Source organism: Zea mays, chromosome 4 (assembly GCF_902167145.1).
Source record: "Zea mays cultivar B73 chromosome 4, Zm-B73-REFERENCE-NAM-5.0, whole genome shotgun sequence".
Classification (NCBI taxonomy): domain Eukaryota; kingdom Viridiplantae; phylum Streptophyta; class Magnoliopsida; order Poales; family Poaceae; genus Zea; species Zea mays.
The window spans coordinates 245,434,788-245,499,216 of NC_050099.1; the positions used below are offsets into that span (position 1 = coordinate 245,434,788).

The 64,429-nt window shown below is 45.4% G+C and overlaps 8 protein-coding genes across 13 annotated transcripts; 5 read left to right on the forward strand and 3 right to left on the reverse strand.

The window, feature by feature from the left end:
• Positions 1-12,511: 12,511 nt before the first annotated feature.
• Positions 12,512-15,405, forward strand: LOC100282068 (uncharacterized). The gene is made up of 2 exons (NM_001154981.2): positions 12,512-12,724; positions 14,054-15,405. The coding sequence occupies exon 2, from the start codon at positions 14,054-14,056 to the stop codon at positions 15,197-15,199; it is 1,146 nt and encodes a 381-aa protein (NP_001148453.1). The 5' UTR covers positions 12,512-12,724; the 3' UTR covers positions 15,200-15,405.
• A 1,269-nt stretch (positions 15,406-16,674) lies between these two features.
• On the forward strand, positions 16,675-17,916 carry LOC103654902 (CBL-interacting serine/threonine-protein kinase 13). Its single transcript, XM_020552930.3, has 2 exons — positions 16,675-17,520; positions 17,600-17,916. Exons 1-2 carry the CDS (start codon positions 17,445-17,447, stop codon positions 17,809-17,811), a joined length of 288 nt encoding a protein of 95 aa, XP_020408519.1. The 5' UTR covers positions 16,675-17,444; the 3' UTR covers positions 17,812-17,916.
• An 880-nt stretch (positions 17,917-18,796) lies between these two features.
• On the forward strand, positions 18,797-23,172 carry LOC103654903 (translation initiation factor IF-2). The gene is made up of 3 exons (XM_023302319.1): positions 18,797-19,961; positions 20,490-21,239; positions 22,117-23,172. Exon 1 carries the CDS (start codon positions 18,797-18,799, stop codon positions 19,757-19,759), a length of 963 nt encoding a protein of 320 aa, XP_023158087.1. The 3' UTR covers positions 19,760-19,961; positions 20,490-21,239; positions 22,117-23,172.
• Positions 23,173-33,917: 10,745 nt separating this feature from the next.
• LOC542322 (polyubiquitin) lies at positions 33,918-38,230 on the forward strand. The gene is made up of 2 exons (NM_001329666.1): positions 33,918-34,001; positions 36,400-38,230. The coding sequence occupies exon 2, from the start codon at positions 36,400-36,402 to the stop codon at positions 37,999-38,001; it is 1,602 nt and encodes a 533-aa protein (NP_001316595.1). The 5' UTR covers positions 33,918-34,001; the 3' UTR covers positions 38,002-38,230.
• A 2,217-nt stretch (positions 38,231-40,447) lies between these two features.
• On the forward strand, positions 40,448-43,948 carry LOC100192080 (uncharacterized). The gene is made up of 4 exons (NM_001137503.1): positions 40,448-40,745; positions 40,871-41,062; positions 41,215-41,377; positions 43,323-43,948. Exons 1-4 carry the CDS (start codon positions 40,521-40,523, stop codon positions 43,769-43,771), a joined length of 1,029 nt encoding a protein of 342 aa, NP_001130975.1. The 5' UTR covers positions 40,448-40,520; the 3' UTR covers positions 43,772-43,948.
• Positions 43,949-44,485: 537 nt separating this feature from the next.
• LOC100192091 (uncharacterized) lies at positions 44,486-51,084 on the reverse strand. Of its 6 annotated transcripts, XM_035966616.1 has the most exons (12): positions 50,742-51,045; positions 49,483-50,063; positions 49,091-49,228; positions 48,951-48,984; positions 47,890-48,025; positions 47,750-47,806; positions 46,640-46,737; positions 46,472-46,543; positions 46,156-46,343; positions 45,524-45,714; positions 45,032-45,220; positions 44,490-44,865 (listed from the first exon to the last, which is right to left on the reverse strand). In XM_035966616.1, exons 2-12 carry the CDS (start codon positions 49,550-49,552, stop codon positions 44,830-44,832), a joined length of 1,209 nt encoding a protein of 402 aa, XP_035822509.1. In that variant the 5' UTR covers positions 49,553-50,063; positions 50,742-51,045; the 3' UTR covers positions 44,490-44,829. The 6 variants fall into 6 exon arrangements, with proteins under 6 accessions (XP_008676471.1, XP_035822509.1, NP_001352444.1 ...); NM_001365515.1 differs by lacking the exon at positions 49,483-50,063 and having other exon boundaries at positions 44,547-44,865; positions 50,742-50,986; XM_008678248.3 differs by lacking the exon at positions 44,490-44,865 and having other exon boundaries at positions 44,972-45,220.
• A 7,646-nt stretch (positions 51,085-58,730) lies between these two features.
• Positions 58,731-59,409, reverse strand: LOC100280811 (wound induced protein). Its single transcript, NM_001153731.2, has one exon. The coding sequence runs from the start codon at positions 59,317-59,319 to the stop codon at positions 59,023-59,025; it is 297 nt and encodes a 98-aa protein (NP_001147203.1). The 5' UTR covers positions 59,320-59,409; the 3' UTR covers positions 58,731-59,022.
• Positions 59,410-63,322: 3,913 nt separating this feature from the next.
• Positions 63,323-63,933, reverse strand: LOC100501983 (uncharacterized). Its single transcript, NM_001196580.1, has one exon. It carries the CDS (start codon positions 63,885-63,887, stop codon positions 63,546-63,548), a length of 342 nt encoding a protein of 113 aa, NP_001183509.1. The 5' UTR covers positions 63,888-63,933; the 3' UTR covers positions 63,323-63,545.
• Positions 63,934-64,429: the final 496 nt, after the last annotated feature.

Consider the following 64,429-nt stretch of genomic DNA (forward strand, 5'->3'; position numbering starts at 1 on the left):
TCTGACCGTTGGAGCTTCTGACTTGTGGGCCCGTCTGGGTGTCCGGTGCACATCGGACATGCACTGTTCCTTGTCCGGTGTGCCAGAATGGGCGCGCCTGACTTCTGCGCGCGCTGCGCGCGCATTTAATGCGCCGCAGGTAGCCGTTGGCGCCGACTAGCCGTTGCTCCGGAGTTGCACCGGACAGTCCGGTGCACACCGGACATGTCCGGTGAATTTTAGCGGACTAGCCGTTGGCATTTCCCGAAGCTGGCGAGTTCCTGAGGCCGCTCCTCCTTGGCGCACCGGACACTGTCCGGTGTACACCGGACAGTCCGGTGAATTATAGCGCGAGTGCCTCTGGAATTTCCCGAAGGTGGCGAGTTCAGGTTGGAGTCCTCTGGTGCACCGGACACTGTCCGGTGGTGCACCAGACACTGTCCGGTGTACACCGGACAGTCCGGTGCTCCCAGACCAGAGGGCCTTTCGTTGCCTCTTTGCTCCTTTGTTGAATCCAATACTTGGTCTTTTTATTGGCTGAGTGCGAACCTTTTACACCTGTATAATCTATACACTTGGGCAAACTAGTTAGTCCGATTGTTTGTGTTGGACAATTCAACCACCAAAATTAATTAGGGACTAGGTGTAAGCCTAATTCCCTTTCAAAACGGCCAGGTGATGGGTATTGTTTGCAGGGCCTGAGCGGGCAGGTGTGTCTGCCTTGCGTAGAATTGACACCCTTGGCAGGTGCGTACAATCCTAGTGGCGTCGGCCACCGCGGTCGGCCAGTAGAAACCTTGTCGGAAGGCGTTTCCAACGAGGGCTCGAGGTGCTGCGTGATGATCGCAAGCCCCCGAGTGTATTTCTTGCAATAGCTCCTGACCTTCGGTGATGGATATGCATCGCTAAAGGATGCCTGAGGGGCTGCGGTGGTAGAGCTCCTTCTCGTCACCCAGTAAGACGAACGACTTGGCACGCCGCGCCAGTCGCCGAGCCTCGGCTCTGTCGAGGGGTAGCTCTCCTTGGTGGAGATATTGCAGGCACGGGGTCTGCTAGTTTCGATTAGGCGTGACCCCATTCCGCTCTTCCTCGGCGCGCAGTGCCTCACCCTCAGGGGCCGAGGGTGCCTCGGGCTGGGCCGAGGCCTCCTCGGGCTCGGGCGTGTCGTCGGTTTTGACGGAGGGTTGATGTAGGTCTCGGGAGAAGATGTCCGTGGGAACCGTTGTCCGTCCCGAGGCTATCTTAGCCAGCTCGTCCGCAGTCTTGCTGTATCGTCGAGCGACGTGGTTGAGCTTGAGCCCGTAGAACTTGTCTTCCAGGCGCCGAACCTCATCGTAGTAGGCTTCCATCTTCGGGTCGCGGCAATGGGAGTTCTTCATGACTTGGTCGTTGACGAGCTGCGAGTCGCCACGAGCGTTGAGGCGCCGAACCCCTAGCTCGATGGTGATGCGCAACCCATTAACCAGAGCCTCGTACTCGGCCACGTTGTTTGATGCCGGGAAATGGAGGCGCAGCACGTAGCGGAGGTGCTTCCCGAGGGGTGAGATGAAGAGCAGGCCCGCACCTGCTCCTGTTTTCATCAACGACCCGTCGAAAAACATGGTCCAGAGTTCCGGTTGGATCGGAGCTGCTGGAAGCTGGATGTCGACCCATTCAGCCATAAAGTCCGACAAGACTTGGGACTTGATGGCCTTCCGAGGAGCGAACGAGATTGTCTCGCCCATGATCTCCACCGCCCACTTTGCAATCCTACCCGAGGCCTCTCGACACTGGATGATCTCCCCCAGGGGGAACGATGACACCATATTCACAGGATGAGACTTGAAGTAGTGTCGCAACTTTCGCCGCGTCAGAATTACCGCGTACAGTAGCTTCTGAATTTGCGGGTAGCGGATTTTGGTCTCGGACAGTACTTCACTGATGAAGTAGACCGGCCTCTGGACGAGCAATGCATGCCCTTCTTCTCGTCTCTCGACTACGATCGCGGCGCTGACCACCTGAGTGGTTGCGGCTACGTAGATCAAGAGGGCTTCTCCCGCAGCGGGGGGGCACCAGGATGGGCGCGCTTGTAAGGAGCGCCTTTAAGTTCCCGAGGGCTTCCTCGGCCTTGGGGGTCTAAGTGAAGCGCTCGGTCTTCCTTAAGAGGCGGTACAGGGGTAGGCCTCTTTCGCCGAGGCGCGAGATGAAGCGGCTCAGAGCCGCAAGGCATCCCATGACCCTCTGTACTCCTTTCAAGTCCTTGATAGGCCCCATGTTGGTGATGGCCGCGATTTTCTCCGGGTTGGCCTCGATGCCCCGCTCGGAGACGATGAACCCCAGGAGCATGCCTTGGGGGACTCCGAAGACACACTTCTCAGGATTGAGTTTTACGCCTTTCGCCTTGAGACACTTGAATGTCGTTTCAAGGTCAGTGAGGAGATCGGAGGCTTTCCTCGTCTTGACTATGATGTCATCGACGTAAGCCTCGATCGTTCGGCCAATGTGCTCTCCGAACACGTGGTTCATGCACCTTTGGTATGTCGCGCCTGCATTCCTTAAACCGAATGGCATAGTAATATAGCAGTACATGCCAAAAGGTGTGATGAAAGAGGTCGCGAGCTGGTCGGACTCTTTCATCCTGATTTGGTGATACCCTGAGTAGGCATCAAGGAATGACAGGGTTTCGCACCCAGCAGTGGAATCCACGATTTGATCGATGCGAGGCAGAGGGTAGGGAACCTTCGGACATACTTTGTTTAGACCGGTGTAGTCTACACACATCCTCCATTTCCCACCTTTCTTTTTCACAAGCACAGGGTTGGCTAGCCATTCGGGATGGAATACCTCTTTGATGAACCCTGCAGCCATCAGCTTGTGGATCTCCTCGCCTATGGTTGTGCGCTTTTCTTCGTCGAATCGGCGCAGAGGCTGCTTCACGGGTCGGGCTCCAGCTCAGATATCCAGCGAGTGCTCGGCGACATCCCTCGGTATGCCAGGCATGTCCGAGGACTCCACGCAAAAACCTCGGCGTTTGCGCGGAGAAAGTCGACGAGCACTGCTTCCTATTTGGGGTCGAGCTCAGAGCCGATCCGGACCTACTTGGAGCGTCGTTGTTGGGGTCGAGAGGGACGGACTTAACCGCCTCTGCGGGCTCGAAGTTGCCGGCGTGGCGCTTCGCATCTGGCACCTCCTTGGAGAGGCTCTCCAGGTCGGCGATGAGGGCCTCGGATTCGGCGAGGGCCTCAGCGTACTCCATGCACTCCACGTCGCATTCGTACGCGTGTCGGTACGTGGATCCGACGGTGATGACCCCGTTGGGGCCCGACATCTTGAGCTTGAGGTAGGTGTAGTTGGGGACGGCCATGAACTTGGCGTAGCATGGTCTCCCCAGCACTGCGTTGTAGGTTCCTCGGAACCCGACCACCTCGAACGTGAGGGTTTCCTTTCGGAAGTTGGAGGGAGTCTCGAGGCAGACGGGCAGATCGAGTTGCCCAAAAGGTTGGACGCGTTTTCCGGGGATGATCCCATGAAAGGGCGCCACACCGGCCCGGATCGTGGACAGATCGATCCGCAAGAGCCCGAGGGTCTCGGCATAGATGATGCTGAGGCTGCTGCCTCCGTCCATGAGGACCTTGGTAAGCCTGACGTTGCCGATGACGGGATCGACAACGAGCGGGTACTTCCCTGGGCTCGGCACGTGGTCGGGGTGGTCGCCTTGGTCGAAGGTGATGGGCTTGTCGGACCAATCTAGGTAGACTGGCGCCGCCACCTTCACTGAGCAGACCTCTCGGCGCTCCTGCTTGCGGTGCTGAGCTGAGGCGTTCGCCACTTGCCCACCGTAGATCATGAAGCAGTCGTGGACCTCGGGGAACTCCTCTGCTTTGTGGCCCTCCTTCTTGTCGTTGTCATGGCCTTTGCCACCTTCCGCCGGGGGCCCGGCCTTATGGAAGTAGCGCTGAAGCATGACGCACTCCTCAAGGGTGTGCTTGACGGGACCCTGATGATAGGGGCACGACTCCTTGAGCATCTTGTCGAACAGGTTGGCCCCTCCGGGAGGCTTCCAAGGGTTCCTGTGCTCGGCGGCGGCGACAAGGTCTGCGTCGGCGGCGTCGCGTTTCGCTTGCGACTTCTTCTTCGTGTCGCGCTGAGCGGACGCCTCGGGGACGTCTTCCTGCTGGCGCCCCTGAGGCTGCTTGTCCTTCCAGAAGATGGCCTCGACCGCCTCCTGACCAGAGGCGAACTTGGTGGCGATGTCCATCAGCTCGCTCGCCCTGGTGGGAGTCTTGCGACCCAGCTTGCTCACCAGGTCGCGGCAAGTGGTGCCGGCGAGGAACGCGCCGATGACATCTGAGTCGGTGATTTTGGGCAGCTCGGTGCGCTGCTTCAAAAATTGCCGGATGTAGTCCCGCAGGGATTCTCCCGGCTGCTGGCGGCAGCTTCGGAGATCCCAGGAGTTCCCAGGGCGCACGTATGTGCCCTGGAAGTTGCCGGCCAAGGCTTTGACCAGGTCGTCCTAGTTGGAGATCTGCACAGGAGGCAGATGCTCCAGCCAGGCTCGGGCGGCGTCGGAGAGGAACAGGGGGAGGTTGCGGATGATGAGGTTGTCATCGTCCGTTCCACCCAGCTGGCAGGTCAGCCGGTAGTCCGCGAGCCACAGTTCTGGCTTTGTTTCCCCCGAGTACTTGGTGATGATAGTCGGGGCTCGGAACCGGGTCGGGAACGGTGCCCGTCGTATGGCCCGGCTGAAAGCTTGCGGACCGGATGGTTCGGGCGAGGGACTCTGATCCTCCCCGCTGTCGTAGCGTCCCCCACGCCTGGGGTGGTAGTCTCGGCGCACCTTCTCGTCGAGGTGGGCTCGACGATCGCGGTGGTGGTGCTCGTTGCCGAGGCGACCCGGGGCTGCAGGCGTTGCGTCCCGCGTGCGCCCGGTGTGGACCGAGGCTTCTCGCATGAATCGGGAAGTCACGGCGCGATGCTCCGGGGGTACCCCTGCCTTCGAGAGGCAGAGCTTTCAGTCCGTCGGACTGCGGCATCCTCCAAGAGATTCTTGAGTTCTCCCTGGATACGCCGCCCCTCGGTGGTGGATGGCTCCGGCATCGCTCGGAGTAGTATTGCTGCTGCAGCCAGGTTCTGGCCGACCCCACTGAAAGCCGGGGGCAGCCTTGCCCTGGCATCGTCAGCGATGCGGTGCTGGACGTCCTGGGCCAGATGACGCGCTTCTCCGGCTGGTGCTCGGCCTGCCCACTCCTGCCCGATGTTCTACCGGAGCTGCACAAGTTGTCCTCCTTCCTCGTCGAGCCTGGCCTGCATCTCGCGGATTTGCTCGAGCTGTGTGTCCTGACCCCCCCCCCCACAGGGACTGGGACCACAGCTAGCTCCCGAAGGATGTCAACGCGAGGCGCGGGCCTAGGGGGATCGCCGTCCTCCGACATACCAAGGTGGTTGCCTTCGTCGAGACCCCCTAGATCGACGTGGAAACATTCGCGACTTGGGCCACAGTCCTCGTCGTCAAGGCTGTGGCCACCATCGGAGTAATCGGATAGGCAGTAGTCACATGCGGCCATGAAGTCTCGCATGGCACTGGGGTTACCGGGCCCGGAGAAATCCCAACCAGAGTCGGGTTCGTCATCTTCCTCGGAACCCGGGGGCCCATAGGTCGAGACGGGCGTCAGTCGGTCCCAGGTTGACCACATATGGTACCCCGGAAGGTTAGGATATGCCTTTATGAAAGCGTCCACCGAAGCGGGGTTGCTTGGTGGGTCGAAGCTGAATCTAAAGGGCACAGGGTGGAAAAACGGACGGTACCTCTTGATCGACGGATGGTGACGAAGTCGCGTCGGGGACGGACTGCACCGTTATCTCAGGTATGAGGCTAACGCCCAGCAAGTCCTTTGCGAGCGTGCTGGCGTCATCCATCCACTTGGGGTTGGCGTGTTGCGGGGAAACGACGCTCGTCTTCGTCTCAGACGCGAGGTCAACGCCCGACGTGTCCCCCGCTGGGGTGCCGGCGCCGTCGACTCGCTCGACAGCCAACGAGGTGCCGCCTCCTGCTTGGCCATGGTTGCCCCGCCTCCTCCTCAAGCGGCGGGGAAGGTGACGGGACAGGCCTGGATGCTGCTCTTCCGCCATGGGGGGAAGACGTCGTCGATTCCACCGCCGGCGGGCGGGCTGACGGCCGCCATTGCCGTTGTCACGCGGCGGAGGAAGGAGTACCATGTCGTAGCTGCCGTCGAGGGACATGAACTCGAGACTCCCGAAATGGAGCAGCGTCCCAGGGTCGAGAGGTTGTTGGAGACTACCCATCTGGAGCTTGACGGGAGTTGTTCGGCAACACGCAGCAGGCCCCTACCTGGCGCGCCAACTGTCGGCGTTTCGACCCCGGGGGGGTCCCTGGACCGACGAGTAAATTGTCGCTGCGTGTCCCAGCCCAGATGGGTCGGCGCGAGACAGAACACAAGGGGAGAAAAAAGGGAACCGCGACTCGTGTTGTCCTGCGCCCAGGGCGGATGCGCTTGCAGTAGGGGGTTACAAGCGTCCGCGAGGGAGAGAGAGAGAGAGAGAGAGAGAGAGAGAGAGAGAGAGCCTGTCCGTCAGCCCGTCCTCCCGCGCGGCCACCCTCCTTTGTACGAGGGCCCTGGACCTTCCTTTTATAGATGTAAGGAGAAGGCCCAGGTGTACAATGGGGGTGTAGCAATGTGCTAACGTGTCTAGCAGAGAGGAGCCAGGGCCCTATGTACATGCCGACGTGGCTGTCGGAGAGGTGTTGGTGCCCTGTTGATGTGATGTCGTGGCCGTCGGAGGAGCGCTCGAGCCCTATAGAAGCACAGCTGTCGGGGCTGTCGGGTCCTTGCTGACGTCTCCTTGCTTCCGTAGGGGGCTGAGAACCGCCGTCGTCATGGGAGCACGCGGGGTGTCATCATTACTTGTTTACCGGGGCGAGCCAGATGGGACGCCGGTTTTGTTCCCCATAGCCTGAGCTAGCTAGGGGTAGGGTAATGATGTACCCCCCTGTAACGTGGTCGGTCCGAGCCCAAGGTCGGGCGAGGCGGTGATTCCTCCGAGGTCGAGGCTGAGTCCGAGCCCTGGGTCGGGCGAGGCGGAGACCGTCTTCCGAGGTCGAGGCTGAGTCCGGGCCCTGGGATCGGGCGAGGCGGAGACCGTCTTCCGAGGTCGAGGTTGAGTCCGAGCCCTGGGGTCGGGCGAGGCGGAGACCGTCTTCCGAGGTCGAGGCGGGGGCCGAGCCCCGGGGTCGGGCGAGGCGGAGACCGTCTTCCGAGGTCGAGGTTGAGTCCGAGCCCTGGGGTCGGGCGAGGCGGAGACCGTCTTCCGAGGTCGAGGCGGGGGGCGAGCCCCAGGGTCGGGCGAGGCGGAGACCGTCTTCCGAGGTCAAGGCGGGGGCCGAGCCCCGGGGTCGGGCGAGGCGGAGTTTCCTATGGTGCTTGAGGCTGGACTCGGCTGCTGTCAGCCTCACCCTGGCGGGTGGCACAGCAGTCGGAGCAGGGCAGGCGGCGCTGTTTTCCTGTCAGGTCAGTCAGTGGAGGGGCGAAGTGACTGCGGTCACTTCGGCCCTGCCGACTGAGGAACGCGCGTCAGGATAAGGTGTCAGGCGATCCTTGCATTGAATGCTCCTGCGATACGGTCGGTTGGCGAGGCGATCTGGCCAAGGTTGCTTCACTGCGAAGCCTGCCCGAGCTGGGCCTTGGGCGAGTTGAAGGTGCGTCCGTTGCTTGAGGAGGCCCTTGGGCGAGGCGTGAATCCGCCTGGGTCTACTGTTCCTGCCCGAGGCTCGGCTCGGGCGAGGCAAGATCGTGTCCCTTGAGTGGACGAAGCTTTGACCTGTATTGCGCCCATCAAGCCTTTGCGGCTTGTGCTGATGGTGGTTACCAGCCGAGTTTAAGAGTCTTGGGGGTACCCCTAATTATGGTCCCCGACAGGTCCTATCATACGCTGAGGCCTGAGCCATGCGTCAGTGGCCCCTTCCAACATTAGGGGATAGTGTTTAGGAGTCCAAAAACCGGAGAGTACTAAATAAGCTAAAATCTCATCTTTATTTAAATTTGAGTAATAAGGAAATTTTAATCCATCTAATTCTCTCCGTTTTTTGGCTCCCAAACTAGCACTATAGGATATTGTTTCCTAAAATCTGCCAAACAAGTGAAACAACTCCCTTAAAAAACTAAAAAAACAAGCCTTTTTCAATAATCCATCATGAAGATCATATAACGATCTAACACGTCATTATATTTCATGTTTTTCAAAAAGGAAAATGTCGAGGTGCAATGATTGGGCGGGTTCTAGATCACTCAGGGCTAGTTTGGTGAGTCACAAAACCGGAGATGATTGGATGAGCTAAAATCACTTTCTTATTCAATTTTAAATAAGAATAAAATTTTATCATCTCCAATCCCTTTCCAGTATTTTAGCTCCCAGACTAGTCATCGTAGAAGAAAAATGAACCGGTCAGCTTCAGATAAAGAATGCCATGGGTTTCAGAATATGTTCACATCGATGGAAGGATTGAAGGAAGATGTCCCTGAAACGAATCTGTATCCATATTGTACTGCATCCAGCTAAGCGAGACGGTGACACATTGTCCACTGGCCTTATCCAAAACGCATCATGCCTAACGAGGCACAATCATCTTGTTTGTACTTGTTTACTCACAAGAACAGCAAGTGAGGGGCCCTTGTGATTTCTTTGGCGATGGCATCAAGAAAATGCGGTTAGAAATTGCACCAAGCTGTGATCGATTGACTCAATATAAACCATAATAAATCGTACAGACTTTTTTTTTTGAAGAATCAGGAGGGGGGCCTACTGAGAATTTTATTGAAGATGAGAAAAGAAAATGTTACAACTTAACCTTTTTACAAAAGTTAATCCGAGAGATCTAAATAATAAGTTTAAATGCAATGGATTAGAAAGAACTACTCCTATGTCTGCCACAGACTCAGCCAATTCGGGATGGAGATGTCAAAGTTCCCACGCGCTCTGTGCATGATCAACCGCAACTCCTTACATAATTCTTGTGTACAGTGATGAATCGAAGGATCTTTGTTTGAAAACAGCCACTCATTTCGGCTTTTTAAGATGCTCTATGTCATGAGAATAATAATCTCCATAGAGAAGGGGACGTTAAGCTGGTGTTTAAGGTTCGCTGATGTCTCCTCAGGATTAGTAATTCTGGAGGGTTATGCCAATTGAGTTCCAGCAAGCTTTCGCAAAATTGCATCTGAGGAACAGATGATATAGGGTCTCCTCTCTTTGCCATAAACAGTTCTCGCAAGAATAAGATTCCAGTTCCATGTTTTTCCTTCTCAGCATATCTCTGGTATTTAGTCTATTTTTAAGCCACAACCAATAGAAAACTCTATGCTTAGGCTGACATTTGCTTTTCCATAAGTGCCTGTAGATAGGGTGAACCTGCGTCTGGCCCATAAAATGTCTGTAAGCTTTTTGAGAAGAGTAGTTGTCAAAGCCCCAAATGTATCGCCAACGGTCGTGAGCATTACTGAGGACAATTTGCTCCCAAACCACCTGCAACTCCAGGTATTGATCATATGCTTGTTCAGAGATAGGCAAATGAAAAAAACCAGCGAACTGATCCTACTCTTTAGCTTCTTCAATAGTCAATTTTGTGTTTTTGACAAAAGAGAATAATTCTGGGAATTTTTGCCTTGGGATGTTCTGACTCCACTGATCCTCCCAGAACGAAATTGATCTGCTGTTGCCAATGACTGGGAGTGCCAGTCCCTTAAAGTTGGGAAGGAGCTTGATCATGCTCTTCCACCAGAAAAAACCAATGTTTCTATGGCCTGTGAGTCCACGAGACAAATAGTATTTATCCCAAACGAGATGCACCCAGGGTAAGTCGTTGTTATTGAAGAATTTATGCAAAAAATTGATCATGAGAGCCTCATTCTGGGTTTCAAGGCGAAACACCCCCAGCCCGCCATTCACTTTTCTCTGAGTAACCGAATTTCAAGCAATCAGAGGCGGCTTCTTGGAACTAATGTCATTCCCTCTCCACAGACAATGTTTCCTGAACATGTCTATTTGCTTAATGATGGTTTTAGGTATCTTGAGCATGCACATAAAGAAGGTTGGCAAGGCTGAGAAGACTGAATTTACCAACTCCAAGCGTCCAGCTTGAGATAAAAAATTTGAAGAGCAAGATAATCTCTTCTCAGTCCTTTGAATAAGAGGCAGAAAGTGTTCCTTTCTGGGTTTCGCAAGGCCTAGAGGCAAACCAAGATAGGTGAATGGTATTTCTCCAATCTGGCAATTGAGAGTTCGAGAGAGGATCTCCATCTTTTCAGAAGGCACGTTTATAGAGTACATATTTTATTTGTTATAATTAACCTTAAGGCCAGTAGAAGAAGCAAAAGAGTTGAGAATTGCCTTGAGGAAGAAAAGTTGCTTAGGACAGGCCTCCATAATCAAAAGAGTGTCATCTGCATACTGAACAATCGAGAAATCATGGTCACCAATATCCGGTAAAGGGAGCTTAAGAAGATTCCACAGTCTTGCCTTATTAATAATGCTCTGAAGAAGGTCATCGTACAGACTAGTTAGTGATTGACTAATAAATGAAAAATCATTTGAAAAAATGGGGTTACCAAAGTAGCAAAAACTTGTCATGATTGTGACTACAAACTAAACACACATTTAAATCAATTAAACTGCCTAAACTTTAGACATGGTGAATTGTGCATTGTGATGCATCGAACTAAATAGACTGTAAGGCACCGGTGTCATTTTAGCTTAGGCTATCTCCAGCAACGTCCCCTAAATTTCATCCCCTAAAAGAATATTCTCTGTCCTTTACAGCACTCTCTAAAAGATTTTGTACTCTATATCTTCTTCATCTCCAGCAATATCCCCTAAATTTCATCCTCTATATCAACAGTGCTACTAGATTTGACATTCTATATTATTTTTTTACCGCTCGTCAGCACGTGCACAGAAATCAGCACACTATATAGAGCACCGCCGTACATCCTCTATACATAGCGCATGCATGTCATCCTCTAAATTTTAGAGTACCTTTTAGAGTCCCTTGTTGGAGGGATAGAGGATCTGACAAACCTCTATATGTAGAGTACAGGAGCTTTTACAGGACCCTGCTGGAGCCAGCCTTAGGGGGAAAACTTCCAGGCGGTAGGTCACATACATCAGTGAGGTAGGAGAAATGTGCCAACCACGTGGTGTCGACCAATCTACATTCTAATCTATATCATTATATAATTTATCAGTTTAAACTTTACAAAATCTATCTAAACAAATCACATCTACACCCATAACATTCGTTAAATCTAACACAGTATCAAAACTAGCGGTTCAAATCGATGGATAACATGTTCTCCCATATCCATTCAAATCTGATAGATAATATTATTTAGATCATGTATTCTCTCTCCCCTCTCCCTCGACGCCTCCTCCTGCCCCGTGTCCCTGACCTGTCTCCCTCACTTATGATGTTGTCTCTATCATCAATCGCTCCTTTTATATTGTGATCACTGTCCACCCCTATTCCTACTCGGGATTAGGGATGGCAATGGAAAATTTCTCATCGAGGAATAGCTCTTCATACCCATCCCACGACGCAGAAATTTCCTCGCGGGAATACCCACGAACGTTTACAGAAGACATTTCTTCCCCATCCATATTCCCCACGGGCATAAATTTCCGACGGAGATCAACGTCCCTATTTACATTATAATTAGGAAATGCATCCTTTGTTATTAATAAAAACACTTTCACTTATATATATTGTTAGATGTAAGAAATCATTATGGGTATATTAAAATAAACATATTTGTACAATGATTGATCTCTTACCCAAATAATTATTTGTTTTTATTATTAGCTAGTATACGAAAACATCACCACGTACAGGTTTGACGGATTCCCACAGAAACAGGGATGAAAAATACTTCTACATCCCTGTCCCGTTTACCCATCTGAGAAAGCGGGAAATCGGGCATAGGATCCATTGCCAAAGATCGTAGGGCTATAACCTAAGCGTTGCAACGAAGCGAAGCAGACGGTGGAGACGTTGACGCAAAGCAATGAACTTGAACGGCATCTCTCTCGCTGGCCCTGGCCTTCTCGAAGGCTCTGCGTGGGTCCTTGCGCAGTTGCGCCGCAGCGGGCTGGCAGCATCCGGAAATTGCGTCTTGCGTGGCGGAGCAGACACTAAGGTACTATTTTACGTTCTATTTAGTTGGACTGTGGCGGTAAACTATGAAAAAAACTATTGCAGACTATGAGCTATTAAAAAGCTAAAAATTATTTAGTGTAAACCACTAAAAACCATTAAAAATTCTTTGATATATATTTTCACAGTTTTATAAAAAATCCACTAAAAACAGGTCAAATAAGCTTTCAATTTTACACTACGAAAAAGTCAGCTTTTAAAAAAAACTGCTTAAATCCAGTCCTTTAGTTTAATTTTTATCTTTTAGGAAACAAAAGCCAAAACTAAAACCAAACCAAACCTACCTTTAAAACCGATCTAATAGGAACGCGGTGTTTGGAACAACTAGATATTAATTTTAGAGGTTAGACCGCCACGAAAGCGTCACTGCACACGGCATTCCCCTCCCCTAGCGTTATCGTCGCACCATAAATAACCATCCTCTCCTCGCCTTTCCCCACATCTCATCTTCGTCTGTGTTCTTGGGCGTACGCGGACACAGCCCCGATCCGAATCGTCGTCCTTGCGAGCCTCGCCGATCCCCCACTCCCCTCCCCTCGCTTCAAGGTAACTGCGATCATCCATCCTCCCGCTTCCACTCTCCCTTCACCTCCTCTGCTTGCTAGGTATACGAACATACGATTTATTACGGGTTATATGGGGGCTTCGATTCCCAGATCTGGCGATCTATTATCGTAGCTCCGAGTCCTCGATCTAGTAATTGTGGGATATGCTTGTAAGAGGCTCTGAGATGGGTTGGGTTGGGTTGGGTCGCTGTGACGATTCCAACAGCCTCGTTTCTTAGGGTTGGATCTTCTCGTGGTTTCCTTTTTAATTAAATAAGTACCTGATGCAGAATGGTGCGTCCTATTAGATGGAACCTTGATCTTGATGCATCTAACCTTGATCTTGTTCGCTGTGATGATTCCAACAGGCTCGTTTCTTAGGCCTGTTCGTCTGGTTCGTCAGATCAGTTTCGTTGCTTTTGGCCTCGTTGTAAGGTCCATCCAGATCGGAGTAGAATCGAATGATTTATTATACGGTAGCTGCTGGTCTCATTAGATTTGGATCTGCATGGGTTGAACATATGTATTCATAATTAATATGGTGTATACGTACTAGTTTGCTGGTCTTATTTTTTTAGCCTGATTGCTTCTGCCTTTCTGGCAACGCCTGATCCACGCGTTAGCTAGAGTGGATTTTAGTTCCTTGTTTACGCGGCCACACCTGCCGCCTAGAAAAGCTGCAGCGAGAACTCTAATTAAATTTGGATCTACATGTGCTAGCATATATGTTTGTAATTAATATGATGGATGAATATGTGCTTCAGAGTTGAGTTCCTGTTGATGCTGTAGTTCTGCCTGAATTGTTGAGGCTGTAGCTTCTGCCTGATTAAAATGCACCGTGCCTATCTGTTAAACTCTAGGGTGTGTGATTTAGCCGGTGACGGTGGTTTAATATGTGTAATTTCACTGCTTATAGTAATGCAATTCACCTTTGCTTGAACATGCATTGTCTTGTTGCTTTGTTCTATACACATGCTTAGCTATTATCTGATGAGCATGCACTGTTTTGTTCTGTTTGATATGCATGCTCAGAAATATGTAGATGTGTGGCTCCTGCTCGGTTGTTCTTTATCATCCACCTGTTGAACATGCATGTTCTTGTCGCTTATCTTTATTATATATTACCTTCGTTCTCGAATATTTGTCGCCCGCTAGTTCATTTTTGAACTAAACCGTGACAAATAAAATAGAACGTAGGGAGTGGCATCATGCTGCTACTGTACCTTACGGTGGCAACTACATCTTGAGCACGCATATATCTTATAGTGTTCCTTTTCTTTTCCTCCTTGGTCTACTGTTATATGCTTACCTTTTTTTGGTTTCCTTGCAGATGCAGATCTTTGTGAAGACCCTCACCGGCAAGACTATCACCCTCGAGGTGGAGTCTTCTGACACCATTGACAATGTCAAGGCTAAGATCCAGGACAAGGAGGGCATCCCTCCTGACCAGCAGCGGCTTATCTTCGCCGGCAAGCAGCTTGAGGACGGACGCACACTTGCTGACTACAACATCCAGAAGGAGTCAACCCTCCACTTGGTGCTGCGCCTTAGGGGAGGCATGCAGATCTTTGTCAAGACCTTGACTGGCAAGACAATCACCCTTGAGGTGGAGTCCTCAGACACCATTGACAATGTCAAGGCAAAGATCCAGGACAAGGAGGGCATCCCACCTGACCAGCAACGTCTCATCTTTGCCGGCAAGCAGTTGGAGGATGGGAGGACCCTTGCTGACTACAACATCCAGAAGGAGAGCACCCTCCACTTGGTGCTGCGTCTTAGGGGTGGTATGCAGATCTTTGTGAAAACCCTTACTGGCAAGACCATCACTCTTGAGGTGGAGTCTTCAGATACCATTGACAATGTCAAGGCCAAGATCCAGGACAAGGAGGGCATCCCGCCGGACCAGCAGCGTCTTATCTTTGCCGGCAAGCAGCTGGAGGATGGACGCACCCTTGCGGATTACAACATTCAGAAGGAGAGCACCCTCCACCTGGTGCTGCGCCTCAGGGGAGGAATGCAGATCTTCGTGAAGACATTGACTGGCAAGACCATCACCTTGGAGGTTGAGAGCTCCGACACCATTGATAATGTGAAGGCCAAGATCCAGGACAAGGAGGGTATCCCCCCGGACCAGCAGCGGCTGATCTTCGCCGGCAAGCAGCTGGAGGATGGTCGCACCTTGGCTGACTACAACATCCAGAAGGAGAGCACCCTCCATCTGGTGCTCCGCCTGAGGGGCGGTATGCAGATCTTTGTGAAGACCTTGACTGGCAAGACCATAACCCTGGAGGTTGAGAGCTCTGACACCATCGACAACGTGAAGGCTAAGATCCAGGACAAGGAGGGGATTCCCCCAGACCAGCAGCGTCTGATCTTCGCCGGCAAGCAGCTGGAGGATGGTCGCACCCTTGCAGACTACAATATCCAGAAGGAGAGCACCCTCCACCTGGTGCTCCGTCTTCGCGGTGGTTATTAAGCCATCAGTCGTTGAAGCTGCTGCTGTATCTGGGTTATCTAGTGTCTCTGCCATTGCCCATGGATGGTGCTGTCTTTCAAAGTATTTGTATGGTTTGTGTCGTGAGTCGTGACTGAGCTGGTTTCATGGACCAGTTGTGTTCTCGTTACCCAAAACTATCGTGCGACCGCATATGGCTTAATCATGAATAAATGTTGTTTGAATTTAAACTATTCGCTGAATATTGTTGTTTTTTGTCATGTCAGTTAATGTTACTAAATTGGTTGCCTTCTAATTTTTGTTTACTGGTGTTTGTCGCACCTTATCTTTTTACTGTATGTTTACTTCAGGTTCTGGCAGTCTCATTTTTTGTGACTAGTTAAAACTTACAGCTAAAAAAATGCAGTTTTTCATTTTCATTTGAAGTTTGATTAGAGCTATTGATACCGGACCATCAGGTTAGGTTAGTTGTGCATAGAATCATAAATATTAATCATGTTTTCTATGAATTAAGTCAAACTTGAAAGTCTGGCTGAATATAGTTTCTATGAATCATATTGATATACATGTTTGATTATTTGTTTTGCTATTAGCTATTTACTTTGGTGAATCTATATAGGCTTATGCAGAACCTTTTTTTTTGTTCTATATATCCATATCCTAGTACTCAGTAGCTCTATGTTTTCTGGAGACTAGTGGCTTGCTTTTTCGTATGTCTAATTTTTTGCTTGACCATTGCAAAACAAAAATTACCTAGTGTAATCTCTTTTTATAATAATCTTGTAATGCGTCTACCTATAGGTCAAAGTAGGTTTTGTTTGGAACCCTTAGAGCTAACTGTTAGCTAGTTGATAAATTATTAGCTGAGTTAAGCTAGCTAATGAACTAGTTTTGATATTAGCTGAGGATGTTTGAAACCTAATAATTATTTTTTATTAGCTAACTATACTAAATTTTAGTAGAGAGATTCCAAACAGGAGTTAACATGGGATCAGATTGGCTATGCGTTTGCAATCCCATAGCAATTTATAACATAGGGAGGTCACAAAACATGTGTTTGGATCATGTGCAAGAAAAACAAGAATATAGGAATGCAAGGTACAAAACGAAAGAAAACATGAGATTGGATCTCATGTTTATTTTTCTTTAAAAATATTATGAAGGATGTCATTTCATACAAATTTTGAAGGGACTGGTAGGATCTAATTCTTTGTTTCAATAGGAAAACCTTTTATAGGAACTGAATCCTTTGTTTTCTTCCATTTCAAAGGAGACCTGAGTTTGATTACTAGTTGATCGATCAAGCTTTGTTTGATCTGTTAAATATCAGTAAATCACAATGTGTCCGGAGAAAATAATTTCTTTACATCCTTTAATTCTTATTGTACTGATCCTATGGAGAGCAAGTTCTGAAAATGTCAATTAATATTGCTTTGACTTTTGAGTTTTGTTAGGCTAGTGCTCATATTACCTTGCACTCTTGCAGGTTCGGGTTGTTTCCAGTTTCTTGTTGGATGTTTACTCTATATTGACTATAGCTAGAGTGTTCATATACACCAATGTCGGAATAATTTTAAACTAGAAAACAGGTGCGGCGATATGGAGACGATTAGTGGGAGTGAATTAGACTATGTTCAACGGTTCGCCCTTGGCTCCCCCTCCCCTACCACTGTAGCTGTTTTAGGGGTTACAGTGCGCCCCTATTCTCTTCACCGGCTTCCTCCTCCTCCTCCTCTCCCCTCCCGATTCCTTCTCTCTCCCGCTAAATGGATGGACACGCTACTGCGCCGGATTTCTCCCCAGCCGGTTCCTTCGGCCACGCGACCGCGCGCTCGGAAAACTCCACGGACAGCGAAGGAGGCGAACCAAGGGCGACGTATTCGCCGCCGGAGAAGGTAAGTGTCGATCCGCCGTGTCCCGCGATTCGTTTGTCTTGCTCCGAGCGGCGAACAGCAGTGGGGGTCGTCCTCGCGGATCCGTCTTCAAGCTTTCGCGGATCCGCCTTCAAGCTTCGCGGATCCCACACGAAACCTCCGAGTTCTCTCGCCAATTCGATCCGCCTCACCGCCGCCGCCCGTCCGCCGGTCGGCCTTGACTGCTCCGTCGCACGTGGCGGTTCGCAGCACGGAATCTACCTTGTGTTGACAGATCCGGGGAAACCCTTGTTCCCGGTCGTTCCGGCTCGAATCTTCTGCGGACTGGCAATGTAAGCGTTCTCCATTGGAGGGCGACGATCTACGGGGCGGTTGTTGGCAGGGTTGCGGGAATGGAGCACGTGTTCGGAGGGAAGTTTAAGCTTGGGAAGAAGATCGGGAGCGGATCTTTCGGCGAGCTCTATCTCGGTTAGCGTCTCGCCGGGTTCTTCATTGATTCTGTCACGCGTCTCTGCAGATTCCTACGCGTCGTTGTTTTTGGCTGCAGGCGTCAACATACACAGCGGCGAGGAGGTGGCTATCAAGTTGTTATTAGATAATCTGATACTGTTCGTGCACCATTTTTCTCTGTCGTGGAGTTATATGCCTGGCATTCGGCATGAGTTTGTTCCATATGCAAACATATCATGGTCAACCATTGCTAGCAACGGTTTCGTGAAGAATTTGTGTGTAGATTATGGGATGACAGAAAATGGATGATGTTCTGCATGTAATTGCTTTAAAAAAGACTGGCATGGTCCCGAGCTATATTTTTACATGAGTAATAACAAGATTTTCAAACCTTTTCTTGGTTGTCCATGCGAATTGACCTGCGCATCCAGTTCTAATTCCAATCATGGTTCTGTTACCTTTCATTAGTGTGACTGTATAACAGTTCCTTTTTTTAAAGAAAGTAACAAGGCATATTTTCAGATCATATGAAGAAAGCACTTGCAGAATGTTGATATCTTGTGGTCTATGATAACAGAATTTAAAGTTTTACATTATATCCTGTATATATGTCATGATCATGGATTGACTGAAGCAAAAAAAGAAGTGCTGAGAATGTGAGGTTATATTTTTCTATTTGTAATGGCTTTCTAGCATGAACATATACTGGTTTTTGAACATTTGCTTAATTGTTTGAGAACAGTTACTTGTGTACTAAGTTACAGCCGCGCACTGTTTATAGAGCAAATAAAAATAAATCAAATATTGGATGGTAGTTGAGTTAGTTGATGATGAAAGTATAAAAAAAATGGTGTGGTGGAGTATAGATGTTTGATATAGGGGAAACCGCTGTAGAGCGTGTAGATATAGGGGGAAAGAGAACGCTGACGTGTCACGTGAGTGGGATATAGGGGGAGAAATTTAGGGGGAACCGTTGAACACAGTCTTATATGTAAGGGACTATATGGAGACAATTAGTGGCCCTTTCAAAACAAAATATGTCCAGGAACATCCTAACAAAACGAAATTCTAGAAGAGCAAGCCTACTTAAACAATCTCTACTCCTATTAAGAACGTAAGGAGGGCGTCCACAGCCTCTCGTGCCCCCGCCCGTGATGCCCGCCGCCTCCTCCCCCGTGCGACCCCTCTCGATCCGCTGCACCCGCGAATCCATCCCATACCTCCCATCCCGGCCCCCCGCGGGTCCCGCGCCGCCATCGCCTGCCTCCGAGGATCCCGCGCGCGCCCAGCCGCCATGCCGCTCCCGATCCCTTGCACCCGCCATCCCCTACCTCCCGCCCCTGCACCCCGCGGGTCCCGCGCGCGCCCGGTCGTGAATCAGCCGCCGCGCCTCCTGCGGAACCCGCCTCCACCCGCGAATCCAGCGCCGCGCCTGAGGAACAACCGCGGAGAAACCCCCGTGCGTCGTGCCCTCGCGAACCCCACCCCAGCCGCAAACGCCACAGACACCTGTACGCACGCGCGCGATTCGCCCCAATCTACAACAAGAAGGGCGGCGGGCTGGAGAAGGCGCCGGCGGCGACCACAAGCCTCTGTTCGCCACGGTGGCGGTGAGCTCCCCGCCGGAGCAGAAGCCGTTCGTGGCGGCGGGCGGGCTACCCCCGGCGTTCCCGGAGCTGGCGGCGTACTACGACCGGCCGTCGGACTCGATGCCGCGGCTGCACGCGGACTACTCCAGCTGCTCGGAGCAGGTGCTGTCCCCGAAGCAGCTGGCGTGCGGCCGGGAGGTGCAGAGCCAGCCCAAGATCAGCAAATGGGAGCGGACCTTCGCCTCCGATCCCGTGAACCCCGCGGGCTCCATGCTCGACCCCGTCAGCGGCCACGCCGGCGGCGACCCGCTGCTGCAGGACATCCTCATGTACTGGGGCAAGCCGTTATAGACGACGCCGCCCATCATGTCCTTAGGGGAGGTGAGGATGGCGAAGCATGGATGCAAACACCCATCCTCGGCTGCGGTTGGCTGGTTGGTTGGTCTGTCTTGGGCAGCGCAATGCAATGCAACCGAAGAAGCTCGCTGTCCCTGAAGAAGCTTGCCATCGGGGCTTCGGTTTCCTTGGCCCAGGGGCGGAAGCCAGGTTGGGCTCGCTGGGACCGCAGCGCTGGCGGGCGGACTCTTGTAACGGGGAGGCGCAGGGCGAGGCGGACGGGGTCGTCTGGGTCGCGGGGGCAGCTGGGCCTAGACGGCTTTGCAAGTTGATACATTGTAGTTTGCAGTTGCTTAAACAGAGTAGAGCAGTACTAAATCTTTAATTTTCTCCCCTTTATGTACAACCTTGCATACAATATTTCTGGGAGCAAGATGAGTCTGATATCATCAGTCGCCAAACAAGGATCAGTCTCCACTTTCAAGGCAGAAAGAAACAGATGTTGCGATATGCTTTCACATACCATTGGCGCCTGTAAGTAGCTTGAACATTACTTGTCAAAACTCCACTTCAGAATCATTGCTTATTATTCCCATTCACATGGTGCAATCTTACAGAGGCTGTAAGTGTGTAACTCTTTCAGCTACTTCACTAAATTCATTAGCATTAGAACTCATTCATTAGCATAGAAACTCTAGGTATAGTTTTAACAGTATTTTGGTTGCAGAATTGCACCATGGCATGAGGTTGGCTTGCAGAATTTAACTGAATTTTTTCTTGGCTGGCATTTGCTTTAGATGTTTCCGCGATACGTTTTTTGCTTTGTTCCAACTCCCATTCCAATGCCATATCTATGTAGCTCGTAATAAAGAAAGATGTTATCTTTGGGGCTTTCTATAGTTTTTGTCAGCTGTACACTTCTAAAAGTCCCAGTGAAGCTTCATTGTCATTTTATCTTTATCTCTATACAGCATGCACTGAATGTACAAGGCAAATTGATAATTTTCTGCAAGTAGAGGAATACCATCTTCGAATGTGTAATTCTTGGTTGCTCTCGGCCAGATGGTCGATTCCGGAGATCAAGGACTGCTTGGAGGAGGCTGGATTCAAGTGGGTCCACGTTTGGATGAGGGAGATGCCAAATACCCAGTCAGGTGGAAACGCCAAGGAATATAACGCCAACCGGGACGTGAAGTATGAAGAATCACACCATTTCAACCAAGGAGATGCTTGGAACGCCTATGTCGTTGGAGTAGCAAATATCTAGCCGGTATGTGCTGAATTCTGCTACGAAAATGTGGTGGTGGCTCTTAGTTTCCCAGACCAATTAATGTTTTGTGGACGCTTCCGCTTTGCTCACGACTTCTGCATCGCATTGCTGCGGACTAAGTATGCAGGGTGGCTATTACCGGACCCAGATAACTTTTACTCCAGAACACGGCCTCACTGATGTTTCTGTTTTCAAAATGAAATGCTGGCAACGTGCCATGCCTTTGAATGTATTTCCTACGTATACAGTGTATAGGATATGATGGGTGCTTCGACGGATACCGATACTACCTTTCATGATTTTTGATTTCTTACCATGTACGCCCCTGCACCCGTTCTCTGCCCCCTGATTTATGTGTTCGAATCTGATTTTTGATTTCTTATCATGTAAATACACTTATTGACCACTGGAGCTACATGTTTGAAGAATTTTATTGCTCAATCAATTACTTTTCTTGACTATGAATCATTTTAGTTTATGAGATGTCTTAATGTTGCAGTTGATCCATTTTTTTTGCTTGCAGGTATGTGTAGTGATGAAAGGTTAGAATTTTACTGCTCAATCAATTACTTTTTTCATGCAAATACCTTTAGCTGAGTACTACTTTGGCTCCTGAGCGTGATGACATATATTGGTCTAATCTTTGGTTACCCTACAAGCAACTCTGGATTCGGCACATAGTCACACTTATGTGTTCTATTGTTTTCATGGTTGTATTCCTTATACCAGTGACATTTATACAAGGTTTAACTCAGCTGTAAAATCAATCGGGGATGTTTTGCTTGCAATATTGTTGCCTTTGTTTTCCCAAGCTTGCACGTGCAGGCTTGGCCCGTTTGCTACCTGATGAAACAAACAAAGTATTTATACCCTGAAATTTATAACTTGTTGTCTTCATAACCTGAAATCATGGTGTGCTAGAGTTGTTGGAGGCAAAGCATAAATAACTGAATATAAGGACAACTCATGGACTGCCTTCAATTTTTTTGATAGCTATTTAGGACCCATTGCCGCAGCATGTTTTTAGGCTTTATCTTACAGATTGAAGGTAAATAGAAACATATTCCTAGAACTGTGGGTATTCCTTAGAATTTGTTTAGTATCCACTATAGCAGCATGATTTTAGGCTGTAATATAATTAAACTCAGTTTCAAAAAGGATCAATCACAAGCACATCATCTATTGTAGCAGCATACTTTTAGATTGTAATATAATTAAATTCAGATTAAAAAAAGATCAATCACATGGATGTTGTCTCGGAAGAAAAAAAATAAAGCCATAGTAAACAGAATTTACCATCTATTGTAGCAGCATGCTTTTAGACTGTAATATAATTAAATTCAGATTCAAAAAGGATGCCCTCTCTTCATATATAATTAGATTTCTCTGTGCTTATCTTTATTTGTTTATGTACTATAGGTTGTACAGGAACGTGGAAGATTGCTTGCAGATCTAGAAGAAGATGAACAACCTAAAAAGAAGGTTAGATTAGGGAGCCCAACGCTCAATGGATTTCAATTTATAATGCTAGGCGGCCCATGAAGCGGAGGTAATTACAATACATGAATCCTGCAATCGAATAAACAATCTGTAACAAGTTAGCTATGAATTTTTGTTTCTTATGGCTTCGTAAACTGCAGGGATTGTACTGCCTACTTTTGAGCAGTTCTGTTGTGAAATCTAAGCAATTTTTTGTTGGCGAGCTGTGATTTCATTCAAACATTATGGTCATTGTACCAATGACATGATTTTTAGACCCATTACGTACGAAGACTCTCACAAGCAGCCTCCTTTGAGCTCGCAGTTCATATGGGCGCAACAGCGGTTGGTGCAGTGGTGCCTGTGTGAGTGGTGGCTGTTGGGGCCACCAGTGCAAGGTAAGGCCTCACTATTTTGGGGTGGGATCTAGATTCTAGACCTGGAAGTACTGATGATCAATGCTTGCCCTCCCTGTGCAACTCCGTCCAGGAGGAACGGGTACATCCGAATAGACTACTATGACGTTTAGATATGATTATTGATTAGCATAATTAAAAATAGCATGTTAAATGCATCTTCAGGGTCAAAGGAAAATACAAATTACGACCAGCAATATTAGAAACCAACATCATCTTTTGTGTTGTGAGTTTAAATTCTTGCTTTGATGGTTTTCATTTTCTGAACACTAAATCCAAGTCGGCGGTTTCTGTTCTTATCAAGGTAACACATGGAATCCTCTGTACCGGCTGCATTTGTAAATCAAAGCTAGGACAAAAGCGAAAAAGCTGGCTGGGCACTAACCAAACAAGCCTTTTTTATTTTAGGTATCACCATTGGATTTGTGTCGTTCTGATTGTAGAAATAACATGGCTTTAGGATTGGAATATTTACCCTGTATTATCATTTATGAAACATAGTCTTATGATTGTTGCTATTTTTGGTTCATCGAACACACTTTACCACACCTGACCTGAGTTGGTCAAGTCTGGCTTTCCACTTTAGTATTCCTTTGTTGACACACTTGTGGAGCAATACGGTCTTAATGCAAATAGGCCTGTTGTTCATATTATTACGCAAATTGATTACTGTTCTTTTCACTGAGGTCAGAATAGTTCGATTCACGTGGACACCATAACTGCCATTAGAGTTTACTGGAAGCTCTACTGAAAAATTGATTACTGCTCTTCTCATACAAGCGCGGAACAATGTGCTTTTGGGGCAAGGGTAACACATACTTAGGTCTTAACATGTTTGGCTTCCGAGCAAACTTTCTCTAGACCCCAAGGAAATATAAGATCCGATCAGATATGTGTCGATGTTTATCCCAGCGTACTCTCGTTGCAACGCACGGGCACACAAAGGTGTTAGGGTCACATCCATGCAATTCTGTTTGTTCAGTACGACCATTACTAACCCATTTTAAGATCATACATTTGGTATATGGGGTATAATATAAATGGTAATTGTTGTCTTGACTATTCATTTTTGCATAAAGTTATTTTTTTCCTAAAGGTGTTAGGGTTATTCATTGGAGTTCTGCTGGAGAAGCAAATTGTGGTAATATGCCCAAATCTGGTATGTTTTTTTGGAGCATTGTAACAATGTGATTTAGTTCCATGCCATCCTTGTCCCCACTAATCTGAGTGCTTCTTTCAAATGCTTAATTATAGGGTGTCCTGTCTGCAATTGTTTTGTTAATTATACTGATGACAAGGTCGTTCCAGTGGCAAAGTCTATTGCTTCTGTAAGTCCTATAAGATTTAAGTTTATCTTAAAACAAACCATCTTGGGATGATCTAAGTGACTTCATATATAGAGAATAAACAATACCCAAATTTGACTTGATAAGGACACAAATTCATTTCCTCAATTTCTATCATGTATCCATTTTAGAAAAAATATCACATTTATAACTCCTAATGTTCACTTGTAGTTTCTTTAAGGAAGACGATACTAATATGGATGTTGATGTTGTGGCTCCGATTTCAATCAAACATGGTCTCCTTGAGATTGAAATATATTGCTACTTGCTTGTACTGATTTTTCTTATTGATTAGAAGAAATACGATGAGGTACATCGAAAACGCGGATTTTCCTTATGTTTGATGTGTAAAATAATATTTTGACTGCTTTTGTATTAAGGCTAAAGCATGTGCAAGTGTGAGCATTGCTCGCCTGAAGAACTGTTGATGTCTTGGCATCACGTATGTACTTTTATTACTCTTATGTGTACGAGCTTACTAACAGACTTGCTGAAATCCATGGGTGAATCTAATGTTTCATTCTTGCCAACAGTTCACTCCCAGTACCGGTTTCTCTCATTGTAATCCATACTACGTTGTCTAGCAAGGAAAGGTAACAAGTACTCACCATTTACCTATTCATGTATTCAATCTGTTCAGATATTACGTGGACACATTTGCCAATAGTAGATTGCATCCTTTACCTTGATGAAAGATTCTGAACAATTAGATCATCCCAAAGAGACTGGTGACACACGTATTTGAGGATAGACGGAAGGAGAGCTTGAAAATAATGACCAAAACAAGTAGTTTGAAACTTTGAATATCCACAATTCTTAATAAATCTTAACAAATATCAGAGTAACATGTTGAGACGACAATTCCTTACTTACAAGAAGCCAACAAAGGGAAGCAGATTGGTCAAATTGTCTCCACTACTTAGAGGAAAGACTGAGAGAACTTAATGAAGAGAAATAATAATTGAATAAGTACTAGCAGCTAGACAAACATAGAAGATCAACTGAGTATACTATATTGGACCTTGATAACTTAACCTTGGTTTGTGGTGGTAAGACTATCCTTTTTCGTTAGTCAACCTGTTGTTCGTGTAATTTTAACTTGGTTCCATTTCTCTTCCTCTTCAAGAGATGTTGAAGGGCATGCATGAAATGAATAAATGATGGCATCCTGTGATTTACCTGCTATCAACGCTCTACCACACATCTTGGCTATTCATCAGTCCTATAAATAGAACAAAATAAGGTTCTGGAACCTTCGATCTTATGGCCATCAAACTGATAATCCTTGTATATGCGCTTGTAGTTTTTCTATCCTTTTGATATTCTCAACTTTGCTTGCATTTCTATGTATCCTTTTGTTATATATAAGCATAGGAACTAATCGAGTTTACTTTATCCCTCCAATTTCCTTTCCAAATTGGGGTGTTGACCCTCTTAAATTGTGTCTGTCGATGTGTTATTTGTCCACAATTAAACGTGCTAACACGAAGAAAGTTTTGTGTCAGGTTCGGTATATTTAACCCTCCAATTATGATCACTTGTGGAGATATACTCTGCTCTTGTTTATGGAAGCTTTATACTATGTATTTTTCTCTACATATAGGTAAGCTATGTTAAAAACAGTTTTGCTTATGTCATCGTCAAGGACCACATTCTTCTTGAGATTGTACCTGCATTTGATTCTCTTTTGTAGCTTTGTACTACGGGTCACCATAAGAATTGGACTTTAGGTTATGATATTCTGATTGTGAACATGACTTTAGAGTCCCACCAAAGCATGTGTAAATTGATGCTTTATAGTAGAGATTGGTTGTTGACACAATTTGTGAAATTTATGAGATATTGAAGTCGATGATAATATATGTGTTGTTTGCTTTCATGTAATCATTGTGCACAAACATTTTATCAAATAATTTATATGTCGTCGTAACGCACGGGCATCGTACTATAACAATATAATACATATATACATAAGTTATCGTGTTATTATATGGTTCCGTTGCAACGCACGGGCACTCACCTAGTTCACAATGAAGAGTACAATAACATGTCAGCTTATTTCAAGATGAGACCGTATCCGGGTAGTGTAAAATAGAAGACACGGATTTGTAGATAACATTGTTTAATAATATTTGCAAAATTTTGAAAATAGTAAATAAGATAGAGGATAAGACGCTGGGGCAAATTATGAGTTATGACGAGGTCCAAGTAATGCATAGAAACTACAACGAAATAAAATAGGGGAGGATTCGTATCCGTGGCACTCATAGGACTTGATTGGTTCAGTTTTTTGGGAACTATTCTATGAATCTGGCTATAGAGAGAATCTGATTGTGCAGTTGATTTTAGTATCGTGGAGATTACATACGGAGAAAGATAAAATAGTCTATAGGATTTATAATGTAGAAAGTGATAGTTTCCTACCCGGTCGATTCTGTGTTCACGTTAATTTTGAACGATTTTAACTAAAGTGATTCTCATAAAAACGGGCTGAAAAATTGAACGTTTGATAGTCTGCAGCAGCTTCTGGTGATCAGAAGCATAAAAAATCTGAAACAAACAAGGTCATAGTTTCTTCTTTTCTTACAAAAAGGAGTAAATAGATGTATATACTTGCTCTCTTTAGGAAAGCAAAATGTATGGGTTAGACGGTCTTCAACAACGTCTTCTATATCTATCATCTATATTTGTCTTTTACAGTCTCCTCTAAAAGATTTTATCTCCTATATCTCCTTTCTCTCCAACAGCATTCTCCAAATCATGTCCTCTATAGGCAAATATCTATATTAAAGACATTTTTTAAATTTTTAATTTTTTGTACATATGTATTTGTCATACTCTCAAATGTATTATACATATTTTAGTTTTGCTAAACCAGTTGTTTAAAGCATTCAAATAGATAAAGAACCGTTTACAGAAACTCTATATATAGATGATCCAGCAGCGTTCTCTAAATTTAGGGTACAATAACCTTTAGAGGTTCTTGTTGGAGCTAGTCTTAGATGATCTGCTTGTTTGGTTTAGATGTATATTCTTAAAAAAACTAATTATCTATAAGTTGCGAGAAAGTTAATATACTCTTGTACTTATTTGGTTGATTGAGATTCTTACTTTTAAGAGCGAATCTATCTCAGAAAGTTGAATCAAACAGTTCAGCGACGCCAGAAACGAACAAAGCAGAAGGGCAGAGACAATACCCTACCAGCATCAGCACCAACAGCACGAGGAAACTGATTGTAAGCATCCGAACAGCAGCGTTCGCTTCGTATTAAAGTCAGCTATTTAGACTACTGTAGCTGTAATTTATAGAGACAAAACACGTTATAGAAACGGTAGACACCGACACAGTTTAAAATCAATCAAATAGGCTTGTAGTTAGATTTCAGAGCAAATAGATGAATAATAAACAAATTAACAAGCGAGGGACTCGATTGCCAAACGCCTGCTGTCGCAATCAGCAGTTGATTTGATTATGTGTCTGCTTCCACTAGTAGAGAGGGTGTCGATCACAGTTTGCTCCAAAACCGAGGAATTTGTGAGGCACAACTGCACAAAAGCAAAAGGCAGTGTTTCTCTGATGCGTTGGCAAACCACTAGCTACCCTACCACCCACCAATTATGCAGCCCATAAAGTTCGAATAACGCAAAATAATTAGGCCTCCCAAATAAATATAATGGTGCCGTCCAATTCAAAAAAAACATCATTGTGCTGCGTGAAAAAAATCCATTCACGTCCCATCAAAAAACTCGTCCTATTTTTAAACAATGTTTCCTAAATTTTATCTTCGAAACAAAAATACTTCTCGTCTTTTATAGTGCATTCTAAATAATTACAACTCTCTATATAGCCTCTTAATCAAGGCGCGGTGCATGATGGCGCGCGTGGATGGCCACCTCGACGCAGACGGCTTTAAATTACGTGGGCCCCGCACTACCCCACTTCCCCACCACTCTTCAGTGGGGCCCACGGCGGGGAGCAAGGAGCCAAGGACCGGTGAAAATGTTGCTTGCGTGTGCTCTCACGTTATACGTTAACTAGTTAATTGTCCACACATTAATATAGTTTCTATATATTATATAATAGGCTTTATTATAATAAAGAACAAAAATGTGTATACTCTATCGGTTAGTTAGATATGAATATAGAGCTAACAATCAATATCAAAACTCCTATTTATACATAATTTTATTTTATTTTGTATTAAGGTATTACGTGTCTCGATCGAATGGGGTTGGTAATCTCTTACTGTTTTAATTCACCTAGATCCAGACGCATTCGAACAAGCTCTAAGGTTTCTAAGGTTGTCCGCGACGCTCGCCGCACGGTCGTCCCCTCCTCTTGCATGGCGGCTACAGAAGCGCCTCCACGCCCGCAGCGTGGCCTCCTGCGAGGCCCTCTAGCTGGCGCAAGTGAATAGGAAACTGCCACAGGTAGTGTGAGGGCGTCTGCTCCGCTTTCACTGTTCATGTGTATGTTAGTTTCTTAATAGGTGTTAATGTGTATGTTAGTTTTTTAATAGGTGGAGAAAAAATGGTTTTAGTTGTAGTGGGTAGGGGAAACCGCCATGAGAGATAAAAAGGTAGAGTGTGAAATGTTAATGATGTGACATAAAAATGATATATAGGAGAAAAAAAATAGAGAAAACCGTTGCGAATAGTTTAAGGGGAATATTGACGCGGTACGATGGTTAAAAGTAGTGTTTTTTATATATAGTACTAGTGCGTTACGCGCGCCCATGCGCGCGTGGTTGGGCTTTTTTTTCATGGTTTACTTAAAGCAAATTGTATATAAGTAGTTACAGCAGTCATTTCGTGTTACATAATTATTTGGGAATAAGCTCAGTTCTAAACAAACTATATTGGTACGTATCACTTTTTTTCCTTTTTCCTATTGCTACATTTTTTGTAATATGGAGAATGGTTGTTATAAATAGTTGTTTGATGAGAATTAAAGACCGTCTATGTAATTAGACTAAGCATCCTTTGTGTCTTTTTAATCATGTTTTAATAAATTGTCAAAAACATGATGTAATGTCCATGTTTATATGGCGTATTCCAAGATCCAATATAGGAAACCAAAGAGTGTAGAGTTATAAGAGAAATAGGTCACAGTACGTACCAAGTTGCAATATATTGTACTTCTACATCCAGTAATATTTTGTCTAAAAAGTTTGCATAAACAAGCATAGTTTTGGGAAGGTTTCAACAACAGGGTTGTCTATATATGTAGACAAAAGTCGTTGAAATCCAAAAGTGACGAAGCTCTTCTTATGCTTGCAGAAACCGAAACCTGTGTATAGATGAGAGTAGGTTAGTTGCGCTTAAAAACGTTTGCTAGAGATAACAGGAGAAGTGTATACGAAGCGTCTTAAATGTTGTTATACCTTCATTTTTATGAGGATGGCATGGCTAGCTTCATTTTTGGGGACATGTATGTAGAATCTGGTTTGCCTTTGTTGCTAGCCTGGATGTGCTTTATCCTGCACGTGCCACATTGTATTAGTATATGTAGAGCTGAGAGACATGTCTTGTTTTCGGTTCACGGATGAATTTATTCTGTTACGTACTTCTTTGGTGGCGATGGCAAATCATTGTTCGTAAGCTCATCATCATGTTTGTCAACAATCTGGGAGTAAGAGAATCTATTGTGTTAGTTAATGCTGGTGAATCAAACCTGGAGAGCATTTTATTTATATTAATAAATTGTACACATGCTTATCTTATTAGCAATCCTGTTTACCATCTAAACTGGATGTCTTGACAATACATGGGTTTCTGTTTTTCTGAATGTATAGAAGCTAGACATAAAAGTATATCGAAAATACCTCTGCATTGTGCGATGCAACGGAATACTCTAAAACGCGTCAAACCTGTCAAATGCATTATATTGGTTTATATATCTGTAGGATGGTTTATAGAAGATGTATATTATATTCAGTGAGGAGTTTTATACCTTGTTTTCCTGTTTTGTAGAAGTTGATAACATAGCAAACGATGTCGCGGGAGAATCTTGTGTGGCTATAGATCCGAATTCATCATCTTGTTTCAGTAGCTGTTGTTGAGGGTAGTTCAGCATGATAGATGGTACCGAGGCTTGCCTCCCATGACTTGTTAACAAAGAGAGAATAGAGAAGACTTTGTTTGTCACTGAGAATGCTGACATGTTAATAGTATCTGTGAAGGTAAATTTCAAAGATACAATGGCGGTCAGATCTGAACTTGCAGGATGTCACGGATGCGACGAGCTTCACTAGGAGTCATAGATGATGGGGCACAACATGCATTGCCTTGCTCTGCCAATATAAATTTATCAACATATTCTAATCCATGTTCGAAACCCTTTTCCCCACTTAGATTCTGGTGATGTGTCTAACGACAGTACCAAAAATACTTACTTCTTTTCTTTGTATTGTTTGGATTAGAACGCTCCATCTCATATTAGAAGTTATAAACTTGCTTATCACAATGTTTCTATCAATTTCAGATGTATTTAGGTTATGAACCTGCACTTTTCTAAAAATACATAATTATATTGAGCATAGGCTCTATTGCATAGAAAAATATGATTGTGGCCCACAAAATCAAACTTTAATGTACCAATCGTGCATGATGTAATAGAGGTAAAAGACGTGGATGACAGATAAGCTACACTATATGATACCTAACTTGTTGCTAAAACACATAGGCACATGCACATTGCTAAGAATCCTAGGATCAAATTACTTAAAATGATTGGAAAATAAAACGATGAATGTTTTACATAGTTATAGGAAAACAAGAAAGAATCAAAGTGTGTCAAACACGTAAGCTAAGGTAACAGAATGAAACTGTAAAAACTCTACAACTACGCATGAATGATCTGTAAAAGTTTGTGTCAAGTACCTCGTCGATGAAGTCACTGAGGCTCAGAGGTATTGTTTCACTTGCTCGATCCCACCAAAAAGCATGAATTAGAAGAACCTAAAACATGTGTAGCACACAAATTCAGTGTGAAAAATGCAATTGCATAATCTTCACTCATAGTGCAGTGGAGGAACAACATGAATTGAAAAAGATTAAAATTAGCATTACTTACCTCGCTAAACAGATTTGCAAGGGTTACACGTAATGTTCAATGTGTTTAGTTCCAAATTGCTTCCTTTTTGGAACAACAAAGGTTCTAGCAATGTATTTAGAACAAAGAATTAAGTTTTACGCACATCGGTAGTAACACATTAATAAAACATTATAGGAAGGATGATCTAGGTTTGTATAAAAGCATACCTCCGTGTATTAGCCTGCATGCTGACTATACTGTCCACTGGCTATAGGAGCCGATCTGAGAAAACTTATACATTTTTACATGTAAAACACGAGGAAAAATTGATCTTGAGGAGGAACTGGCAATGCAAATTATGTGCAGCACAACATAGTGGGGTTGGAAATCCAAAAGAAGGCATAATGAAAATGTAGGAGACGTATCAGATATCGGATGGAAACGTGTTTGAGTAAAATATAAGAGTAACTCCAACAATAGCCCTAAGCAATAAAACAAATTGAAATATAAGGCCTAAACAAGAAAGGTGAGCTCCAATAGGAGCCTCATTTTAATAAAATTCATTTAAATGTTTTGGGGCTCAAGCTAAAGAGTATTATATTTGGGACTCACAAACGCGCGGCCCAATAATGTTCGCGGTATTTCCAACCTCCACTAGATATTTCACGGAGACAACTTCCTCGCCGCCACCGATCCAGACCGACGCGTCCACCCCAATCTCATCTCTGGGTCACCCCATTCGTTTCTCGGTGACGAGCCACCGAGGAAGACGATCGTCCCCTTTCCATCTTGCTCGCCTTCTCTCCATCATCCTGCTTCCCCGTGGTTTGTCTCCCAGCTCCTCTCTTGATTTGCTAGGCTCTTGTCTATTATCTCACATCTCCCCTCCCCTTGATCTGCTAGGTGCTTGATGGATTGAAGTCTGCCATCCCCACGGTCGCAGGCGCTAATGAGGGCTTGACGATTTTCTGGAAGCAACCGGAAAAAAGCTAGGCGGGAATGACGTGCAAAGTGGGAGAGAAACAGAGAGGACTACGTACAGGAACATGAGGTAGTTGCAAACGTAAGCCATTTTAGGGTCCATGATTGGAATTGACAATTGAATTTGAACCATAAAACAAATAGAATAGGTAGTAAATTAAATTATAGAGCCTAACTATAAGGCTTATGGTTGGAGTTGCTCTAAGGACGACAGAAAAGGGACATTTAGAGAGTTAAACACAAGCTAGAAGTAATAAGATTATCCTAATTAAGTTTCACACATAAACACACTATCTAATTTATCAATGTTGTATGTTTTGTTTTACCCAAAACTGTGTGTAATAAAAACAGATTGGGATTGATACAACATCATGAATTGTAAGACAAACATTATATACGGTTACACATAAACACACTGTCTAATTCATCAATGATGTATGTTACATAGAATGAGATTGGAAAACCAAAACAACGAATAAGCAAACTGCAGGAAAAGTATGCAGTGGAAACCAACCCAGATTCGGACGATAGGAAAGTATCATGTGAATGATTTGCCAGGAAAAGGAGAGGGGTAAAAAGGGGCGAAGATTTAGAAGATCTAAAGCACAAGAACCAGAGATTAGATTGAACAATAGGGAACATGGAGCATCCTTTTTTTCTTCAGGGAAAAACTGAAAATCCAAACCATGTTGAGCAAAACCGAGTGGGATTGGAAACCAAAAAACCCGAGATAAAGAAACTCGAGAAAAAGCATGAAATCGAAACCAACTTCAGTAAAACAAAAGGAGGACAGAAAAGAAAGTCGGAAGGTATAAAGAATACATTAACATTCAGTGAAACAGCATGCTGTCTTCTTCTTTTTTTATGCACAACAGAGCATACATATATACCTTCCCAGGCTGAGGACTTGGCGGAGGAGAGCCGCGGAGAGGATGGCGGTGCAGACGGTCTGGACGGGCCCGAAGACGGAGACGAACAGCGGGCCCTTCCTGCCCAGGCACCACGCTTGGAACGCCATGCACGCGCCAACCGCGGCCCCGCCGAGGACGACGATCCCCGCGACAAGCGTGGCGTCGATCCTGGGCGACCCCATGCCGAGGAACCTCCCTTCCAGGACGAGCCGCAGGACGGCGGTGAGAGAGGCACCCGTCGCGGAGGTGGCGCAGCACATGGTGAGCAGCGCGGGGAAGGCGGCGAGCGTGGCGGCCTGCAGGACGGTGACGAGCGCGAAGACGGTGACGCCGGCGACGAGGCAGCAGCAGCCGAGGATCCAGTCGTAGGAGGAAGCCGGACCAAACCGGGCAATGCAACCTGCAGATGCACTAGACGGAGGAAACGAGGAGGAGGAGAAAACAGAGCAAGAGCAGGCGGAGAGAAGATAGAGCAAAACACGAGTGAGGCACAGCGTAAGCACTCGGTAGAAGTCTCCAGAGGCGAGGTGCGCACAGGAGAACAGATGAGTAAAGTCAGCCAAGGATCCACGATCCAACGGCTACGAATTTTTGGAGTGACGTGGATAGGCTCAAAGGCGCCATTTCCATCCGGCTTTATAGTATTTTAAAAAAATTCATTTTCCTCCCTCTAGTGTGTGCGGAGGCGTGAGCCCGTTTAACGGCGTTGAGAAGTCTAACGGACACCAACCACAACCAGGAACCAGCGCCGGCCGCGCCGCCGAGTGAAGCAGACTGCATACGGCACGGCGCGGCATCTCTCTGGCTGCCTCTCGAGAGTTCCGCCCCCACCTTCCCGCGGTAGCGTGGTGGTTTCGCTTTCCGCTGTCGGCATCCGGAAGTTGCGTGGCAGAGTGGACGGAGACGAGGCCGGGTCCTCCAGCTCCTCTCAAACGTCACGGCACCGGCATCCGGCAGCCAGCGCGGTCCTTCCCAACCACTCGTTCCCAACCCATCCCCCTTCCTCGCCCGCCGTCATAAATAGCCAGCCCCATCCCCAGCTTCTTTCCCCAACCTCATCTTCTCTCCTTTTGCTCGGAACGCACACACCGCCCGGTCTCCGATCTCCGATCCCCGATCCCCTCGTCGATCCAAGGTACGGCGACCATCCTCCCCCCCCCCCCCCCCCCCCCCCCCCCCCATCTCTCTCTGCCTTCTCTAGATCGGCGATCCGATCCATGGTTACTTGGTTAGGGCCTGCTAACTATGTTCATGTTTGCGTTAGATCCGTGCATGGACGCGATCTGTACACACCAGACGCGTTCTGATTGCTAGCTAACTCGCCAGTACCTGGGAATCCTGGGATGGCTGTAGCCGGCCCCGCACGCAGACGGGACCGATTTCATGATTCTCTATTTTTTTCTTTGTTTCGTTGCCTAGGGTTTCGTTCGATCGATCCGCGTTATTCTTTATTTCCATATATTCTGGTACGATGTTGATACGGTTCGACCGTGCTGCTTACGTTCTGTGCGCTTGTTTGCCGGGTCATTTTTACCTTGCCTTTTTTGTATGGTTTGGTTGTGGCGATGTGGTCTGGTCGGGCTGTCGTTCTAGATCGGAGTAGAGTGCTGTTTCAAACTGTCTAGCGGATCTATTAGATTTGGATCTGCATGTGTGACATATATCTTCGTAGTTAAGATGATGCATCTGTATGTGTGACATGCGGATCTATTAGATTTGGATCTGTATGTGTGACATATATCTTCGTAGTTGAGATGATGCATCTGTATGTGTGACATATATCTTCGTAGTTAAGATTATGCATGGAAATATCAATCCTTTAGATAAGGACGGGTATACTTGTTGCTGTGGGTTTTACTGGTACTTCGATAGATGCATATACATGATCTAACATGCTTAGATACATGAAGTAACATGCTGCTACGGTTTAATAATTCTTGAGTTGATTTTTACTGGTACTTAGATAGATGTATATACATGCTTAGATACATGAAGTAACATGCTCCTACAGTTCCTTTAATCATTATTGAGTACCTATATATTCTAATAAATCAGTATGTTTTAAATTATTTTGATTTTACTGGTACTTAGATAGATGTATATATACATGCTCAAACATGCTTAGATACATGAAGTAACATGCTGCTACGGTTTAGTCATTATTGAGTGCCTATATATTCTAATAAATCAGTATGTTTTAAATTATTTTGATTTTACTGGTACTTAGATAGATGTATATATACATGCTCAAACATGCTTAGATACATGAAGTAATATGCTACTACGGTTTAATTGTTCTTGAGTACCTATATATTCTAATAAATCAGTATGTTTTAAATTATTTCGATTTTACTGGTACTTAGATAGATGTATATATACATGCTTAGATACATGAAGTAACATGCTACTACGGTTTAATTGTTCTTGAATACCTATATATTCTAATAAATCAGTATGTTTTAAATTATTTCGATTTTACTGGTACTTAGATAGATGTATATATACATGCTCGAACATGCTTAGATACATGAAGTAACATGCTACATATATATTATAATAAATCAGTATGTCTTAAATTATTTTGATTTTACTGGTACTTAGATAGATGTATATACATGCTCAAACATGCTTAGATACATGAAGTAACATGCTACTACGGTTTAATCATTATTGAGTACCTATATATTCTAATAAATCAGTATGTTTTCAATTGTTTTGATTTTACTGGTACTTAGATATATGTATATATACATGCTCGAACATGCTTAGATACGTGAAGTAACATGCTACTATGGTTAATTGTTCTTGAGTACCTATATATTCTAATAAATCAGTATGTTTTAAATTATTTCGATTTTACTGGTACTTAGATAGATGTATATATACATGCTCGAACATGCTTAGATACATGAAGTAACATGCTACTACGGTTTAATCGTTCTTGAGTACCTATATATTCTAATAAATCAGTATGTCTTAAATTATCTTGATTTTACTGGTACTTAGATAGATGTATATACATGCTTAGATACATGAAGTAACATGCTACTATGATTTAATCGTTCTTGAGTACCTATATATTCTAATAAATCAGTATGTTTTTAATTATTTTGATTTTACTGGTACTTAGATAGATGTATATATACATGCTCGAACATGCTTAGATACATGAAGTAACATGCTACTACGGTTTAATCATTCTTGAGTACCTATATATTCTAATAAATCAGTATGTTTTTAATTATTTTGATATTACTGGTACTTAACATGTTTAGATACATCATATAGCATGCACATGCTGCTACTGTTTAATCATTCGTGAATACCTATATATTCTAATATATCAGTATGTCTTCTAATTATTATGATTTTGATGTACTTGTATGGTGGCATATGCTGCAGCTATGTGTAGATTTTGAATACCCAGTGTGATGAGCATGCATGGCGCCTTCATAGTTCATATGCTGTTTATTTCCTTTGAGACTGTTCTTTTTTGTTGATAGTCACCCTGTTGTTTGGTGATTCTTATGCAGATGCAGATCTTCGTCAAGACTCTCACTGGAAAGACTATCACCCTCGAGGTGGAGTCCTCTGACACCATTGACAACGTCAAGGCCAAGATCCAGGACAAGGAAGGCATTCCCCCGGACCAGCAGCGGCTCATCTTCGCTGGCAAGCAGCTCGAGGACGGGCGCACACTTGCCGACTACAACATCCAGAAGGAGAGCACCCTCCACCTTGTTCTCCGCCTCAGGGGAGGCATGCAGATCTTCGTCAAGACCCTCACTGGAAAGACTATCACCCTCGAGGTGGAGTCTTCTGACACCATCGACAACGTCAAGGCCAAGATCCAGGACAAGGAGGGCATCCCTCCGGACCAGCAGCGGCTCATTTTTGCTGGCAAGCAGCTCGAGGACGGGCGCACGCTGGCCGACTACAACATTCAGAAGGAGAGCACCCTCCACTTGGTGTTGCGTCTCAGGGGCGGCATGCAGATCTTCGTGAAGACTCTGACTGGCAAGACTATCACCCTTGAGGTCGAGTCTTCTGATACCATTGACAATGTCAAGGCCAAGATCCAGGACAAGGAGGGCATCCCTCCGGACCAGCAGCGGCTCATTTTTGCCGGCAAGCAGCTCGAGGACGGGCGCACGCTTGCCGACTACAACATTCAGAAGGAGAGCACCCTCCACTTGGTGCTGCGTCTCAGGGGTGGCATGCAGATCTTCGTGAAGACACTTACTGGCAAGACGATCACCCTTGAGGTGGAGTCCTCGGACACCATCGACAATGTCAAGGCCAAGATCCAGGACAAGGAGGGCATTCCACCGGACCAGCAGCGGCTCATCTTTGCTGGCAAGCAGCTGGAGGATGGCCGTACCCTTGCAGATTACAACATCCAGAAGGAGAGCACCCTCCACTTGGTGCTGCGTCTCAGGGGTGGCATGCAGATCTTCGTGAAGACTCTTACTGGCAAGACGATCACCCTTGAGGTGGAGTCCTCAGACACCATTGACAACGTCAAGGCCAAGATCCAGGACAAGGAGGGCATTCCACCGGACCAGCAGCGGCTGATCTTCGCCGGCAAGCAGCTGGAGGATGGTCGCACCTTGGCTGACTACAACATCCAGAAGGAGAGCACCCTCCACTTGGTGCTCCGCCTCAGGGGTGGCATGCAGATCTTTGTGAAGACATTGACTGGCAAGACCATCACCTTGGAGGTGGAGTCGTCTGACACAATCGATAATGTCAAAGCCAAGATCCAGGACAAGGAGGGCATTCCACCGGACCAGCAGCGCCTGATCTTTGCTGGCAAGCAGCTGGAGGATGGCCGTACCCTCGCCGACTACAACATCCAGAAGGAGAGCACCCTCCACCTGGTGCTCCGCTTGCGAGGTGGTATGCAGATCTTTGTGAAGACCTTGACTGGCAAGACCATAACCCTGGAGGTTGAGAGCTCCGACACCATCGACAACGTGAAGGCGAAGATCCAGGACAAAGAGGGCATCCCCCCAGACCAGCAGCGTCTGATCTTCGCCGGCAAGCAGCTGGAGGATGGCCGCACCCTAGCAGACTACAACATCCAGAAGGAGAGCACTCTCCACCTGGTGCTCCGCCTCCGCGGTGGTCAGTAAGCCATGGTTCATTTAAGCTGCTGCTGTACCTGGGTATCTGCGTCGTCTGGTGCCCTCTGGTGTACCTCTATATGGATGTCGTCGTCTAATAAACATCTGTGGTTTGTGTGTCATGAATCGTGGTTGTGGCTTCGTTGGTTTAATGGACCTGTTGTGTCCTCTGTGTTGTACCCAAAACTCTTCTGCAGCAGTATGGCTTGAATCCTTATGAAGTTTGATATTTGAACTTAAAAGTCTGCTCATTATGTTTTTTTCTGGTTATATCTCCTAATTAACTGCCTGGGATCAAATTTGATTCGCTGGTGTTTATTGGACCCCTCCAGGTTCTTGCTTTCTACCGTTTCTTGCTGAATGTTAACTTGATTCTGTCAGGCTCAGTTTCCCACTATGGCTTACAGCTTAACGTGTTTGGTTTGTTGAATGTTAACTTGGTTTTGTCAAGCTCAGTTTTTTACTCTGGCTTACAGCATAACATGTTTGACTTTTGGTTTTGCTGCTTTGTTATTGGGTTCTGGGTAGTTCTTGATGAATCCAAAAGATCATGTGCACAGCCATATTATCTATTTAAGCGATCCAGGTTATTACTATGAAAGGATGCCTTCTAGCTAAGGAGTAGTTAGGTTTTTTCTTCAAGGTTAAATTTTCTCGATGCTCTAGTGTTCCTGTGACCATAATCATAATAATTCCTTTGAAAGCTCTATGGTCCCTGGAAGCAGGGCATACAATGCAAGACAGCAACTTGATCACATCAACTGAAGTATACAGGGTTCTCTTAACTCTTGGTGACTTCGGTTTAATGGACCGGTTGTACTCGTGTTCTATCCGTAACCGTTGTGATGTCTTGTGTGTTTGGTTGCGGGATAGCTGGGACCACGACGTTTCCGTCTAATTCTGATGGATAGCTATAGACGGCACTGAGATGGTTATATTATAACCTCTGATCCTGAACTCTACGAGATCGTCTCATCCGTCATTGCCACCAAATACACCATTAAATTATGAATAAGCTGTCAGTTAAAAGTCTGCTAAATAGGGCTGTTTCCGGTTATTTCTCTTGATGTTGCGTGAGGATAGATTTCTTCAGCTGGTGTTCATCAGACATCCAGATTCGTGAGGACAGATTTGTTCAGCTGGTGTTTGTGTTTCATTAGACATCCAAGTGTCGTTCCTGGGCAGAGACGCCCCAGGTTCCTCGGTAGACGCAAGAACTTGTCTAGCTGGTATTCCATGATTCCATCAGACACTGTAGGCCCCCCTACAGTAATTTTTACTTCAAAAAAATGATTCCATCAGACCTCCCGTTTCTTACTAGCTAAAACTTCAGTTCACTGAATGCTATTAGCTAGCTACAGGATCTGAAAAGCTCGGTCCTTTAGTCCGGCTTACACTTCGTTGCAGCGCTACTGGGTTCTGATCGCTGGTTCTTGCTAAATCCAAAATATCGCGTAGGATTGTATTTCTTTCTGGTGGCTGAATTGGAGGGCAGGCTATGGCTTCATGTTTTCTCGAGAAAAATTGGCTGCAAGGTGGTGACCAGCTGCTGCCTGCTCATCAGCCGAGTGCACGCAGCCGCAGGTGATGCGCAATTGCGCATGCTTTGCCTACCTCACAGTCACAGCTTCCATCCCCTCTCGGTAAAAGAGGAGCTGCTGCATACAGCGCGTGGCCCAAGAACCGAGAGGATGCCTGAAGGAGATCTTCGCTTTTTGATCGGCTCACTCTTTCTCCACGACAGAGCCCGTTGATCGACCAGTCTCATCACAAGACCGGCCCACGCACAGAAGAGTGACGATTGTGCGTCGGTGACGTATACGCCGCATGGAAACGAGAACAGTGCAGCGAATTAATTAATTAAGAAGATGATGACCTGAAAGAGGCGATGATGAGCCGCTGAAAGTTGCGCAGAAGAGGCCGGGGCCAGCCAGCTAGCGAGCTAGGGGGGGCTTTGAGGCCATGGCAGGAAAGGAAAGGAAAGGATCATGTTCTTTTCTTGCTCTTTCTTCCACCCACTGCAGACGCCGACGCCGATGCCTCAACCTCAACAACCGCAACCATGGACGGTGAGGACTGCAAAAGAGACCGCACGAATCGCATTCCTGGTGGGCACACACGCACACGTGCTGCCTGGCTAGGACTAGCTAGGAGTGGGCGGGTGAAAGCGCTGCGAAACTTAACCGGGATGCAGCTTGCGGCCTCTACCATCATAGCTCGATTCGATCTCTACTGCTGCTAGCTGCTGCTGCAAGAAACCCTATCGAATCCCCTTTTTTTTATCTGAACAATTCGATCAGTATTAGGCTATTAGCTCTGCAAATGTCAGTGTGTTAGTTAAGCAAGCTCGATCTGGAGTGTGTGTGTGTGTGTGTATGTAGGCCCAACGCAAAACAAAGAAAACATTCCATGTATTTATAGACCATCGTCTCGTCCCAGTCCACAGACCTGTGTACACTCGTACTCGTCTCTTCTTCGCCACACACACACACGGCTGCTAGTGTACACAGAGGCACAGCAGCAGGAGGATGGCCGTAGTGCCGGCGGCGCCGGTGGTTCTTGGAGTGGCCATGGTGCTCGTCGTCCTGGCCGCCAGCGCCGGCGCGGCCGGGCAGCTCAGGATGGGGTTCTACGCCGAGAGCTGCCCGGGCGTGGAGCGCGTGGTGGGCGACTTCGTCCGGCAGCACGTCCGCCGCGTGCCCACCGTCGCCGCCGCGTTGCTCCGGCTGCACTTCCACGACTGCTTCGTCAGGGTACGTGCGTGCGTGCGTGTGCGTGTCAGCGTGTGCGTCGTCCATTGCGTGGCGTGGTGCCAGCCTGACCGCGGGTGTGTGCATGTGTGTGATGTGTCCCACCACGCGCTCGCTCGTCCCAGCAGGGCTGCGACGCCTCCGTCCTGCTCAACTCCACCGCCGGCAGCGTGGCCGAGAAGGACGCGCCGCCGAACCTGACGCTGCGCGGCTTCGACCTCGTCGACCGCGTCAAGGCGCTCGTCGAGGATGCCTGCCCCGGCGTCGTCTCCTGCGCCGACGTCCTCGCGCTCGCCGCCCGGGACGCGGTCGTCGCCATCGTGCGTGAGCTAGCTCGTCACTCCACTTTCCACCACGCCACTTCTCGATCTGGTGGTGCCTGGACGATGGATGGATCGTCGTCGACCATGCACGTACGTACGTACGTACGAGTACGAGCTGACAACTGAGTGCGTGCTCTGGGCTCTGGCAGGGCGGGCCGTCGTGGCGCGTGGCGACGGGGAGGAGGGACGGCACGGTGTCCGCCATGCAGGAGGCGCTCGACGACATCCCCAAGCACACCATGACCTTCCCGCAGCTGGCCAGCCTGTTCGCCAGCAAAGGCCTCGGCGTTCGTGACCTCGTCTGGCTCTCAGGTACGGTACGGTACCCTCTCCTCTACATGATTAGATCTAGAGATGGCAATGGGGACCCGATCCCCGATTTCCCGCGGGGAATTCCTCTATTAGGGGATGGGGATGGGAAAGTTTCTTTCCCCATGGGGATGTAAATGGGGAAAAGTTCTCCCCCGACGGGTAAACGGGGACGGGGATGAAGAAGCATTCCTCATCCCCGTTCCCCGCGGGAACCCGTTAAACTTACATGTGACAATATTTTTATGTAATAGTTAATGATAAAAGTAAAGAATTATCTTGTCAAGAGATCACCCGTTGTACAAATACATTGATTTTAATGTGCACATAATGAATTTTACATTTAACAATGTGTATAAGTGACAATATTTTACATTAATAACAAATGAAATACGATTTAATTATAATTTAAGCGGGGATGGGGATCCCCGACGGGGATTTATCCTCGCGGGAACGGGGATGGGGAAGAAATGTCCCTCGCAAGCGTTCGTGGGGATCCCCGCGGGGAATTTTTTTTGTCGCGGGGACGGGTTTGAGGAGCTAAAACCCGACGGGGAATTCCCCGTTGCCATCCCTAATTAGATCAGTTAAAAAAAGGTTTTTTTAAATTGGTGCTCTTATAAAAAAACCCTTAAAAAAGGCATGCTTAAGTACATATCAGTAAAAAAAATTAGGGATTATTCCTGCCACTAGATCAAACGTGAGTTTCACAAAAGTTCGATCGGAGAGGGAGATTAAAAAAACAAAAAGCCGGCCGGCTTGGTAACTCTTGAGTCTGGAGAGATCGAGGCGTAGGCCGGACACTGAGCTGAGAGAGCCTGGTTCTGCTTGCCCATTCCTTGCATGCTGATTGGGCAACAGCAGTGCGTGCAAAAGCAGCACGAATAATGGACGCTTTCGCTGCCACTCCTATAAACAGATTCCTCGAGCACGAATGATGGGCGTCTTGCATCAGATGCTGAATTCAATAGCCTGGCCGGGAAAAAAAATCCTTTCAGTCCTAAAAAAACATTTCTTTTCACTGTATAATTTCATATTAGTTGAGCACTGACCGTTTCTGATTCCTCTGAAATGAGGTTCTTGAATTTAGCTCTCTTTTTTTTCACAAAAGAAAAACAGTGCAGCGCCTGAATTTTGTGTGTGCGTGTGTGCGCGCGCGCATAGGTCAGAGGTCATACTGCATTAGCTTGTTCATTTTGACTTTTTTTTTGGGTTTTTTAAATTGGTGTCCTTAGTTTTGGCGGTGGTGTGCTCACCTATACTCTTAGTCGTGTTTTTTTACTTAGTTGTGTCTTTCTGTTCTATAGCACTGGAAGTGCACAGCTGAGCAAAAAAACACGACCTTAATTTTTTTGGGTTTTTAAAATTGGTATCCTTAGTTTTGGTGGTGTGCTCACATATACCCTTAGTCGTGTTTTTTGCTTAGCTGTGCCCTTCTGTTCTATAGCACTGGAAGGGCATAGCTGAGCAAAAAAACACGACTAAGGGTATAGGTGAGCACACCACCAAAATTAAGGGCACCAATTTAAAAGGGTTTTTTAAGTTGGTGCCCTCAGTTTTGGTGGTGTGCTCACTTATGCCCTTAGTCGTGTTTTTTTGCTCAGTTATGCTCTTCCAGTGCTATAGAACAGAAGGACACAGCTGAGAAAAAACACGATTAAGGATATAAGTGAGCACAGTAGCACACCACCAAAACTGCGCAACTTAAAAAACCTACTTTAAAAACCTTTTTTTTCTTTTTGCTCCAAGAAATCAAGCTGTTCATCAGCAACTTGAAAGAAACCCAGCTGCCAAAAAAAAAGGCATAGAAACAAGTGTTCAATAAATCTTCCACGCAAGTGCAGAGGCCGTTCTCTATCTAGCTAGTCTTTGCACGCGCATGCAGTCGTCCACCGCCAACTGTTTTCTAACACGTGGAGTTGAATGCCATGCCACTGATCGCGACCAGGCGCGCACACGATCGGCATCGCGCACTGCTCCTCCTTCGCGGACCGCCTGTACGGCTACCCCGGCGGCGGCGTTGGCGCGGCCGGCAACGACACGGCCGACCCGGCCCTGGACGCGACCTACGCGGCCAACCTGCGGAGGCGCAAGTGCCGGGCGGCGGGCGGCGGGTACGCGGAGGACGGCGTGGTGGAGATGGACCCAGGCAGCCACCTGACGTTCGACCTGGGCTACTACCGCGCGCTGCTCAAGCGCAGGGGCCTGCTCCGCTCCGACGCCGCGCTGCTCACCGACGCGGCGGCGCGCGCCGACGTCGAGGGCGTCGCGGCCGGGCCCGAGGAGGTCTTCTTCCAGCTGTTCGCGCGGTCCATGGCCAGGCTGGCGGCGCTGCAGGTCAAGACCGGCGCCGAGGGGGAGGTCAGGAGGAACTGCGCTGTCGTCAACGGCGGCTAATGCATGTAGCTTCTTGCCTTTCTTCTTCTTTCCCTTCATGGCCATTACTGCTAGCGAATACTGTGATTTTGCTCTTGCATTTTGGGTGCTTCACGCTCGGGTGCAATTATCATGTCAAAGAAATTGTTACCCTCTTGCTCCTTTTGTTAGAGACTTAATAGAATTGTTTGGACTGGCACTAGCACTACCTTCCCGGTTTTTAAGTGGTGATTCGTTGAAGATGGTGGGCATTGTTTTTTTTCTCAAAAATGCTGGCAGATAGGTGTATCTCCTACATCTGGTTTGTTGAAGATTAATATTGATGGTTCCTTTGTCCAAGCTAACAGCATGGGTGGGGTTTTGTGTCTCGTGATCACAGAAGAGACAGTGTGTTGGCGCAGGGGCGGGCAAGTTGCTGGACATACTTGATGCTCTTGTGGCTGAGACATTAGCCTGCTGGAAGGCATTTGCAAATGTTGTGACTCATGAATGATAGATGATGATTCAAGTAAGCAGGTGCGATGAGATTTGACACCCACGAGTCCTAACACAATACAATAGGTATGATTGGTTGAGAAAAGCCTAGAGCACACGCGTATGCAGACCGACATTCTCATGTACAAGCAACCAACTACGATCTCACGTCGGTTGTCTCTGTACAGTCAACCAATCACGCCCAATGTAAACCTGCCAATGCATCACATCCAATGCCACCAAGCAGCGCATCAACAGCCGAAGATCAACGGCTACCATTCAAATAATACTCCTACAAAACATCAGTCCTACAAAACATCAGTTTTCAAGTGCCGCGAACAGCACAGCAAGACCACCCAAAAGTACCAGGGCACTGACAAGGCTGGCTAGCTAGCCACCACGTGGTATATTAGGTACAGGTAACAGGGCATGTTGCCTTCATCAAATTAACAAAAAAGTTGAGTGCTTAAACCGCATCCACCAAGGATCATTAATGACGATTCTTTTTATGCAAGGTAAACTCCAGCATCAAATACATATTACATAATGCTTTACACAGGCGCGAGAGCTATATAGCTCATTCCAGTACCATCTCGGCATTCTAATCATTCCACGTCGACTTCCTCGTCATCAGCCTCGTACTAGGAAACAAACAAAACAAACTGTGAGCATGTTGTAGCAGATCAACAGAAGAAAATGAGGAACTAGGCAATCTGGTCGCAAGTGCAAGGTTTGTCATTTTCAACAGGACGCAAATCCATTTTTTTACTCTGTTCTTCGAAGGACATAGGATGCAAGGTTAGTCACCTGCTCGTAAGTATTAACCACCGGTGGTGGTTGTGGGGGCATAACAGGCGACCTAGTTTCGTCATCAGCATCATTTTCTATTGATGTGTCACGTCTATCCTCCAGTTCAACAGCTTCAAACAGATCGTCCAAAGCATGAGCAGCCATACCAGTGGAGGGCAAAACATGTTTGACCGGAGATTCTTTGACCTGTAAGTTTAAAATTATCTACTCAATAAAAGTTTCAGCTCATACTACGCACAGTCCGAATCATGTCAACAACGGTCATGATGAGCTAATAGGACCGAGGACAAAGGAAGGCTACACAATTTTATATATCGCTACCCAATTGTTAAGATGTTTTAATGAGTAAGCAAGAGGTAACAGAGCAATGAGGGTCGACCTCAAACATATGCACAAAGATAGGATGTTGTCCATGTTAAACCAGCCAGCAGTGACAACATGATATAGATAATATCATAAAATTGAGTTAGCACGTGAAAAATATTGCACCTTGTCGGTGTTGGCTGAGGAGACAAAGTTGCCTATCTTATCCTTTTCATCTTCCCACAGTTTCTTCTTCAAATATAAAGATTTTGTTGGCTCGGTTCCCTTGCTTAGTTTTTCAAATCCTGCAATAGTACCTTCAAACCTATATTTATCTGGCCTAGTTGTGTCAGAGTCCCGCTCTCTTCTTTTCTTCACTGAAAAGGACAAGATTAAACATGAGTACACAATTAATAAGACATCTTAAACACGGCAACAAATGTTGCTGAGATCGTAAATGGAAAAAAAAACTCTCCCTTGTCAAAGAATATATTATTCATTTGGACAAGACAAGGTCAGATGTTATACTTTAGAAGTAGTCACATTCTAAAATATCATACTTTCAAATGAAGGGGACACTTCATTCAGTGTTTCTAAAAAAGGGTAGCCAACTAATCATGTCAACCCTATTGTTTGAAGTTCCACGAGAAAGTATTAGCTGCTAGGGAAGGCTCGCTTAGACTCCAAGAAATGAATACATTAACAACAAGCATAGAAGAAACGGATGCTAATTAAGATCAATTCACATCATACTAATGTCAACCTCAAGCCAACATCATCACTGTACACTCTTCAGAGACAGACTAAGCTATACCCACCGGCTTTCGCTTCTTCACTTGTTGAGTATGGTATTGATCTCTTCTTAGCTATAGCAGCATTTGGGCTCCTTTCATAAGGAACATTTGGATCTTCATCAACATTGATACTAGAAACTTCTTCATTAGCACCACGCTTCAGAATATCTGAAGCAAGTAAATCACCGAGTCTCTCAAAACGAGCTTGTGACCTGCGCAATTCCATTTACTTAATAATAGCCATCAATTCATAATCATGTAAACATGAACTGATGCAATAAGTCAAGACAAAAAAGATTTCCAAATTGTTAAGCTGAAAAGTGATGAAAGCACAATGTACCTTTTTAATTCTTCCTGTGCTTTCAAAAAGCGAGCATGGGCTTTAAGGAACTTTTTAATTTTTGAGGTCATCCTACATTGGAATTTTACAAAAAACATGATAATTATATACTTGAAGACACCATGGAGCTACTGTATAAACAAAAGAGGCGCCCTATTGTACAAGTACCTGTGGCATTCCTCTTTCTCCTTCCTTAACTGCAGATCAAGATCATTTAATCTGCTAGAAATCTTGCGCACTTCAGCATTCTTCTCATCCAAAATTATCTACAGAAGGAATAGTTAATACGACCATCGAGTCTGAATTTACACAGAATACGGATAAATGTTCAATTGTGCAGATTCAGAGTTAAAAGAGTATGTGTCAATGATGACTTTAAGGAATTAGAAACTAAAAGAAACATTATCAGCATATAAAGCATGTAAATAAAGACACTAAGAAGAAATGCTTATGCTAATGATATAACCTAGTACTCCGTTCCAAATTGTAAGTCGTTTTGGCTTTTCTAGATTCATAAGTTTTACTATGTGTTGTATATCTAAATGGATATAAAAAACCATGTACCTAGAAAAGCCAAAACGACTAACAATTTGGAATGGAGGAAATAATAGGCAATAGGCATTGCGAAGCAAGGAACACACAGAAACTTCTACAAATTACTGCTCCTTGCTCCATCAAAATGTTTAAAACAAAGATACAAACAGAATAGTTATTGCAATCAGCACTGAGAGTAGAAAAGCAGACCCAGTGCCGAAAGCTCCCACATGAGTGGCCTAGAGAAGGATAAACCGAGGCAAGCCTTCCCACCGTAAATGCGGAGAGGCTGCTTCGAACCCATGACCTGGTGACTCAGTGAGACAGCTCTCACCACTACACCAGGCCCTACCGTTCAATCAGCACGGAGAGTGAAGCACAAAAATGAAATCATCAAACTAAGCAATTACAGCATGATTGATGATGAATGGTCGGTGTCCCACAATATGAACAGAATGGTTAAGCTTACAACAAAAAATAGACAAGACAATTGTTATCAATTACAATTACCAAGTTCTATATACACCATTTTTTAGCCAGTATAGTAGTGCAAAACAAAATAGAACACCTAAATCTGACCAAAGATATTAGATTGTTCCGATGCATGAAATCCAGAGCCCTCCCCCCCCCCCCAACCACACACACACGCACACCACGAATTACCCATAGAAACATCACCTAAAAACTGACATGGTTTACCAGCATGCAATATATGATAGTGTAATAGAGACTGTCAAAACTAACCTCCAAGAGAGATTTATCATCACGCAAAAGTTCCATGTCCTGTCTTATTTGTTTGAGCTGCAGAAAAATCTTGCTTTCAATTACACAGAAGGGTGTGCTAAAAGGTGATGTGGAGCTACAAAATGTATAATGCATCACACCTGTATTTCGTGATCCTCTTTATCATCACCACTTAACAGTGTCTCCTTTTTTCTATCATCATTATTGTCAGAGACACTGAGACTCCTAGATGAGTTAGTTTCTCCATCATCAGGCTTCTTATCATGCCTCATTTCACTGAGAGAGAGTGGAAAAGTAAGCTACAATATCAATATGTTCCATATTTCACATATTTATTGGGAACCCAAAAAATCAGTAAGATAAGAGTTCAGAGGTATGTAACTTATTCTATTCAGAATATTTTATCAGAATAAGCAATTATATTTGTAACAAGCAGATTTGGTTGTTTTTTTAAGAAGTGCATTAGAATTGGACACATTAGATAACCACAAACAGATACCACATCATGAACTTAGTAATCGTTGACATAAAATGTGCTTGCATGTTCTCTAGGGGCACATCTTACATGCATATGCCAATACAGTGAATAGTATGGTGAATAAATGCCACAACTGTGAGTTTGCAAAAATATGAAAATAATGGTTTCAGAGAGGATGCTTTAACATAATATTCAATGTTAAATATTTTTAGTTATTTGAGTTCCAAACTTCATAATTTAAAAACAAAAATCGACCTGCGGGGAGGGGGGGTAGATAGCCCTCGGGCATTATATTAAGAAGAAGACCTTCTCACACAGGTCGAGAAAACCCCAAACCCCTGCCCCACCCATACACAGCGGCACCGTAGCCCATGTGAGAAACGACCGCGACCGGGCCTTACACATGTGCTTTGGCGTGGGACAGACGAGGGGGTTTTTTAACCATAGCCCGAAATTCGCCCCAACGGGGAGTCGAACCTAGGACCTGAGGAGTGCTACTCAGGTCACCTAACCAACTCGGCTAGAGGCCCTTTCGCGACTTCATAATTAACAGTAATGAGAAAATTGCATCATGTAAACAAGGCCGATAAGGCGATAACAAAAAGATAATGGGAAACAATAAATAAACAAGTGATAATTTGAGCAGTGGACACAGCTGTGTTACATTTGTAAAAGCATATTTACAAATGAATGACTTAATCATATATTAAATGAATTGCATACCTCTTCCTACTGGGAGACCGTGAATAGCTAGATTCTGCAAGTAAAATTTCAGTTTTAATAATTTATATGCAACGGACATGGAATTCAATTTGAATGTAATAGAAGTGTCAGGTCCAGATTTAAAATAAGGCCATAATTACCCCTTTCTTGGGAATTTGGTCGTCGGTCACGAAGGGAGCGATGGCCCCTGGAATCTCCATCAGGGGAATGCCTCCTATGAGGTGAGCGCCTCCTATCAAACCTATCTCTAAAGTCACCACCTCTATAATCTCTTCTCCCTAGAAGTCAGGATAGAGAAAAATTTATACAAGAAAAGGATAAATGAAGCTGAACAAAAAATGTGTCAATATGAACTAATAGAGATAGGTCACCCATAAGCCTGTAACCTTACCACAGCCTTTGAGCTATAAGATAATTCAATGCACAATAAGTAGAAGGGTCTCCAGGATAATATCATTAGCCACAACAAAGTAGAGCCAAAAATTAATGCCATGGGTAGATACCAAAGTATGGTATGAAACCACTGACATACCCATTAAGATGATACCAAACTCATAATGTTGATTGTTGAAAATCAAATTGATGAAGACCATGAACAACATCACATAACAATTATGACAAGTTGATGTCTTCTATAATCCCAATATCACAATATAAATCTACTATCATTTGTCCAGATATCTTCCGCGGCGACTTGCAAGAATTACAATAACTTGCAATTACCAGTGAGAATAACACTTCCCAATGATCTAACTGATGCACAATATTCAAGGGTATGTGCAATTAACCGTTAAAGCTGCTAAGCACATGACCATAGCACATCAAATGTATTATGGACATCATTCAGTGGAGTCATCATCCAAGATACTGATATGCCCACCTTCTTGATGTAGGGACAAGCATTACAGGTCACAATAAATCGTTGAAATGCCAACTGAAGAATCTATATAAAAGTCATCTTATCCTCTGGCAGCAGTTGAATCTAATAAATCTGCTCAGGAGTCTGCTAATTTGAATGGTAGTTAAATCAAAAGGCAACCAGTAAGAATGCCGCCTAATTCTGCAGACTGCAACAAGCTTCCACTTGTGAGAATTATTTTCTATCTGCAGCAACTGAGGTTGAATTGAAGCACGAATTTAATAAAACACACGAGCACTTAATACAAAACATAGAGAACATGCTACTATAAAATCATGGAGAAAAAATAAAGTTCCATTTGAACCACGATGTCCAGAGGTACATTAGTTACCCGGACTGACACCAGTATAATTATAAACACCGTGTCAGAATTCAGGTGCTATTCGGCATTTCAAAAAATCTGCTAAATCATACACCTAAATCGGACATTGATACCCAGACACATGTGGTTCCATGTCCATGTATGTCACCCCTTGTAGCTCCACAGATGGTCAGTGACTGGTGGTTTAGGGCCATCCATAAAGATGGCAAAAAGTTAAATATCCCCCTTTTTTTGCTGCACCATGGCCTTTCTTCTTCATCTCATAAATTGAATGGTCACATACCGTTGTTCTTCCGAAACAGATAGATCACATGGATTACATGAGCAACCATTCACGGTAGGGTGCAGAATTAGTGACATCTTACAACAAAACCTACCAATAAAAACAATACGAGGAACATGATTTGCAGGAAAAGAACATACAACCAGACCTCCAGATCTACAACGAACGCTACACCACCAGGGGATCCCGATCTCAGAGGTTAAACATTCGACTGAAAAGAAAAGCGTACGAGAGGATAATGGGGGCACGAGAGAAGGCTGTGTATACCGGCGCGGGGTGGGAACGAGGTGCGCGATCCGGGGAACCGGCGGAGCTCGGCGTGTCCGTGCGCGAAGCTGCATGTGTCGCGGGAACAGCCGCCGCGCTGCCACAGCGCGCACAACTTCGTCTTGTAAGCCGGCCCGCGGCGCGGGGGACCCAGCACCCCGGGCGGCGGCCGATCCCCCCGCTCGCGGCTGGGGAATTCGCGCTCGACCGATCGATCTCTCATCGCGTGGGTAGGGTTTCGAGAGTTGGGAGGAGCAAAGCCCTGTAGTGGAGGCGGCGAGGAAGGGGGAGACGGGAAAAGTGTTAGAAGTGATTGATGGTCTATGGTATGGTTTAGGTAATGCCGTCCGCAACCGCAGCAGCCAGCAGGTGCACGCGGCAGTTACTTTGATTAAATTAACATTTTGATTTTTTTTGTTTATCTCAAATTTCTCTTTAAATTAACATTTTTCTTTGATTCTCAATTTTTTCGTATTTACTCTTTAACTCATTGTATACAATAGAGTAAAATAAACTGCTTAACATCAGTTTTTTATACTTCTTTGAGCTAAATATGATAAGATTTAGATTTTTTTTACTGTCATTGTTGTGCCGAATTGACCCAGAGAGATACACTCCCTTCGATTCCGTATTTCTGGGTTTTGATAGAGATGTCATATCTAAAGTGCAGCTTTGGCTATGGTATGTTTCTGTAAAAAAAAATAAAAGAAAAGTATTAAGATACCTTTTAAGAATAATCTATGCATGTCGTTACGGTGTCTTTCAATTACATATTGAGGTAATTATTGATAATTAAAGTTTTAAGTTTTTGGACCATGTTTGTTTGACTCCAAACATAAAGTCAAACATAAGTCAAACATAGCTAGCCAACAAAACACATATGAACACAAATGGTAATTTTTTTATGTTTTATGTTCTATACTCGAGCATAGTATATGTTTTTTAAAATAGAGTAAAAATAAATCAGGTCATATCGAACTTAGCCCCCCGTTCAACATCGAAGGCATAGGCATGACATGATGATCGGGCTGGACCGACACAGGTCCAATGGATAACGGGTCAGGTCGTGCTCGAGCTAGGCTAAATTAGGTCGTGCGTTGAGGACCCTGTCACCACCATCCTCGTCAGTCGATCGAGACTTTTGTGTTGCTTACTCTAATGGTGGAGATTGGAGGAAGAAGGGGCGGCCATGAGACGGGGAAATGGTGTGGGGGATTTGAATCGTGTTTTTTTTCATTCAACATATGAAATGTACTAGCTCAGTGCCCGTGCGTTGCAACGGGATCATATAATAGCTCGATAACTTATATATACAAATGTGTGTTATATTGTTATGAGATGGAGGACGACATCCATGAGCCGTCCGGGATGACGTTGAAGAGAAACTCGGGCCTGTGACACACGAGCACTCACCTAGTAGTGTATTATACAAGATTTAACAAGACAATTTAAAGGCAAAAATTCAAGAATGATCTTTCATAGACTACTGTAAATTCATGACTAAAAGCTCACTGTAATTGACTTGCTTGAAGAACACAATAATACTACTGTGAATATGTGATACAACTTAATCACAGTAGTAAAATTACATCTGATGTTGTATTTGGTAAAAAATAAATTTTTTCAGAGTTCAGAGCCAACAACTAAACTCAGGTGTTACAAGGTACAACGAACCTTACTATTCAGATTATTAATATAAAAACTCAAGACAGGTGTAATCCTCAAACAATCATAAGCAATGTGTATAGGAATTTTAGACATAATGGTGCCTACCACATGCTTTAGTATTCAGATTATTAACACAAACTCATGACATAATGACCAAAAAATATTAACACACAAACATGGACATAATGTTGTTTAGGAATTTCAGACATATATAGAGGTCAAATAGAGGAATTTTAGATAATGAACAATTATCATCATCAATAGGCTAGAGTTCAAATTCTTAATATATGAACTTGACATATAATAGTGCCTCTAGCAGCGTCGCCTTAGTTTAAAAGCAGTAATATGGCATAGAGAGGAGAGGAGAGAAGAGAGGAAATAAACAATATCTATTGCTTTCCATATAAACTCATAAAGTTATATATATTCCAATCCCATGGAGAGATGAGGGGAGGAGAGCTACAAAAACCAATCCTATTATGTTTCTCCTTTCAGGCCTAACCCTATGCAGCAGCATATTCATCCAAGAAACAAACAACCTGTAACATATCCCTTATTATCCTACCCATTACAAACTTGTCATTAAAATTAAATTCAGTACTGACTAATATTATCTCGATCAATCTTCAAGGACATCAAGCTCGATTTTGCTATGCTACAGAGAATGGTGCATGTGGACCCTTCTTCCTTATATGCATCAGGTGGTCTAAAGTTGGCTTTAACCTTTAGCCCACCTTACATTAGAGATTTGGACATCAAAAGAAATCTAAAACATTGTAAAGCTTTTAGATCTCTAAGTTTAGAAGAGGGAGGCAAACATGCCCTAGAATATTGGAGATCGCAACTGCTGCTATCACCAAGTAACACACTAAGATATCGAAGACCACAACTGCTGCTATCACCGTTTAAAGTATAGGATTCAGTGGTGGTGCTTTTGCTTCTACCTTAACAACTAAGATCTCAATCCATCTTAATTTGTCCAACCGAACTCTGAATGAAAAAAAAAGAATCGCATTTCAGGAATGATTGACGAGTTAGCACAATGCAGGTTCAGAACCTTTGGTTATTTCCAAAATAAAGACTCGCATGTATGGATATAACAATTTATACTTTTAAAAATGGATACTTATTGAGACTTGATAACCATATTTAGCTAGCTTAGCAGGAGGGAGCATGCTAACTCATAATGCCTTGTAATTACTGAATACTGATGAACCAGCGGAGCCATACCTCATTGACATCCTCAAGTAGCTCTGACAAACAAATTAGGGGACATGACAAATAAATTAGGGGACACTACCTCTGCGTATCTGCACAAGGGCCCAAGAGAGGTGGGGCCCGACCATAGGAACGGGGCTCTCAGCTCCCACACCATGCACCAGTGAATGCGAGCAGCTGGTCTGGCCTTCCAGTAATCTGATCTGCATGCAGTGTGATCCAGGATTCACGTGGATAAGGATGAAATCAAGAGAGCGCTAGCTAGGATCACACGCCAATAGCACAAGGAAGGAAGGAATGAGCGAGCGAACCTTGAGGAAAACATCGCCGACGAGCTTCTTTGTGTGGCTCTCCGTCGTTGGTCGCAACCCCCGCCACTGCCCTCACTCGTCGCACATCGCGCTGTGGTCACGGTCGGGGCTGCCCTTCCGTACGGTCGACCGGTCGAGCATGGGGCGATCAAGCAGGACTCGAGGAGGAGGTAGCGGATTTATGGCGACGGATCGGGGTAGCGGGGCCGAGTGTGGGTTGTTGGCTTGTTGCGCCTGTGGGCGTGGCAGGCGGGGGGTGGGGGCGGGCAGAGGGATCATGAGCTAGAGGGGGAGATCGTGGAGGGAGTGGGCAGTTTGGAGGGAGATTGTGGGGGATTCATTTGTGCGGGCGTCTGGGAGTGAGCGGGTGCTCCTGAGATGGCTGAGATCGACGATGAACAGGAGAGCACGGGACGGAGACGGCGCTAGTAGGAAGAGCTAGAGGGCGAGGGCTCGCTGGGCAGAGAAAGCAAGGGAGACTGACCCTAAAGCCAAGCTGGGTCAGGGTAAGAAGCGTGCGACCTCCTGGTAGCTACTTGGGCCGCACCAAAGAAACACAGCCCACGCGACCTATGTCGTCATCACGGATTGCACATTTTTATGACCATACCGGCCAGCCAACATAGCTTCTACCGGATTATAAGCCTTCCTTCTTTAGAGAAAGCAATCATGGTCAAATGCTCCTGCTAGTGTCAAATTGAGGCAACTTTTTGCGCGAGCAGACGTGGGTTCGGTGTGTGCAAAACTAATGGTGGCTGTCATGTGGGCGTCCGTAGTCTGCAATGTGGGCCCAACGTCCGGAGTGTGTGATGGCTTGCACGATAGGAATGGTTGAATGGGAATGGGGGATTTTGTCATATGGGACCGGAGTGCCCCAAGTCAGGAGTTGCTCGACGTCCCGCGTCACAGAATGTGATGGTTTGCCGGATAACAGTGGTGGAGGAGCCATTATGGCTTAGTGTGGCATCAGCCAGGCCATATCTTACTTTTAATAACTCTCATATCTTCTACTATAACATCAAAATAAGATGTGGTGGATATGATGTCTCTAATAGATGTTTTCTTAACATATAGTTGATGGAGATACAATTCATTCATCAAATGAATATATATATATATATATATATATATATATATATATATATATATATATATAGCTGAATGCCCTGCGTTGCAACGGGAATATATAATACCAGTATATTACGATAACTTATATACAAAATATGTGTTATACCGTTATGAGAAAATGTTTCATAATTAATTTGTGATTCTGGCCATACATAATTTTTGTTATTTATAATCTATCTGTTTCACCACTACATTGCAACCATCAGTATCATGCATACTTCGATATATGTCAAGATTTGCATGGTCTCATTATTGGAGAGCACGTTTCACACATACCGGAAGAAATTCCCTCGTACATCGTTAGTCATCGGACACGTACCACCATACGCTTTTGCTTAAACAAAAAGGTAAGTGTGTGTGTTTGCAAGACTAATGGTCAAACATCGTATAACCATAAAGTTAGAATACTATATTAATATATTAAATAAATTAATCCAATAGACATAGATTAACTCAATTAACATAGGATAAATAAATATCTAATTATAAAAGTATAAAACATGGTATAATCAATGTTGTTACTGCGTAGTAAATATTCATACGAGACTGACACAACTGGAACGGTTCAATTTAGAATTAAAATGGGGAAGTTACGAATTTCCAAAGTTTCTATGTATTTGATATAGGATTAATTAGGAAATCAATTTTATTGTTGTTTTCATGACAAAACAGATGTATTATGTGATAAAAAATAATATTATAGAATTATAGAAATTGGAATGAACTCATTTGGATTTAATATGAAATTTCCATGAATTAAATGGGTTTCTGCAATTATTTTTAAACTAAAAATCAATTTCTAAGCTCATTTTCCCTATTTTCTTTATTTCCTGGACTGCGTCCCAAATTCCAGAAAGATCAGGGGCCAAGCTATAAATGTTTTTCTAAACTCAGTGAGCATACAGAGTGGGCGGCGGGTTAAATACAAATAAAATCTTAGTTGAAGTTGTACACAATTCAATATGAGTCATGTTGGCTAGAGGGTGGAAGGCTAGACATTCTACTCAATAGATCTAAGGTTCGATCCCTGAGCGGGAGAGAGCAGAACGACAGAACACGGGGAAGGGCAGAACGACAGACTACTCTTACCTTCTTAATAAGTAGTATAGATTTATGCATGTTATGTGGTTGACGTGTTGAGATCGGGCACAACGACCAGTTCAAATAGAGCACAAATTATTGTAAATATTTGGATGTGTTTGAATAATTATCTCATTTAAACAGAATTTTTTCTATGATATGTAGAAATCGTGAAAAAAACTCTAGCCAAGTTGGTTAGGTGGTATGGCTAGCACTGCTCAAGTCCTGAGTTCGAAACCCAGTGAAAGCGGATTTCAAAATTATGATTGCAAACAAATCGCTCGTTGGTTCTCTTGGTCGTGTGCACGCGAAATGGACAGACTTATGCGGGCGTGACTTTTCTCGGTCGGGGTTTTGAATTAGTTTTTTCTTAATATAATACCATTGGGGTGGTCTTTCCCCTACCGACCGAGATATATAGAAACCATAGTAAGTATGGCGTAACCATATCACAAAGATATGAATATCAATCAAGATAGTTAGTTGCTCATAAACTACTACGGTTTCTATATATTATATATGTAGATATTGCTTAAATGAGATATTTATTCAAATATGATTATATTCTTTGTTTTAAATTTATTAGTATATATATTATTACAATATATTTCCTTTATATAATACAACCAGATAAAAGTTGAAGCGATAGAAGCTGAGTACTTTATATCAAGCGAGCAGGGTTTGTCAGTTTGAAACCTCCACACCATATTTTTTTTGAATATTTCGTGTGAAAGGGGAATTTTAACTCGCTCGCAAAGTTGGAGGAGACGACGGACGACCGAACTCACATTTTAAAGGTGTAGTGATATGTGTATGCATGCTCATTGTAGGCGGGTGGATGGTGTGTGTCGATGTGAGTCATGACACATATGTAAGGTGATTTTTGGTTTATATGGACTAATTTTAGTCATTCTATTTTATTATATTTTAATTTATAAATTGCCAAAACTAAATCATATATTTTAATTTATTATATAGGGACCGAACCCTCATGTTGCATCAGGAGCAACTTTCGTGCCTTTTCTCTGTCGGGGCTTCGAATAAGTTTTTCTTAATATAATACTGTGTGGGCGATCTTCCCCCTATCGACCAATATATATAAAAACCGTAGTAGCGCACGAGCACCTAACTAGTAGGTGTTTTAAGATCAGCTGATTGCGAAGTATGGCGTAACCATATCACAAAGCTACGAATACCAATCAAGATAGTTAGTTGCTCATAAACTACTACGGTTTTCGTATATATTATATATCTATACATTGCTTACATGAGATGTTTATTCAAACATGATTATATTTTTATTTTCAAATTATTGATATATGTATATTATTACAATATCTTTCCTTTATATCAAGCGAGGAGGGTTTGTCGGTTTGAAACCTCCACACCATTAGTTGTTCATAAACTACTACAGTTTCCATATATATTATACGCTGCTTAAATGAATGTTTATTCAAAGATGATTATATTTTTTTTATTTTCAAATTATTAGTACATGTATATTATTACAATATCTTTCCTTTATATTAAGCGAGCAGGGTTTGTCGGTTTGAAACCTCCACACCATATTTTTTTGACATTTCGTGTGAAAGGGGAATTTTAACTCTGCTCGCAAAACTAGAGGAGACGACGCACGACGGAACTCACATTTTAAAGGTGTAGTGATATGTGTATGCATGCTTTATTGTAGGCGGGTGGGTGGTGTGTGTCCATGTGAGTCATGATACATATGTAAGGTGGTGTTTGGTTTCTATAGATTAATTTTAGTCATTTTATTTTATTATATTTTAATTTATAAATTGTCAAAACTAAATCATATATCTAATTTTAAAATTTGATAATTTAAGGAACAAAATAAAATAAAACGAATGGACTAAAATAATAGTCTCTAGAAAACCAAACACCACCTAAATCTACACGACACATTTCTTCTTCAAATTTTTTTCTTTACAACAAAAGGATTAGCATGCCATCGTCAATCGCTATGAATGGTCAGCAGGGAACTGCTGTGCGCATGTAGGATTGACTGGAACGTGGGGTTGCCACAGCCACTGCTTCGTGATCTATCTGTACCTGTTCTCTTCGTGATATATCAATCCCTTGCATGCTTTATGTAGCTTCACCAAGGAATATCAAACCCATCATCTTTAGAGTCATTTCTTGCGGTTACAGTTTGTAGTATCTCTGGTCTCTGCTCGACAGATCGGCGAGGATCCAGAGCTCAAACCAGCGGCGACGACGCCAGTGCTGGATAGAGGCTGGAGCCCAGTGGACGGTGCTACACAGCTACAGGACACACCTGCTGTCCTCGGACACCTGGCTGATCCACTCCAGCTCAGTCCAGACCAAGAGAAGAGAGGCAAGGGCACGCATCATTGAGTGCAGCTTTGATGAGCCTGTCGCCGCGACTGCACTCAACGCCTCTGCTTTCTCCGGCTGGCCGACGAGTCATCAGTACTAGTCATTCAGTCATCAAAGCCATATCCACCTTCCTTCCAGTTCCAGCCAGCGCGCCTAACCGTCGGGCGTCGGCGACGCTCGTGCGCGCAACGCAAGGACATGCCAGCTCCCAAACGACGGAATTGTACGCAGCGCACGTAGTAAAATTGGTTTTGTTTAGGGAATCCTCGGCTCCGGAACCCAAACGACGGAAGAGCATTCACATCGCCTTCTCATTCTCATCTCATCTGCCGACGGACACGGATGGAATCGATGGACGGAGCGAGAGCAACACACACACACACGAGAGGAGCCAACAACAAGAAGAAGAAGCTACAGACAAGTAGACAACCACACCCAGCCAGGCCTTGGTCAGCGCGCGCGCTACAGCTACAGGCATGCAGTCGGCGCCCGCCCGCCCGCCCGCCGGCCGCCGATCAGTTGGGGCCCCAGCACACGAGGTGGTAGGCCTTGCGCATCCTGTCCGCGTCCCGCGGCGCCGGCGGGGGCGGTGGCCGCGACGCCCGCGGGGGCGCGTCCGCCGGCACGGACACGGAGTCCGAGAGCGCGGCGGACAGCGCGCGGATCCGGGGCGCGGCGGCGGCGCGGTGGTAGAGCGAGCGCAGCGCGTAGTCCCAGCGGCACAGGCCCGCCTGGTCCTTGAGCGCCTCCACCGCGCCCATGCTCGCCGCCACCACCAGCGACGGCGCCTTCCCGCTCGCCGCCGCCGCCATCCTGCTGCTGGGCTCGGCTCGTGCGGTTCTTGCTCGGTTCGTGTCGTGATCTCCGTGGGGACAGTACAGGTCAAGCGACGGGAGCGAGGCGAGGGGTGGCAGTGAGCTTGGCCGTTTTTTATACGCGGAACCCGGCGGAGAAACGGTGGCGGGTTCCAGTGGAAAACAGGGAGCGCGTCGCCGGTTTTGGACCGGACAGGAGGCGCTCACTCTGTTTCCAAGGAACCAGGGCGGTGGGCCGGTGGCATGCTGCGTGCAGCCTGCATCGTGCATGTTTGCCAAGCCGTCGCAGCACAAGGGACTTTTGCTCTCTCTTTTTCTAAAGACACTTATTTTGTTTTGTCGAGCAAAGTAACGTACCATATGAGCCAGCCGGACATTTTGGCACTGCACGGTACAACAGTAACTGTGTTCGGGTCGGATCAAGGTCCGTCCATTGTAGATCGTGCTTGAACTTGCGGACAAGCCCATCAGTTAATATGGGCACGACTCATTTATCGTTGTCTCATCCCATGCCGAGCACAGATAGCTCATCAGGACGAACATGGCCTGACACGGCCTGTTTATGACTCGAACTTTGGTTCCAATCTAATTCATATATATACATCGATGATCGATCTAACCCCATTTTTAGACGTGATACAAAAAACGAGGAAAACGAGCTATAAATAATAGAGAAAAAATAAATTATTTTCGAGCTCTATTATAAGACGGGATGCGATAGCACGACACGACATTATAGTCCGACACGATCCGTTTAAAACCAGATGAGTCGTGTTTAGGCTCAAACTTCAGCACACAGTCTGACATGGCACGACCCACTATTTATTTCTGTCGTGCCTTGGCCCCGCTATATCGGATCGGCTCGTGACGGGTTTAGGTCGTGCTGTCTCGATACAGTCCATTAGCCACGTATAGTAGGCGTGCTACAAGAGACACCACGTCATATTTGTGTCCACATAGAAGAAACAGAAATGGAGAGATAAGAAAAGCAGGTTGTTCAATGGTAGCCGTCTGAAAAGTGTGCATATCGGACACGCCACATCAACCGACTGTTGGATCTTCACTTTCGATGGTTGGGTGTACTGTTTATCAGGTGGCACAGTTGCCAAAGCTATTTTACATGCTCTATGTGTGCTGAATCTGGATAGTTGTCCGATGGCACATCGGACAAGTCCAGTGTGTCAAACTCCACATAACTAAAAACATGCTCTCTCATTGTCGTGTCTGAAAACGTGTTTGGTGTACACCGGGCATGTGTCCATTGCACTAACAACAACTTTATCTAAACTAGGCGTAACTTTTTTGTTTCTTTTTGTCGGTGCCCTGAGCATTTTTATGATTTATACAAATATATCTTGAGTCTATCTAAACACTTTAAGTCACACATCTTGCCTCAGCTGATCTTCTAAATCACTTTGCTCAATATTTCTAAGACTTTGCGACAATTGACATCTGGAACTCCAAATACTAAATCTGATATTGCCAACTATGTTCTAGAATGTTGTTAGAACATTTTAGAACTTATCCAAATGTTAAAATAACACAAAGTCCATTTTCTACTCCATATGTCATTTTTTCCTCTAAGTCTAAGCTATATCTCTACATATAATCTTCTAAATTCAATTTTTTTTATCACGTGATCAAACATTTATCAAATTAGCCAGTTCAATAAGTTGTGATGGTCATCAAACAGCAAAACCAATATAGAAATGACTCCAGGTCTATTTCTCTTTCACTTATAAAAAATGGAGTTAGAGCAAAATATTGCATTTTGTGCCTTCTATTATACTCCCTCCGTTTCTTTTTATTTGTCGCTGGATAGTGCAAAATTGCACTATCCAGCGACAAATAAAAAGAAACGGAGGGAGTACTAATTAGTTCTACTCTAGTATCTTGTGTCTTCAAAAGGTTCTTTATAGTTTATTCAACTCGCCTTCTACCCATCTAGAATCTACAACCATGTCTTTGAGATGATTGATGTTTGCGACTGTTCCAAGTCCTAACTCAATCGTGGAGCTATAGTTTAGATTATAAATTTAATTAATTCTATAAAAAAATTAAATCTAAATAATAAATAGAATAACTCGTTTAAACGTCTTCTAAAGATTCACAAATCCACCGATTGTTTTGAGCTGAACTAGTACCTTAAAGGCGACATTCGCTTAATTATCCACCTCCGTTGGCATCCCAAAGTATTTCTGGCCCCACGACACATTGGGTCTGTTTGGTTGCCTGCATCTGCGCGTGCTTGCATCGTGGGATGCGGGTAGCTGCTGTTTGGTTGCTATGAGCCAGGCTATGCGCGTGCGAGCTCTGTGTTTGGTTGCTTGCATGTAGATTTGGATCCAGACTCGCACGATCCTTAAAGCACCTTGGGCCAGGCTCACCAGATACGAGCAGATTGGTCGCATCTCCAGAGCCAGACTCCAGTGATCCTGGCTCACACAGCCAGGTTGGCGAGAGAAACCAACCAAACAGACCCATTGTGTACATAATAAAGCACATCCATAATCACCTCTGGTAACGTCTGGCCACACCTCTTTAGGAAAAAAATCGAATTGTTAATCTATCCATGTCTAATGCGTTGGCTAGAAGCACTGCAATATATAGACCTATAGCACATCTCTCACCTCTACTACTATGGCCCTGTTTGTTTCGGTTTCTGACAACTTCTGGCCACCAAAAGCTGTTGCGGATTGCCAAACGCTCAGCTTTTCAGCCAGCTTCTATAAAATTCGTTGGGGCAAAAACCTTCCAAAATCAACATAAACGCATAATCGGTTGAGTCGTTGTAATAGTAGGAATCCGTAACTTTCTAGATCATGAGACCTATGAACAACTTTATCTTTCTCGACACGTAATTGTAATAATATTCAGATTCTCCCCACAACCATATTCTCTCCACAGCCAGATTTTCAAAAAAGCTGATCAGAAAAAAACTGAACCAAACAGACCCTATACACTCTCCACATTAGACTAAAAAAATGGTAGGATGTTATGAACAAAGAGCATGTGAATTATTATCGGAGCCGGCCCTAGAGTCACTTTAATTTCATTTAGAACTTATTCGTTTGTACAGAAATACACTAGAGATAGTTACACTTGATCAAAGGTTATATAAATTAAATAAATAAACCTGACTAGTTTCAGGCCACGGTTCAGTCCTTAGAGGACGATGACTGAACTTGCGAACTTAAAAGACACGAAAGGTTCCTGCTACGAATAAGAAGATACAGTATGTGATGAGATAAAGATCACACTGCCAGATGTCCCTCACAGGTACAAATCCCTCGAGAGCTAAACCGATCGATGATATTTGTCAAACATGTTATTATACGACCCTTAAGATTTGTTTAATTTTGATCAAACAAAATATGGTGAAACCCACTTTAAAACTAACAGCTACAGCTACGTGCAATGAATTTGGTACTGTCGGCAAATGCCGGGGCTTGAGATATTTTCCCGCTGGATTGAGATCTTTTTATCCTTTTGGACCACCGCTGGTCGGATTTTTTCCCTCCATCTTCTTCCATCACCACGGCGACAAGTACGCAGCGATGGCGCGCAGCCACTACTTCCTCCGTTCCCTTCCCTTCCGGCCGGAGCAGTCTCGAACCCTCTCTTTCGGCAGCGAGCCCCACGCACTTGAATACCTTGCGACCCCTCCCTGTCTCGGACCGCGACCACCCGCCGGCGAACGTAACCGGCGGCACTCCGATCCCCCACCCCACTCGTGGATGCTCACCGACCGTTCGTCACTGATCCGGACGGACGGGCGGGCGGACGGGCGGCCTGGTATGTGACTGTGAGCGAACGACCGCGTCCGCGTGGCGCGGACGCCGAGGCCGCCCGGTACCGCAGGACCGGGGCCAAAAAAAAAAAAATCGGCCGCGCAGTGCGTCAACCAGGTAACCCCGGCCACTCGATCCACGTCCTCTCGTCACTGAACGCCACGCGATATTTATCGTCGTCGCGTCTCACCTCCACTCACCTGTGCCGTGCAGTGCAGTCCAGTCCAGTCCACTGGGCCCCTACACGACGACGGGGCGGGCCGGCGCCTGTGGACGATGGATGGCTATATAAACCGGCCGGCTCGGTGTCCATCTGCCAACGGCGCCACGGCGGCGACGAGAAGTGGCGAGCCCCGAGAGCGGGTTTAGTTAGAGGCTACGGGCGGTCGGGCGCGGCGGCGGCGGCGGCCATGAGCAGCGGGAGCGAGAGCACTACCGCCAGCAGGTGGCCCGAGCTGGCCACGCTGCGCGCGCTGGCGCGCGACGCCGCGGAGCAGCTTCGGCTGCCGCGGGCCGGCACGTCGGCGTCGGCGTCGTCGCCGTGGCGCGGGCGCGAGGACCACCTCCACGGCCACGGCAAGACGGCCAAGGTGATGCACCTGCTGCTCTGGGGACCCAAGTGAAGCGGCGAGAGGCCACCGTACCGCCGGGCTCTCCCGCTGGCGTTGCTCGTTTTGCTCTGCCTGCAATCCGCCCCGCACGGACTGTACTGTACCTATATATACACCTACATACTACGACGTGCACCTGTACTACGACGTGCTGCTGTACCATACTAAATACTAGTGCGCTGCTGCTCCCTTGCCTTCTTGCTTGCACCAGCCACTCCGCTTTTTTGCTCGAACGATCGACTGCTCGTGTCGCGTCGGGCCACGGCCGGTCGTCAGTTTGGGTGTGTCCACTCCACTGTAAAGCTCCTTTTTTGGGTACTCCCTGCATGCCAAAGTTAGCGGACGTGTACTAGGTGTGGTTCGGAGCAGCAGGTTGTATTACTTACCACCCCCTCTGTGATGTAAGAACGCGTGCTGAAATTATCATGTCGATACCAAGTTATGGCATATGGATTGGATAAGAATGGGAAAAAATATGATAGATTTTGACTTACTATAAATTTAAACTCACTCAGACCTTGTTTGTTTGTGCCGGATTACACCCGGAATCGTTCCAGCTAAGACCCTGTTCGGTTGTTAGGGATTGGAGCTCCGGATTGATTCCTAGCCGGATTACTTCTCTAATTTATATAGATTTTGACGAACTGGAACAAATCCATGTTTATTCCTGTGGAAGCGAACGAGCCCTAATCAAAGTTTATGTAA

Excerpts from the sequence above, each read along its gene's own strand:
- LOC100280811 (NM_001153731.2), bottom strand. The coding sequence starts at position 59,319 with ATGGCGGCGGCGGCGAGCGGGAAGGCGCCGTCGCTGGTGGTGGCGGCG.
- LOC100282068 (NM_001154981.2), top strand. The coding sequence starts at position 14,054 with ATGCAGATCTTTGTGAAGACCCTCACCGGCAAGACTATCACCCTCGAG.
- LOC103654902 (XM_020552930.3), top strand. The coding sequence starts at position 17,445 with ATGGAGCACGTGTTCGGAGGGAAGTTTAAGCTTGGGAAGAAGATCGGG. Across the intron at positions 17,521-17,599 it reads TTTCGGCGAGCTCTATCTCG|GCGTCAACATACACAGCGGC; the intron begins GTTAGCGTCTCG and ends TTTTGGCTGCAG.
- LOC103654903 (XM_023302319.1), top strand. The coding sequence starts at position 18,797 with ATGCCGCTCCCGATCCCTTGCACCCGCCATCCCCTACCTCCCGCCCCT.
- LOC100501983 (NM_001196580.1), bottom strand. The coding sequence starts at position 63,887 with ATGGTACAGCAGCACGTCGTAGTACAGGTGCACGTCGTAGTATGTAGG.
- LOC542322 (NM_001329666.1), top strand. The coding sequence starts at position 36,400 with ATGCAGATCTTCGTCAAGACTCTCACTGGAAAGACTATCACCCTCGAG.
- LOC100192080 (NM_001137503.1), top strand. The coding sequence starts at position 40,521 with ATGGCCGTAGTGCCGGCGGCGCCGGTGGTTCTTGGAGTGGCCATGGTG. Across the intron at positions 40,746-40,870 it reads TCCACGACTGCTTCGTCAGG|GGCTGCGACGCCTCCGTCCT; the intron begins GTACGTGCGTGC and ends TCGTCCCAGCAG. Across the intron at positions 41,378-43,322 it reads TGACCTCGTCTGGCTCTCAG|GCGCGCACACGATCGGCATC; the intron begins GTACGGTACGGT and ends GATCGCGACCAG.
- LOC100192091 (XM_008678246.3), bottom strand. The coding sequence starts at position 50,964 with ATGAGAGATCGATCGGTCGAGCGCGAATTCCCCAGCCGCGAGCGGGGG. Across the intron at positions 46,544-46,639 it reads GAGAAAGAGGAATGCCACAG|GATGACCTCAAAAATTAAAA; the intron begins GTACTTGTACAA and ends ATTCCAATGTAG. Across the intron at positions 46,344-46,471 it reads GCACAGGAAGAATTAAAAAG|GTCACAAGCTCGTTTTGAGA; the intron begins GTACATTGTGCT and ends GGAATTGCGCAG.